This window comes from Thermobia domestica, chromosome 1 (genome assembly GCF_964235325.1).
Source record: "Thermobia domestica chromosome 1, izTheDome1.hap1.1, whole genome shotgun sequence".
Taxonomy (NCBI): domain Eukaryota; kingdom Metazoa; phylum Arthropoda; class Insecta; order Zygentoma; family Lepismatidae; genus Thermobia; species Thermobia domestica.
Window position 1 is genome coordinate 361,280,458 of NC_137454.1, and position 58,697 is coordinate 361,339,154.

Sequence of the window (58,697 nt, forward strand, 5' to 3'; positions counted from 1 at the left end):
CTACAAATAAGTATAGAATTTAAACAATTATTTCGACCTAAAAATAGCCAATTTTTTTTAAATATACGTGTATATACAATGCATAATTTCGAATATAAATTGATATTTTTCACATGCGCACTATTGTTAGAAGGTAGTCTATAGCAATGCTGATGTTCAGAAAACACCCTACAGTCGCACAAATAACTGTCGGAATCAATTAAATAATTAGGCATTTCTAGTTCAATAAGCATTAGAACACTGCTCATAGTTTTAATAGGAAACATTTACATTTGTAGATCGTTTTTAGTGCGGGGTATTCGGTTGAGATGTTGTCATTTAGTCTGCATTTTTGTCTCTTGCAAGGTGATCTTCAAACTCATTCCTCCGACTCAGGAGCTTCATTAGATACCGATCTCTGCCGTGCAATAGTTTGACGACGTGCATGTCGTTCTATCAGAGCGTCAGACGTTGGCGGAATATCAGCTACCTGATATATTCTTTGAGCGGTCATATATCTTTTTTGAAGGTGCTCCTGCATTTCTTGACAGTGATCATCGATTAGGTTGCGATTATGTTTGAAGTGCAGCTTATGATACGGATTATTTTTGAACGCTGCTCTGAGCATTTGCGCATCAGATTTATGTCTGTCCGACATACGAGGACTGGATATCTCCGTCGACGTGGGATCCTTGCCGTGTAGCATCGTTGCCTTTCCATCCTCCACTAGCGTCGCAGGGCCATACAAATGAGCATAATGGTCTTCTAATGATATTTTTTCGAATAATTTGACCAAGTTTCTATCTGATCCGTCTTTCAAAAAGAATGGCTTCAAATACTTGTCGTCTATATGTTCCAATTTTCTCAGTATATAGAAATCTCTCCGTATACAAGTAATCTCTTCAATTGCAGCCATTATGTAATGTATAATATTTTCATTCATTTCTTCATTGAGCGTTTTGTCATGTTTCTCCGACTTTTCTATATTGAGCAAACTTACTAGCGGTTTAATGGTAGCACCCTGAATAAACACAGTGAAAAGTATAACAATCAATGTTGTTGTAACGAACACTTGTCTCGGGAGAATAATTTTAGGATCAAGCATTTCCACTAACGAGAAGCCCACAGCTCCTCGAAGTCCGCCGTAAGCCATAATAAATTGTTCTTGAAAATTGATTTTTTTCACTCGCAAGCAATTTGCTATTCCAGTCAAAAAGAATACAATTACAAATCTGCACACAAAACAAAATGCTAAAGTATATAAGACAAATTCAGTGTGCCATTTATGTTCATCTGTCACTAGCACTATTCCAAGGAACAAAAATATAATGGTGTCATTTGTCGAACTCAACATTTTCGTAAAATATTTCACAGTCGTGTATGATTTATGCGATATGTTATTCATAGCATAATGAGCCTGTATTAGACCGCAGGCAATAATACTGATAATTCCTGAGAAGTGGAAGAGTTCTGCAGAAAGATAGGATAAGTATGCAACAGCAAGGATAGCCAATGGTTCCACAACTCTAACTTCCGTAGTCGTTTTGGTGATAACTGCGGTTAATAGGCCATATACAACACCAATAAAGAAGCCTCCTAGACTGACAGTGAAAAATGCTAATACAGCAAGGCCATACTGATCACCATGAATTTTTGGCATTTCTGAAAACGTTACCATCGTGGTATATAATACCACCGTCACAGCATCGTTTAATAGTGACTCCCCAAAAACAAGATAATAGAGGTCTTTGTTGACACCAATTTCTTGGAAGATAGCAAGAACAGCCACTGGGTCCACTGCAGAGATAAGCGAAGAAAACACGAGACACTCTATAATTGATAATTTGTATGAAATACCCATCAGGGTCATTGGGCCCACCGCAACATAAAGCAATGAACCAATCATGAAAGTGTTCAAAAGTGTTCCCACTATAGCATATAAAAGTACAGTGTAAAGGTTGTGAGCAAAGGCACGATCGTAAAGGGAATAAGCTGATTCGAGGATGATTGGAGGCAACAGTATAAAGAAGAAAAGTTCTGGAGTGAATGTTGGGAAGAAGATTTCATGTTCCACATCATGTGTAGGCGTATCATTCATAAAATTCATGTTTAGACCTGGGACATCGTCTGGTATTGGAATTCTTATAATTGCTCCAACAAGGGTACCAAGGAGAATAAGAAGACATGATTCAGGTATATGTGAAGACAGCCAATGAGCTTTATGGAAACCAACTTTTGCGAGACCAGCAATAATAAGGAAGGCTGTAACCGTGAAATAAATTCCAATTTCTTTCCATCTGAAGCTCGCGACGTGGATCGATGCTTCATGCCTCTCCTGTTTAAGGAACAAGGTGATTGTTCTTTGCAAGCTTGAATTATATTCATCTTTATATTCATGTTTATGTGTTCCTGGATCCACTAATAACGATTTACAAGATACTATGGATGAGAGAATTATCACCAGTAGAGCAGCATGAATCGACTTCTCAGAGGATTGCATTACCACAATTCAGTTGCATCGTTGCATCGCCTTCTTGTATAGTTGATCCGGGAGTCCGTTGACTTCAGTTACACACACTCTCTACGTAAATAGACAAACTTTTAATACGAGCTGTCTTCCGTGTAGAATGGCAGATAGTACTGTATTCTAATATTATGTAGCACTTTGTTGGAAGGAAGAAACACTGTCTACGAAAGAGGTAATTATATTGTGTCCATAATCTTCGTATTTTTGGATTGTCAGTTCAGTATTAAATTTGAAAACAATGTTCAGAAGTGCACCAATTTGATTGTAGTGTTATTTTAGTTTATAAGGTAACAAAACTAACAATGATTAAAAAAATACTATCACTTCTACTCGTATAATGCAAAATGCGTTCCGTTAAATAATGTGGGTGCTACCATCTAATGAATGCCAGGTTATTGTGTACAGAAATCTCAACGGAAGGATTATTTTAATGGAAACTTCCCTTCTTAACCTACACTATTTTGGCAGAGGTAAAGAATGTGGATGTCACCGCAATTCTCGTGTACAAATCAAACCCTGATGCCTTAATAAAATTGGGGGTGCAGAATGGGAATAGTCTGTCAAATTATACGATTAAGTATAGTCAGCCCTAAAACTTGTTGGTACTGAAATGAGTTGTTGGTAGAGAAACAAGAGAACATAGTACACACTTTTTTGAAAGCCATTGTTTTATATACAAACCATGAAAGTAAGTGGAACGTAATGTAACCTAACCTAACCAAAATTAGGGTTAAGTGCTGTAAGGCCAAATTTTAGGAAATTTACCGGATCAATTAGAGAATTAAGTTTGTGAGGAAGAATGAGTGAAAGTCAGGTAAAGGGAAAAGTAAAAGTTAAGAAAGTGGTTGTATATATTGGTTATTTTCTATGTAAGCGGCACTGTATGTGAGGCATATGGACTATTTCGCGGAGAGGCACACTTGTTATGATATAGTGACGCGAAAGGCAGTGTCGAAATGGCTCGTGTATGTCAAGGCTGTGATATAAACTGTAAAATGTACAGAAAAATTTGGCCAAGTCTTTAATTTGCCCATTTCATGTCAAAAACAGAACTCTGATAAAGTGAGATAGTGTCTGATGAAGCCAAAATGTTCGTTGGCGAAACTGTAACACGTATGTAGTGTATGTGAATATATTGTTTTGCTCAGCAAATAGTTTGTTTATGTTTAAGTATATACAAAGCAAAGCTTCTACTTATGGAAAATATTAAGTTACGTTAGATTACGTTACATTAGGCGAGCAGTATTACTTTAATACGGATCCATAGTATAAGAATTAGTAGTAGTAGGAGCAGGAGTAAGAGCAGTAATAGTAGTAGTAGGAACGGGTTAGAAGCCCGGCAGGGGTTGGTTGGGTTCTGTTCTCGACATGAAGTGGGCAAATTAAAGACTCGCCTAATTTTTTCTGTACATTTTACAATTTGTGGATCCGTATAGTAAAACAAGTGTACCTCTCCGCGAAATAGTCCATCCGCCTCCACATACAGTGTCGCTAACAACATCAAAAACAATCAACAAATACAACCTCTTTCTTGACTTTTACTATTCCCCTTACCTGCCTTGTACTCATTTTTCCTCACAAACTCAAATAAATTCTCCAATTGACTCGGTTAATTTTTTTAAAATTGGTCCGGCGATACGACACTTAACCCCATGTGTAAAACCATTATAGGGCTATACAAGGGTTAAAATAAATGAGTGAATATCAAAGACGACTGTGTGACGTATTAATCACCAGCCCAGTATTTCTTTGCACGTTGTAAGAAAAGTATATTTATAATTGCAGGTATAGTTACAAGTGTGAAACCATTACAAGTGCTCTAACCTATGTGATTTTATGTGGTATCAAGTTTTTTTTCCTACACTATACTCATTTTTGCGCATACCATCTGTCGCTGACCCGCCTTCTCCCTGTGGACGCACTACCCGCAGGCCTCTCGCCTGCGTTCCTGGCCTGAATCGTTTACATAGCAATCTCGCTTTTAGTTTGTATCTAGCGTAAGTTGGTTTGTGTTTTCTGCACAGTCAATTTTATGGCGTACGTCCGAACGTGTATTCATGCCTGTTCCTCGTAAGGAGAAGCTACAGTTGTGAATGCAACTTCTATCGTTAGAAGCAAGTTCCAAGACTTTGCGAGTGAATTTTGTGATGAAATAAAGAGGATAACAGGTACTAGAATAGCAGTTAGTGATTTTGAGTGGACATACTTTGCACTCATGTTAACAGTTTACGCATTTACTTGGGCATACACCAGAGCAATAACAGTCCAGAACGCGGTAATTGTTTAGTAACGGGGGCCAAAACTAACGAAGACAAAAAACAAATTGCCCTGCGGGACTCTAACCCGCCTTCACTCGCTCGGCAATACTGTCTTAATTAAATGTTATTAACCTAACCTGACCGAATGTGTATAAAATATCGCAAAAAAGTTGGCTAAAAACCTGCCTCCTCCCCCAAACCTAAACAATAGCCCAGAACATCTTATAGAATCATTTATAGCAAGAAAACTGAAGGAAAAATGCTTTTATTATTATTATTATTATTTTCTTTTAATTTCGTGCAGGTGAAGAATAGTCCGTCAAATTTAAAACGTGCTGCTTATCGTCGTCAGAGATTCAACGCCGCGTATCTCCAATTTTGGCGAATTTTGAGTTTTAGATATCATTAGAATCACAGTATGTGATGGCGCATAATCTGGTTAAGTAGTAGGAAGTATATCACGACAAATGGTGTGTTATTCCCTCAAAGTAACACCGCGTATATTAAGGCTGAAGCTAATGTTTAAACAGTTTTTTGTCTCTCTTGTAAAATTGGTGAAATATTACGTACGTGGTATTGAATCTCATATGACTTTATTCTATTTTAGGAGGCGATGTAAAATCTGTAAAAAATTACAGAAGAATTATGTTACTTAATTTCACAATAGCATTGTGTAAGTTATCGAAATGTTTCGAGAATTTACCTCTTACATACTTAATAAGGTAGAGATAAGGAATGCAAAGTGTGCTCGTTAATACATAGTAATTACTCTGTAAGGAAGACATTATGAAGTGCTATGAGAAAACAGGGTACAAAGGGACCTTAGAAGGGTCGCAGAGCTATACCACATGCAAGGCATGTGTTTGTATGCCATTTGAATCGTTTATTTTTTTTTCTGTCCTCATTTATCGTACGCCCACCATCGCTGCCGCGCTTCCTCCCTATGAACACGCTGCCGCACGGGCTTCCCCGCTGTTCTTCTATCCTGACATGGTTAGATAGCATTTATGTTTTTAGTGGCCACCTAGGACAAGTTGGTTTGTGTGTTATGCACTACAGTCATGCTGTATGTCCACACGCTGTATTTATACGGTCTTCCTAAGTCAATCTTAATACATTAATTACAAGTCCTCTCTTAAAAAACACTATCGAACGCAGTAAGAGTGCATTACTGCTAACAAGTCAATATGTTATAAATGTAAGTGTGGTAGTACTTCACTTTTCTTGCTTCAAATGATTTCCTGAGACATTCTCGACTGTTATTACTCCGAAGCATATCCAGATCGCGTACAGATTGATAATATAGGTGCAAACTAATGTGCTTTCCCGTATGGGTATAAATACTCGCCTAATGTATGCCATAAAGACGTCTCTGCAGAGGGCACAAAACAACTTGTACTAAGTGGGGACTGAAAGCGAGTATGCTGTCTAACCGAGTCAGGATAGGAGCAGAGCAGGCACGTCAGCGTTGGAGAGTATGTGCACAAACGAGAATAGAGAACAACATTTGATATCGCATAAAATCAGATAGGTTAGAGTACTTGTAAGGGTTTCTCACTTGTAATTCTACGTGTATGTAATTGTGAAATACAGATTTCCTACATCGTGTAGAAATATTCCGTTGGAGCAAATTAATATGTCGTACAGTCGTATTTGATGTTCACGCACTCATTTTTACCCTACTATAACCCTTGTAATGGTTTTACACTTGCAAGTATAAAATGCTGGTTTACAACATTGTGCAGAAGTGCTCCGACATGTGAATTAATATCCTAGATAATCCTCTTCCATATGCATTCATTCGTTTTAACCATAAAATTACCATTTTATGACGACTATTCTGCACAAGTACCAAAACGCGTACTCCTTTAGCAACTGCACACTTTTTTTTTATCAAATATCCTTGTACAGGGCTATGCGTTGTAATTCAGCAGAACTTATATGAGCCGTAGGGAATGGAAGCACGAGTACCAGAGAAAGTTAGGGTGCCGAAAGCACAGGAGATGGCGTTTGCTGCCATATAAATTATGAGAATACGTGTAAGATGTTGGGGGTATGCAATGCTCCTGTTACTAAAACAACATTATTAAGGCGTACATGCCCAAGAACTGTGAAATTAACCTAAAAATTCGTATACTCAACGATTTTAAACAACGAATTACCCAAGTAAACGTAAAGTGATTCATTCTAGGTCTAGGTAATAGGAGGAAGTAACACAAAATTCCATGTTTTGAGTAAAGATAATATAGTCTAACATAAGGCAATATAATGCACTGTACCTAAAGGTAACAAAAATTAACGCAAAATACTACTTCTTGTGATTGATATACAAAGGGTGGCTCATGAAAAACTGTCCCGCCTGCATGTTTGTAATAAAACAGCATATTGTCGCCACCACCTGGGCCGCGGTGGCTCAGTGGTAGAGCGTTCACCTCTGGTGCTTAAGGTCCCGGGTTCGATCCCAGCCCCCGCCAAGTGAACTTGGTGGTGCACAAATACTATGTGCGTGGGCTTTCTCGGGGTTCTCCCACTTTCTTCATTCCACCATTTCATTCATTACTCATCATCACCGTCTCCTTTAGCCTAACCAGCATAAACGTGGGACACAGGAATTTTTTTAAAATTTTTTGTTGCCACCAGTAATTGTTGTTATTGAGTGTGTGTTGCGACAGGTAGATAGAAAGGGGACTTCATTCTTGTTGCATACCCAGGACGATATAAAGTCGTTAAGATTAGGTTGTGTCGCTTAACTATAAAACACATATATAATTAGTTCTCTATAATATATATAGTAGATAATATATTACATATATACTTTCAAGAGAAAATTTCGCTCCTTCCCGGTCTCATCCGGGGAAAAAGAATTTTAAAAAATCCTAACGGTTTCCTTGAATAGAGCTACACAAGTAACAGGAAAAATATAGAGACTATTCAATAACTTGTGAATAACTTTTTGTATTTGCGAAAATTAAACAAAAAAATAATTATCTTGATTTTAATTCTTTAATTAGTTCCCTTAACTTTACAATTTGTGTACAATTTTTATACAATATTAATATTCTTGATCGTATCAAATTATATTCTTCGACCTACTATCTTTTAGACCGTCAGTTCATTCAGCCGAGCGGCCAATATCCATTCCGGAAGAAGACTCATTCGATCCCCGATCGAAGCAAATATAGTATTATGTTTGTCGCCAGCTTACTCGACTAGACGACTGTTTAAAAATGGGACCTAGAAGAAGACTCACTCGATCTTCTACAGGTTAAAAACGAAATTACTCTTCCAGGTTTAATTCAGCTGTTCCTACTTAAAATTTCTTAAATAATAGAAAAAATCCGCAGCTATTCATCACTCAGCTGGGTTTTAGAAAAAATCAATCAGAAAGCCCCTCATTTAAGAGACAATCAAAAATGCTTATCTAAAATGCCCCCTCATTCAAGAGACAATTAAAAAATTAAAACTCTAAATGCCTTCTCATTCCAAAGGCAATAACAACACAGTGAATGCCCCCTCATTCAAGAGACAACCACAATATTAAAAAAAAAAAAAAAAAAAATCTACGCATCATTCTGGCGACTGGGTACTAAAAGCAAAAAAGAACAGCGCCTCCTCATTCCGAAAGCGGTTCGAAAGAAAAAAAAAACCTTATCTGGTTCGTCGTATAACGACCGCCATTACCTATGAAAAAAATAGCTAAAGTTTATCTCTATCAAACCCCCTTCCAGGCTCACTTATCCCGAAAGAAGAGTTATCATTATTAAATTAAAATAAACAGTCTCTATCATTCAAGAGAGCTGCCCAAATAAAATTTAGCAAAATATTTTAATAATACTACTTCAAAAATAAAAGGTAGATTCCCTTATAATATGAATCTAACAAAAAATCCTTAATTCATCCTATCTAAAAATATCCTAATTTCCTAAGATTTAAAAAGAAATGATAGGGTATATCTCAGAGCCGACTACTCATTGTGTAAGTCCGGTTGAGTGGTAGAAAACTTCATCCCTGCGTCCCTTCACTATTGGAGGCGCAGAGGGGTAAGGATCTCTGGGAGATGTGAAGAAGTTAGTGGTTGAGAAGAAAGTCCCTCCCCCACACAACATGGACCGTATTTATACGATCAGCCTCCCAGCTCACCAAGCATCCATATGTTTTAAAAAAAATATTTTCCCACGGCTACTTCTTCTAATGAGAACAGTAACTAAAGCGCAAAATACTGTATGTGAAAAATCTTTTAAAACAATTAAAAAATTCATGACAATTAATAAAATCAATATACTATAATTATTTATGTAAATTATACGAAAATTAATGTGTAGATTTTTAAATCAACACATAATAACTAACTAACTAACTCTATGGCCTATGGAACCCGGAGGTTTAATGCCGCGTTCACAAAAAGCTCTCCACTGACTTCTATCCTTAGCTAACTGCATCCAGTTTCTACTTTATATTCCAATCTCTGCGAGATCCATCTTAATATTGTCCTCCCATCTGCGCCTAGGTCTTCCTAATGGTCGTTTTCCGAGTGGTCTTCCAGTCAAGACTTTGAAAGCGTTTCTACTTTCTTTCATTCTACCTACATGACCCGCCCAACACATAATAACCTTTCCTAAAAGAAAAAGAAAAAAAAAACTTTTTTAAAAAAAGAAAAAGACTGTTTTACCCTCTGAATTTCCAAAAAAGTCCTTTATGCAAAAGTTTTCATTTGTTCCTGTGCGATTAAAAAAGTCACAGTTTATATATATTCTTATACCACTATATACACTTTGTCACTCACAAAACACTACACTTTGAAAACTTCACTCACTCTCCACTGAGTTTGGATTCTATTAGTTCTTCCCAGTCAATATCTCTCCCTGGGGTTGGGGGTGTCCCGATGCTCTCCGTGTAGATGGATAAATAGTCATCCTCTTCTTCTATAGGAAGCTCTTGCTCCATCTTTTGCCTTTTTCCTTCAGGTTCCTCCTTTTTTTCTTCTTCCCTTTCCTCTTTTCTTCTTGTCCCCTTAATTTTTCAATTTGTTGCACTAGACTAAGGGAAAGGTCCCAGTCTTTTGTTTCTGCACTCGTCGATTCTCCACCTCTGGGCTGGTTTTCTTCCCTCCTCTTTCTTTTGTTTCTATTCTTTGCTCTGTCCACCTGGAACAAGAGCTCGACATCCAGACTCGGAAAGGCTTTCGGTCTGGCCGATGCATATACGTTTCGGTGATTCACAGGTAGTTTAAAAGACATGTTGACAAACTAAGCGAACCAACAACAAAAAGCAAAAAACTGCGGTCTTCTCAACTCCAGAATTAGTACTGAATGAGGAATTTTAGAATTCTCGTTCTTATAACCACATGGATCTGCCCAGTTCCCATAGAAAGATATTCAATAAATCCATCTTAATACGTTTGTGAACTGTTTTCACTAAAAATATACGTGAGAAGCCTGTGAGTAGTCTCCAATTTCATTTTCACAGTTCACTTGTCGAAGGGTAAGAAACCACCTCTTCGTCTCTTATTTCCATGACCTCTGGTTCTGTCTTCAGAGAAGGTTTCCCTCTAAAATTTATTAGGGTTAAAAATTATTTTTCTCTGGTCAGAAGTCTCACATTTGTTCCCTCAATTCTTCGGCTATTTCTCTGTTTCCATAATTATGATTAACTCTTTTCTACTCAGAAAATAGGGGTCACAGAGGATTTGGGAAGGAAAGAAAGAAAAGAAAAAGTAAGAAAGTCTGTATCAAAAAAAAAAAAAAAATATATATCTTAAAGTACACTAACTTGTACATTTATACCCTTACTTGTATCGAAAATTGTACATTCTAGGAAAACGTTTAGGAGTAGCAATTTCTTTTTCTGTTTCCTTATTTACAAAGTCTGGTTTGTCATAATAGTTTTTAAGCTGATCACAGTTAACCTTTAACACTGTTTTTCGAACTAAGACTTCAATTTCATAACTATTAGGAGCGATCTTGTTCTTAATAACATAAGGCACCGTCCACTTTGCTAATAAACCTGCTGTCTCCCTCTTTGTGGCGCACGACACTCTTACAGCTTTTAACCAAACTTTATCTCCGACATTATACGGATTCTCTTTCCTTTTAACATTATATTTTCTTTCTTGTTCTTTGTGAGTCCTTTCTTGTACTTTTAACGCTAATTCTCTGGCTTCAGCTATTCGTTTAGCCGTGTCTCTCACATAATTCAATACAATATTTTCGTTCTCCTTTACTCGCATCTCATTAGATACTAATTCAAAAGGATCCCTCATTTCTCTACCAAAATGTAAAAAACTCGGCGAGAATGAGGTGCTAGAACAAATCTGATTGTTTATAGCGAATTCAATTTCTTTAATATTATTAGGCCACTGCGGATGTGATTTACAGTACATAGCTAAAAGCTGTTTAACTTTCTTGCAATATACTTGACTTTTATTACCACAGGGTCTATATCTAACAGTGTGCACCTCTTTAGCTTTCAATAGCTTCAGGGTATCAGATCAAAGCTTATTTTTAAATATAGAATGATTATCAAAAACCAGAACTTCATAAAATTCGCTTTGACAAAATACTATCATTATGCAGTCGCGCACAGCTCTGGCGGAAATTTTTCTCAATGGAAATATTCTAGTAAACCTAGAGAACGCATCCGTTGCGATAAAAGCATACATAAAACCTCCTGTACCCTTGACTATTTGACCCAGTATATCTACATATAGCTGTGTCCGGGTTTGGTTACTAGAGTACTGCTCATAAACCCCGTATTCTTACTTGTAGACGATTTAAATTTCGTACATGTCTCACAAGCTAAACAATAGCGTGTTATGTCTTGGCTCATTCCTATCCAACTAAACTTCGTCTGAGTTTTCAAAATGGTCCCTTTTATTCCAGGGTGTCCGGAATAAACAGAACTATGAAAAGCTTTCAATACAACATCCCTTAATTTATTAGGAACCCATATAACAAATCTAGTATCATTGGTTACCTTATCCGTAACTATTCTCTTTAGTAGGCCATCGACATCAGTAATTGATATTTCAGCTAATCGTTTAATCCGGCTATACTGCTTTTCCTCTAAAACTACTTCTTTCCCACTAAAAAGCTTTATTATTTTTCCCAGTTCGTCATCTTCTCTCTGAGCTTTCTTAAATTCTTCAACGTTAACAATTTTATCCACGGTTTTTTCTTCTCCGTGTGAATCTTCATCTAATTCAAGGAAAGGTAATTCTTCAAATCCTCTTTTTATTTCCTCCGAACCAAAGTTATGTAAAATACATCTCGGTATACTACTAATACCTTTCTTCTTTTTTCTTTCTTCTTTCAAACTGCCGCTATTATAAAAAGCAGTTATATTGACATCTTCTCTAGGTAACTCCTGAAAATCAATCAATTTTCCATCACTCATTTCGAGTTTCAAGAACCCGTTGTCTCCGACGTCCTCTAAGGGATAATACTCATTCATTAAATCATTTCCCTCATATTCCTCCGGGATTGTGTAATCATCCTGTATGCGACTCAAATAGTCTACATACAGGGCCTTTCCCTTTAAATGTCTCAAAACAACAGGATATTTACTAATTCTATTTATCCATCTGCAAACAACAGCAGGTACTTTGGTAGCTTTCAAAAGAGGTAATAAAGAAATGTGATCAGTATATACGAATACTGTGGGTGCATTCAGCAAATATTTCTCAAATCTCTCTATAAAGATTAATATCCCAAGAAGTTCCTTCATTGTAGTATTGTATTTCCGCTGAGAATCTGTCAGTTTCTTAGATCCATACGCGATTACTCTTAACTTCTTTCCATCTATCTTTTGAGAAATCACAAACCCCGTCGCTATATCCGATGTATCCACGAATAGGTAAAATTCCTTATTTAAATCTGGCAAAAGCAACTTCGGATCACTTTCAAGGATTTGTTGTAGTTTCTTAATAGCATCTTCACATTCAGTTGTCCATTTGAACTTCTCATTTCTACGCAAAAGTTGGGAAAGAGGAGCAGTAATTTTCGCCATGTTCGGTATAGCTGATCTGAAATAATTATAAAACCCCAGGACTCTTTGTAGATCTTTGATACCCCTAGGTCTCTTTATCTGTCTGGCCATCCTAACCTTTTCTCGATCACACGATACACTCTCGTTTTCTATACGAAAACCAAGAAAATCGAAAGATTTCACAAATAACTGTACTTTGTTCAAATTGAGCGCAATATTTGCTTTTCTCAATTTCTCAAATACTATTCGCAAATCTTCTAAGTGCTGTTCTTCACTCTCACTTGCGACCACTACGTCATCATAGTACACAATTGCGGTCTTAAAAAAACATTCTGCAAGTACTATTTGCATCATTCTATTCAACGTATAGGGTAATGTACATAACCCATAGCACCCTCGGGCGTATTGATATATCCCTTGACATGTAAGCATGCCTGTGTATTTTTGTGAATCTTCTGCTATAGGTATATGTCCATAAGCATTACAAATGTCAAAAATTGAGTATATCTTCTTTCCCCCAAGGTGAGCTATAGCTTCCTGTATGTCAGGTAATTGACTCCTTTCAGTTTTCGTAACCCTATTAATATTTCTCGCATCCAATATAATTTTGAAAGATCCCGATTTCTTTTTGTGTAATAATGGGTTACTGAGATATTTAGTAGGCTTTTTAACTATGATTCCTTGAGACTCCATCTCATCTAGTAACTGGCACATAATTCTTCTTTTTTCTTCCGACAAGGGTCTTAATTTAGTTGTAATTGGCTTATCTTCCTTTAGCTCTATATGATGTTCTATAACATTAGTTATCTTAGGTTCTTCTGAGAAAACTTCTCTATTTTCTATGAGCATTTCAATAACTCGCTGTCTAAATTCTCCACCTATGTCTAATTTATCTATTATCGGTTGTAAATTTCCCTCTATTTTTCTATCAAAATCTAAAATTAAATTCTCTGGGAAATCACTATCAAATAAACAAATCGGCTGTTCTATGTCCTCGCAATACCATCCTCCTCTGGAAAGATTTATTACAATCCCCACCTTCGAAATGAAATCTCTTCCTGCCAGAATTTCTCGCAAAAGTTTTTCGAGAATGATAAATTTGTGTTTAACAGCGAAATCATAAAATTTTACTGTCGCTGTAATTTCTCCACACGCAACGGTGGTTCCATCGGCTACTCTTAGGGTCAATGAATCTTCTTTTACTTGCCCCCCATTTTGTACCCATTTATCTGCGAGTTCTTTAGAACAAACGGAAATAGAAGCCCTAGTATCCAGCAACATTTTTGACTTTACACCAAAGACAGTACAGTTGATAACAGGTGCTCCAGTCTTGCTAAAGACACTTTTTTTCTTCTTCCCCCGGCTATCCTCGCCGGCATCGAAAATCCGTTTTTTGGGATCACGGAATTAATGTTTCCTATTTCTCTATGTTGGGATAAGTGTCTTACTCTGTATCCCCTAAAATGTTTTCTCTCTCTCAAATTTTCTGTCATTTTTTCCACTTGGAAATTCCTATCCGCTACGCTATTTCTATCTTCTTTTCTCTGGACTCGCCCCCACACTTTTTCTATCAACCGGCCTTATCATTCCGGTGAACTTCAGTGGCTTTGTTGATTTCTCAAATGGAAATTTTCGCTTTTCATCTTCAAATGTCCACGAATTCTGCGAAATTAATAAAATCAATTTCATTTCACTTATTAAATCTCTACCGCCGATCAAGTCATGAGCAAGGTCTCTTAAAACATGCAATTTTACACGTGCTTTCCTTTCTTTCATGTAAATGTTAACACACATGACACCTACAGTTTTTGTTTCTCCCTCAGCCAACTGTAATTTTATTTTTTCTTTCTTCATCTTTGCACCTTTCGTTATAAGTTTCTCCGCTAGGGATAAATTTATTAATGAAATTTCACTTCCGCTGTCAGCATATAATTCAATACTTTCCCCCCAAATCTTACATAGAATAAGCGGTTCTTTTACTAGATTATTCACTTTCTGGGCTTTATTTTCAGAAGGATGTGTTTTCGTATGAACAACAGAGCTCTCCTTCTTATTTTCTTTTTTCTTTCTACAAAACTTGCCCCCGTTTGTGACAAAAATCACAAGAAAAAGTCTTGTTTTCACAGCGAGAATTCGTCACGGTTTCCTTGCGGTCATTCTGTCCACGCTTAAAATAAGCAGGATCAAGAGCCGAGGGTAATAAATTACTTCCCCGCCCCATTTCTGCTCTTTCTAGCGCTGCAATAGGATTGCATGCCTTGGGTGCCTCTCGTTCGGGTAGATATAATAATTCACTCAAAAGAAGATGCTGGATCTTCAAACTTTCGCTTTCTAGCTGTTTCAGAGTTACAATTTCCTTGTTATATAACAGCTGTCTGAATCTTGGGTGAGAACGCTCCATAATTAAATCGACCTGAGATTTCTCATCCGGGGGATCTTCTAATCTGCTGAACATAAGCGCAACATGTCTCGTGTACGAAGCTAAAGATTCGTCAGCCTTTTGAAAACTATTTTGCAATTGCTGCTTAATCTCTTGTTCGTAATTGAAACTAAAATATTCTTTCAAGAAAGAATTTTTGAATTCCTTGTAACTACAAAAGGTTGTTTCAAAGCAAACCAAACTTTCCCGCTTTTCTTCAATGTCCGAGGGCCAACTAATTCCAATAGCTGTTCATCGTTTAGCTTCTTAGCTTGCTTAAATTCTTCTAATTCATCTAGATACGCAAATGGATCCTCCCTAGGAATGTCTCCTGTAAATTCAGGTAGGTTTAGCCTAATTTCTTCCACCCATTTACTTTGACTAATATTTGACTCCATTTCTTCATTATCTCCAGCAGAATTACTTCCTTCTTCGCGCCTGTTCTCTTCCCTTCTTAATTCCTGTATCTTAGAAATTATTTCTTCTGAGCTAAGTCCCTCTCTATATTCTTGCCCAAGAGCTTCGTAAATAGTTCTTTTATCTAGTCCCGTTGCCATGTTTAAAAACTTTCCCGAACGTAATTTCATAAATTGATGCTTCCCTCAAAAATTAGAAACTTCCTCTCATTTATTCTCTATACAAAAATAATTTTCACTTTGTCGCTTGTTTCGGGCGCCAATAATATGTGTCGCATAACTATAAAACACATATATAATTAGTTCTCTATAATATATATAGTAGATAATATATTACATATATACTTTCAAGTGAAAATTTCGCTCCTTCCCGGTCTCATCCGGGGAAAAAGAATTTTAAAAAAATCCTAACGGTTTCCTTGAATAGAGCTACACAAGTAACAGGAAAAATATAGAGACTATTCAATAACTTGTGAATAACTTTTTGTATTTGCGAAAATTAAACAAAAAAATAATTATCTTGATTTTAATTCTTTAATTAGTTCCCTTAACTTTACAATTTGTGTACAATTTTTATACAATATTAATATTCTTGATCGTATCAAATTATATTCTTCGACCTACTATCTTTTGGACCGTCAGTTCATTCAGCCGAGCGGCCAATATCCATTCCGGAAGAGGACTCATTCGATCCCCGACCGAAGCAAATATAGTATTATATTTGTCGCCAACTTACTCGACTAGACGACTGTTTAAAAATGGGACCTAGAAGAAGACTCACTCGATCTTCTACAGGTTAAAAACGAAATTACTCTTCCAGGTTTAATTCAGCTGTTCCTACTTAAAATTTCTTAAATAATAGAAAAAATCCGCAGCTATTCATCACTCAGCTGGGTTTTAGAAAAAATCAATCAGAAAGCCCCTCATTTAAGAGACAATCAAAAATGCTTATCTAAAATGCCCCCTCATTCAAGAGACAATTAAAAAATTAAAACTCTAAATGCCTTCTCATTCCAAAGGCAATAACAACACAGTGAATGCCCCCTCATTCAAGAGACAACCACAATATTGAAAAAAAAAAAATCTACGCAGCCGACATCATTCTGGCGACTGGGTACTAAAAGCAAAAAAGAACAGCGCCTCCTCATTCCGAAAGCGGTTCGAAAGAAAAAAAAAAACCTTATCTGGTTCGTCGTATAACGACCGCCATCACCTATGAAAAAAATAGCTAAAGTTTATCTCTATCAAACCCCCTTCCAGGCTCACTTATCCCGAAAGAAGAGTTATCATTATTAAATTAAAATAAACAGTCTCTATCATTCAAGAGAGCTGCCCAAATAAAATTTAGCAAAATATTTTAATAATACTACTTCAAAAATAAAAGGTAGATTCCCTTATAATATGAATCTAACAAAAAATCCTTAATTCATCCTATCTAAAAATATCCTAATTTCCTAAGATTTAAAAAGAAATGATAGGGTATATCTCAGAGCCAACTACTCATTGTGTAAGTCCGGTTGAGTGGTAGAAAACTTCATCCCTGCGTCCCTTCACTATTGGAGGCGCAGAGGGGTAAGGATCTCTGGGAGATGTGAAGAAGTTAGTGGTTGAGAAGAGAGTCCCTCCCCCACACAACATGGACCGTATTTATACGATCAGCCTCCCAGCTCACCAAACATCCATATGTTTAAAAAAAAAAAATCTTTTCCCACGGCTACTTCTTCTAATGAGAACAGTGACTAAAGCGCAAAATACTGTATGTGAAAAATCTTTTAAAACAATTAAAAAATTCATGACAATTAATAAAATCAATATACTATAATTATTTATGTAAATTATACGAAAATTAATGTGTAGATTTTTAAATCAACACAAGGTGCAGACAAGTGTGTCACGGCTGTTCTTTTTAGATGTATCCCTTCTGCACAGAATAGTAATAGTTAAGGCTTTTGTGTTCACCGGTTCCTTTAAGGAGACGCAGGAAATTTTTTTGTAGACAACTTTCCTGGTGTAGATCATCCTGCAAAGAACAGTATTCAGGGTTCGGTGAAAAAGTGGCGAACGACAGGATCAGTTGCAAACGCCAAATAGAATCCAACCCCGTTCGTACGCCTGCTGTGGTAAATTATATCGAAGTACGGATGTCAACAAGTTCTATGAAATCATCATTTAAGTTATCATAAGAAGATTTTCCGCGCAGTACGTGTTGCTTGTTTTACACAGTGTACAAATGAAGCCGTCCAAAATGACATGCGTCCAAGAACTCGAAGTTGGAGACAAGGTCAAACGTGTCGATCGATTACTGTACGTTGTTTCTTCAAACAATTGCGAGTAGTTTGATGGCCCCAATGCTGTTTTTCATAAGTGATGAAGCATGGTTTTCTTTGTCAGGCGTGTAAACTCACAGAACACCAGATACTGGCCCGTGGAAAATCCTCGCATGATTCATCAACAGCCTCTCCATGACAAGATGATCAGAGTCTGGTGTGCTGTGTCTGCTGATAGGATGTGGGTCCCATATTTTTTGAGTCAGCAGTAAACACTAAGGTGTGTGTTGAAAGTTTTGAAGAATTAAATGAATAGTTGATACACCTGAAACGCAATTATGCCTTCTTTCAACAGGATTGGGCAACCTGTCACACTTCCCATGCACCGCTGTTACTAATTCACGAGAAATTCACAGAGGGAAATACAGTTGCCGTACTAAAGGATTACGGCTGACGCGATCACCAGATCTGTTTATTTGTGATTTTTAACTTTGGGGTAGTTTGAAAGGTAAATTGTACTGAGATAGACCTAGAACATTAGAAGACGAAGTGCAATATCCGTCGTGAAATTCGAAAAATTGACACAGTAGAGTTGCATAAAGTGTGCAACAACATATTATGGTGTGCACAAAAGTGCATTAATGCACAAGGAGCATTTTCATGATATATGTATGTGTATATATTTTTATCTGTACCATCAGATAATATTTATTTCTTTTTAGAAAACCATTCATTGAGCCTCTTGAGAGGCGGGCCGGGTTTTCGTGGATCACCCTGTACAAGAGTAATATTTTAAGTTTATTTACTAAGTTTGAGTGACTTGCTATATAAGTAAAAGAGACATGAGTCTCTCTGTGAGACGATAGATCTCTTAGCGTAAATTTTCCAAATCTTTGCCCATGTATTGTTTAATTTCACCGCAGAATGCATTCAGATTTCATACCAGGGGGCGCGGTGCCTCAGTGGTAGAGCGTCCACGTCCGGTGCTTGGGCTCCCTGGTTCGATCCCAGCTCGCGCAGTGTGGACTTCGTGGTGGACAAACACCGTGCTCGTGAGTTTTTTCGGGGTTCTCCCGTTTCCTTCCACTTTCTTCATTCCACCATTTCTCATTATCACCATCTCGTTTAGCCTAACCGGCATAATCGTGGGACGTAAAACTGAAAGATTTCATTTCAGATTTAATACCCGAACAACAAGTACGAAAAATAAATAAATAAAATAAAATAAATCAGCTCCGTTATATTGTTTTGTTTAGTACATGGCAAGTCTTCTGCAGTGAACAATGGCAAATTCTCTTCGTACACTTCTGATCTAAAAAAACATAGCTTCCGTCCAAAGACTAAGTCCAGAAATGTATTTAGAAGTCCGTGCTTGAGGAGTTATCAAGTAATGTGAGCTTTATGTAAAATCAGAGGCTCCATATAAATACTTCAAGATGTTTACTAGGTTTCAAGTATATTTTTTGGTAGTAGCTTACTCTTTTATACGAGATAAAACAACAACTATAAAATTGTAGGTATTTAATAGTTGTTCCACTACAATTAACTAGCACATCCGTCCGCGCTAGTCTAGTGGCTACTGGGTATGTCTTTGGTGCACATGGTCTGTGTTCCATTTCCGGTGGGAAAGCACAAAAAAATTTAATTTCGCAATAATTTTCTTTCATTGATCATTTGTTATCCGTTAACTTAAAGGGCATAACCATGGTACGTTAAAACAAAACAAAAATCCGTCTTATTTTCAGTTGGCTAATACGTATTATGTAAATTGTAATATATATATATATATATATATATATATATATATATATATATATATATATATATATATATATATATATATATATATATATATATATATACAGGGTGGTTCAGTAATGTTGGACAGCCCTGAATAAATCGGAAACCAGAAGAGATATTAGCAAGAGTGTGGTGGATCCATATACTTGTGGAAGGGGGACGTCTTGTGAGGTACCACACAATGTTACCAGGTCAACAGTGTTGCCAGCTCAGTACAAAGTTGTATTTTTTTAAATGGAACATATAGAAGTTTATGCCATCAAAAGAATTAGTACAGAATGTGAATACCAACAAGCGAAACCGCACCTGTCAGTGTTGCCAAATAACGAAGTTATAAAGCTTCAAAGATCAAGAAATTAAAGTGTCCGTAGAGCAAAACTAGCAAAAAGGCAAGAAAAATAATACTACGGAATGAAAAGGAGTAACCGAAAGAGTAAACCAAAGAACGCACAGCATCCAGTGAGTAACAGGGTTGCCACAGTAAAGGGGGAAAAAATTGAAAATTTTGCAGTTGCTATAGGAGGAAAAGTGCCCATATGACATAATGCTGGAAACACCACAGAAAGTCTATGTAAGATTCAGGAATCCTAATAGCGTTTGTTCGAAAGCGATATCTCTAACCGTTTTCGAGATACACCAAAGGTGTGCGGGGTTTGCAACACTGCATAATTGATTTGACGATTAGACCCGTGTAGTTCTTACATTTTGTTGGGCGTATCATTTTCATTACTCGTTCCTGTAGTTTGGAGGGCGAGGGAATTATTATGCAGTGTTGCAAACTCCGCACACCTTTGGTGTATCTCGGAAACGGTTAGAGATATTGATTTCGAACAAACGCTATTAGGATTCCTGAATCTTACATGAACTTTCTATGGTGTTTCCAGCATTATGTCATATGGGCACTTTTCCTCCTATAGCAACGGCAAAATTTTCAATTTTTTCCCCCTTTGCTGTGGCAACCCTGTTACTCACTGGATGCTGTGCGTTCTTTGGTTTACTCTTTCGGTTACTCCTTTTCATTCCGTAGTATTATTTTTCTTGCCTTTTTGCTAGTTTTGCTCTACGAACACTTTAATTTCTTGATCTTTGAAGCTTTATAACTTCGTTATTTGGCAACACTGACAGGTGCGGTTTCGCTTGTTGGTTTTCACATTCTGTACTAATTCTTTTGATTGCATAAACTTCTATATGTTCTATTTTAAAAAATACAACTTTGTACTGAGCTGGCAACACTGTTGACCTGGTAACTTTGTGTGGTACCTCAAAAGACGTCCCCCTTCCACAAGTATCTGGATCCACCAAACTATTGCTAATATCTCTTCTGGTTTTCGATTTATTCAGGGCTGTCCAACATTACTGAACCACCCTGTATATATATACAGAGGTTGGACAAAAAAATCTAAGCGTTTGCAAAAGTGTGAAAATCATAACTAGTATGGTGTGGGGGCCTCCTTTTGCGTCTAAAACAGCTTGGATCCGATGTGGAATGGACGTATACAGCTCCTGAATCGTGGTGTGTGGAATTTTGTACCATTGTTACTCCAAAACATGCTCCAGTTCCTTGAGGGATGCTGGTGGACGGTAAGGAGACCGAACACGCCTTTCTAATTCAGACTACAATGGATCAATGATGTTCAGATCTGGTGATTGTGGGTCCCAGGGTAGGTGTGATAGCTCCTGGTCATGCTCCTCAAACCATGATTTCACCGTTTTTGCAGCGTGACAGGGCGCCAAATCATCTTGGTAGATGCCATCAGCATCAGGGAACAATATTTGGTCCATGGGTAGAACCTGGTCCCCCAAAATGGCCTCATACGCCTTAGCATTCATCATTCCATGCAGGGCTATGATGAGACCTGCAGAAAACCATGGTATCACTACCCATACTGTAACAGAACCACTCCCATGCTTTACAGTTGGGGGCAGACAGTCTATATCATAGGCCTGCGATGGTGTTCTCCATACGTAAATACGACCGGTTGTTGGAAACAAAGTGAAGGTCGATTCATCGAACCACGTTACGAGTTTTCACTGTTCATGAGTCCACACCTTGTGGTCCTTGCACCACTGGATACGCCTCTTCGCATTTACTGCTGTGACCAGGGGTTTGGCGGTAGGGCCGTGCCATGAATTTTCATTTTATGAAGTTTCCGTCGCACTGTTTTCGATGAATGTCACTATTCTACAGGCCAAAATAAAGCAAAAATGTTATATGCTGATTTGCCCCCCGGAGCTCCTTCAACTGCTGTGGGGAATCAAAATTTCTCAATGTGGCAACGCCGCAGATTATCTTAGGGCAATTAGCATTACTTTGCGAATCTAATAAGCAGTTGAATCGATTGCTACACTAATAAGTGATGCTAGTGTCAATCAATAACAACTTTAGCTGCCATCTGGAAAGAATCGATATAATTTTTTGATAGATTGGTAAATCTAATCTATGGGTCTTTTTTTGCGACGTTGCCACATAGTGCAATTTGTGTCTCTAGACGAAGGTTCGAAAGGTATACAAATATCAGGGCTCATAGCGAGTCACTTTTTTTTTTTTAACTAAAAGTTACTTTTTTTTAAGTTGGTCACTAAAAGTTACTTTTTTCAAATTTGTCACTAAAAGTTATTTTTTTGGGGAGGTAAAGCGACTTTATCGTGTGATTTATGCTTTGTATTGGCAGTTTTCTAAGAAAAATATAAAAAATAATGAAAAAAGGCAGAAACTTGTTAGTCATTACTCTTCTGAAAGCTTCAGTACTTGCTGCCACATGTGAAACAGTTAGCTTTATTCTCACTTCAGCTTTACCGTGGGACGTAAAACTCAAAGATTTCATTTCATTTTTTCACTTCAGCTTTTATTCTTTCTAAAGCACAGTGGATGGTTGGTGGATGCTTAAGCTCTCAAGGTGGGGTTGAGAACCCTTCTGTGTCTATTCTTTCTTCTATCATAATAGTCTTTTAGTTTTCTCTCGTAATAGTTAACGCTCCGCTCAACGTTGTGTATGTTTGTGTGGTTCATCATGTTCGTCTTGTGTTATGCTTCTTGTATGTTCTTCTTCAGAGTAGGTGATGAATTTGAATATTTCACGGCTTTGAGAACTCTCAATGCAAAGTTAAATATAACGTCTAGGATGAAGAAATTCGGAAATTGGCCAGAACTGGTTCCACTTACTCAGAAGCTTCTTACATCTGCTAAGTCTGCTTACCGTAACTACAAAGCATACTTAGAAAACCTAAGAAGGGAGGAAGCTCAAAAAGAAGAAGTACAGAAGAAAAGATGAAACAAAACAACAAACAGAGAGAGGTGATGGAAAATAGACAAAGGAAAAAGGGGCATGATGAGATTTTGGTCAATTTTTTGGTCACTTTTCGTGTGCTTTGGGTTACTTTTCAACTATTTATGAGAGACCAGACCACTATGAGCCCTAAAATATATATATTTTTGCTTGATTTTGACATGAAGAATAATGCTCTGTGGTCCGTGGGCGCCATTTTTAGAACACCCGGTGTATATATAGTTTAACGTCGTAGGATTACGCATCGAGGCAAAAGAAGACTGTGATGATGAGATGTATGATAATGGCTGACTGGTGAAGATGGGGAACCGAGGAAACCACGGACACAATGTTTGTCCACGACATAGTGCTCTTGGCCTGAGCTGGGATCTTACGCTCCACAGATAAACGCTCTACTAGTAACTCACTCACCTAACGCCCCCTCACCTCTCACTCACCTATTATGTGCCCTGGGAATTCTAAGTGGATTAATTATATTCTGCAGCCAATCATGTTGCCTTTGACAGCCATTCATAATGGGAAGCTTCGGCATCACAAGTATTTTTACAATAAGTTTGTATCTGTGTGAAAGTGTAATTATACATTATGTTTTATATATATATATACTTCTTATGGAACTAAAAGTATTTAATTACAGATAACTGTACAATTTGTCTTTTCAGGGCAATGGATAAAATGAGCATAACTATTTCAGCAGTTCGTCCTCGGACAAGTATATTAGATAAGTCCTTGAGTAGAGGCAAGGGAGAAGTTAACCTGAGTTGTTTTGCTTTGCTGTTTTCAGAATTAGTGCAGTATTGCCAAAATAGAGTTTACACTGTTCCAGAGCTTCAAAATAAGTGAGTATCTGTTCTCAATCTACATACGTACTGGTAAAATTAGATGAATGTTTCTTGAAAGTTATAAGAAGTTGTAGAATGCATTCATCCATTTTGTTGCTTAAATATATCTGCCATTTGATAATCATTTATGTGGACCCGTGTAACGTATTCTTGCCTTTGGTGTGAGCGGTCCTAGGTTCGAGTCCCGGTGGGGTCACTCAGTCGAAAAACTGTAAGAGCTTTTTCATGCCAGGCGAATGCCGGGATGTATCTAACTTACAGGTCTCAGACCACTTCCTTCCTTCCCCACTTTCCCGGATAGTGTGCTCACTGAGGGACGTCCCTCATACGCAGGGATGCAAACAAGTCAGTATTTTTGGCAGAGTCAGTATTTTAGGCACTTCGGAATAAGAGAAAAAATTTCAGTTATTAAACTGTGGTTTAAATCTTTAGTGTGGTGTAAACTAAATGAGGAATCACAACAACAACTGAGGACTTGTTTAGGTGCTCGATATGTTGTCGATTTACATCTATCAAGCAGCAGCATTTTAACAGTAACATGGCCCAAAAGATTTTGCACCAATAGACTGCATCCGTGAACGGTATAAATTGGTACTGTGGAGGTGGGTAAAAATAATTTTGAATGATATAAAGTTCATGAGAAAAGAGAAGAGACTGCAGTGTGTGAGGATGTGTGGAAAGAACATTCTAAAGAATCCCGTGTAAATTAGTCACAAATATGCTACTATCATGCTTTCGATAGCCACAAATAATATCTCTAAACATTACAGATAGCGCGATAATCACAGCAACTTCACGTATACTTTACTTGGCTTCGATATCATTTGCAGGTACATGACAGCTTTTTACCTACGTTTCCTAATTCTTGCCATAATATTAAAAAAATAATTAAAAAAATCAATAGTTCAATGAGTACCTATAATAAGTTACCTATATGTAGAGGCAAGCGCAGATGCAGGTATCCACATTATAATGGATTTCTGCGGATAAATTTTAAGTTCCTGTGCAGGTGGCGGATAAAAGATGTGAATATTTGTGAAAAGACAATTTTAGTGATCGTTTTTCTAAACACTTAATTGTTCAGATCTTGTAATAAAGTGGCATTAACTTTTCGGGACGAATATTCGCCAATACAAAATTGAGTTTCATTAATTATTGTAGCTTTTTCTCTGCTTTTAAGCTCTATTATAAATATGGAAGTGGTAATCTGGTTTCATGGCAGTTCGTATGAGATGACTTCTCTCTGGAGAATGTTTTATCTCCAGTTTACCTTCGCGCTCTAAACAAGACACTTATTTCTTATAAATTAGGAAAAACAAAGACATTTATTTCTTACAAATTAGGAAAAACAAAGACACTTACTTCTTATAAATTAGGAAAAAACAAAGACACTTATTTCTTATAAATTAGGAAAAACAGACACTTATTTCTTATAAATTAGGAAAAACAGAAAAAGGATTTGATTGACAAATATGGTATTACAGCTTAACAATTTTCTTATCAGAAATTTGAATTTCAGGGGTTCTGAAGTAAGTAGGTATGTTTTCAATTAATTTCGTATTTATGTTTGCATGATTTTTTTTTTTATTACCGTAGTGAGGGGTGACTTTGACCGATAGGGTGATTTTTAATAAAAATGGAGGAATTCTTGGAGGTTCAGTATTTGAGACACATTAACCTGTTACCAGAAAATAAAAATTACTGGTGCATTTTGTGTTGAGTACAATTAAGAAAAATGCCAGTTCTTAGTATTTGAATGCATTACTGCTAAGCAAATAAATATGTAATTTGATAAAGAAACTACGTGAAATTTTTAGGTGAAAAAAATCTGATATACTACACAGATATAATAAGCTGAAAACCTGTGTTTCGTTGCTAATAATAAGTAATTGTGTCCACATTCAGAATACAACTTTCATTTCTCCTACATGTGGGAGAGACTTTAAACACTATTGTTTCTTTCCTCTTAACGAAATAGAAAATAACCAGACAGATAAAGGGTCGGGCTTAGGTAAAGAAGCTAAAGAAGCTCTGGAATGAAATATATCTAAAACTAAAAGCAAATCTGAAAGCTCGATTTGCAGCTACTAGTATCCATCCACTCAACCGTGATGTAGTGCTTAACAAAATTAAACACACAACTGATCATCCTCCCGATGGCTTTGCTGAAGACCTGCATACAAGTGTCATTGAGTATTTGAAGTGTTTACGACAGCCAAAATCAACGAATCAAGGAAAGAAAACACCCGAAGAAAGAAGCTCCAAGTTTAACAAGGTAAGAATATTGGGTCTGAAGATTTCAGCGTGCCATCCAGATCGCGACAAGTCCAGTCTGCTGAACGTAGCGACGAAAGTACGACAGAGAGTGTGGATGATCCTGTTTTAGACACCGATTCTTCTATAGATGCAGAACAACTGACGGATGAAGTGAGAGAAATTGGGAAAATGCAAACAGCAGAAGAAGAAAAAGAAATTACGCAAAGGCGATTTCCTTCTTGTATGGTTTGCATCAAAACAAACCGTTAAACAGTTTGTAGGACAAATAATTCAGAAGAGTGTGTTGGACATTAAAGTTAAACTTATGCGAAATGAGAAGGACGGTTCTCGATTTGTCTGGTCATTGAACCATGACATTTCATCTATTGACGTTGACGATATTGAGAAACTATTGCCACAGCTTGAGTATGACCGTCGGGATAGAGCACTATTTGGTGTTTCTTTCATGGGTTACAATATTTGTTAAGACATTCCTGATTCCTATTGTTCACACTTATGTGTTTACTGTATGGTGCTACGTATATGGAAGCCCATCGTTTTGTACTCACAAGTTCATAACTTTTATTTTGGGTGTTATAAAACACGCTATGTAGTGTAGGAACTTGGGATGTCATATTTTGTTTGTTATATGTCCTTGTAATTCCATTTTCTTTATTTCCTTAGCTATGTAAGTGATTTGAACGGTATTCATGGTAGGTCTCATTTTGTTTTTGAATATACCCTACAATGGTAAAATTGATTTTTTCAACTTTGGAAGGCAATAACACAACTTTGAAGTAAAGTAGAACTTTGTTTTTTTTTTTTAACACCAGATGAAAGAGTACGAGCTGAAGGTTTTTTACGTATGAGACAGGTGTAAATAATCAAACTTTCATTTTTACTCCTGACAAAATACAGTCAAATTTGTTTTTTTTTTTTTTTTTCCAACACAACTCCGTCAGTTTATGTCGTAGAACAACGAAATCAATATCTACATGCAAGGCTGTTGAATCTCTTCCACATGGTGGGGTCTCTTTGAAAAGAAGTCTTGCACAGACCCAGATATCATCATGTAAGGTTCAGTGTTCAAAGTCATCCCATATTGGGGGCGACCTTGAACACACCATTTTTCATTTTTGTTTCAACAAGTTGCGAATGTAAATGAACAAATGTAGATCGGTTTTGTAGCTAAAAAGAACATCATACAATATGAAAAAGTTTCATCTGAAAATTCAACTGTTTTAAGAAGTTATTCCAGTTTCTTTCTCCAAAGTGTTCAGTGTCACCCCACACTACGGTACATTTGAAAATGAAATGAAATCTTCCAGTTTAACGTACCATGATTTTGTCTTTTAGGCTAAAGGAGACTATGATTAAGGAAGATTATTATAATGGAAGAATTGGTGGATTGAGAAAGTGGGAGGAAACGGAAGTAGCCCGAGAGAACCCACGGACACGATGTTGTCCACCATAAACTTACTTGGCCGGAGATTGAACCAGGGATCCCACGCACAGAGATAAGCACTGTACCACTGAACCACTGTCCCCCCTTTTTTACATTTGATTTAGGATAGTTGACTTATTAAGAAAGAGCTAGTACTGAATATTTAGCTTGAATTTTATTAATAGTGTATCATAGGATTCACGACACTGGAAAGGAGGAATTTACAATTATTATAGTTGAAAATACTTTTGAAATCGTAATTATTATGCAACAAACAAGTTCTATATGTTTGTTACTTCGTTATCTGTTGATGCTGTTGCGATTTCTTATGTCCGCGCAGACTTCTACGTATATAAATACCTTTGAATAGTCACATGTCACTACTAAATCGGACGCATTAAATAAAAACGAAATATACAAAGTAACAACACCAGAGAAATATTAAATGTAGTACTGATTTCACGACCTTGCTCCACTCCTTCCTTCATCATCGTGTCCACGTCATTCATACGTAAACGTTTTTGCGTGCATGCATCATAACTGCAAACATCATGCAAGCAGTAGAACGGAGACCTATTATAAATAAGACTACTATAACGTAACTTTCAATATTTGTATATATAAAACGTACATATACTTCACCTATATAAGATCATCAACGGCAAAACTAATTCTGAATTCCTACTATCGCATATTAACTTTAATTTCCTCGGAGGCGAACTCGCTTTCTTAATTTGCTAACTTATGAGACACCTAGGTTATCAATTGTAAAACGCTCCTTGCTTTATAGACTAGCGCACGTTTATAACACATTTTTACCTCTGAGAGAAACTTCAGAACACAATTGATGAGAACTTTGTATATTGAGAGCTGAATCTTTTTTCTTTTTGTCTTTGTTATACAGTTTCAGCTAATTGGCCTAATGCTGTATAAAACTTTGTGAAAAATTAATTAATTAATTAATTAATAAACATGTAACTATTCACAGTGTACCGAAAGCTTATATTACGCATTAAATGTACTAATTAACTAGAGTGACTTAAAAAGTATTTGTTATCTCACAAGCTGCTGTGTGTCAAGAAGTAATTAACCATTGTGGTAACAAGTTCGAGTTTACCAGATAGACGATGCAAAGGCAATGACGCTAGAAAAAAATCTCACTGACTGTCCTACTTATCCCAGAATTCCATTCCTCCACTTCTCCCTAAACATAGCGGACGGTGATTGATACTGCTAGTGGATAGACCTCATAAAACTAATAACTATGCAAATGAAATCTTCATTATTACAACCTTTGTGCAAAAGAAACAAGAAAGAGTGTATACAAACACTTATATTGTATTATATTTATATAATCTTACTAATATATTGTTTTATATTTACACTAAGTTAGTTGCCTAAAATAGGTATTGTAGTATTTTGATTCATTCTATGTAAGTATTGCAAGTTTTGTTAACAGTCAAACGAGTTTCACACATGTATATAGTCATTTATTGGGGAATAGGATGACCAATTTATATATATATAGGGTGGTTGGTAACTCCACCGACAAACTTTGGGAGGCAATTCCTTATACGAAATGAAAGAAAAAAGTTCTAATAAACATGGGCCGAAAAATGCCTCCTTTCAGAGTTATGATCCATTAAAAATTCGAAAAATCATTTTTCAAAACTCTAACTTACCAACTATAGGACCTATCCCAAGCGGTTTAAGGAAATACACAGGAACTAGTATGTTCTCTATCTAAATATCCATGTTTTACCATCCTCCGTTATCGGTGAAAGGAACCGTAAAAAGGAAGTTGAAGTATAGGAATACTCCTTTAAATACTAGTGGTGCGTTCGTTTCGCTGGTACCGGTGAATTCTGAAACATCGATATTTAGATAGAGCGTATACCAGTTCGTGTGTAATTCCTTAAAGCGCTTGGGATAGGTCCTATAGCTTCTAAGTTAGGGAGTTTTGAAAAATGATTTTTCGAATTTTCAATGGATCATAACTGAAAGGAGGCATTTTTCGGCCCATGTTTATTAGAACTTTTTTTCTTTCATTTCGTATAAGGAATCGTCCCCCAAAGTTTGTCGGTGGAGTTACCTACCACCCTGTAAAATATATATATATATATATATATATTGTGTGTGAGAGAGTTGCGAGAACTTGGCTGGGAGGTTTTAATTCAACTATCATATAATCCGTTTCTGGCACCGTTAGCATGTAACTTTTTTTAGGTTTCCGCAGAACTCTCTGAACCGTGTTAAGTCGGTTTTAAAAGAGGCCTGTGAACACCACGTGTCAGTTTTTTTTCGTTCTTATGAAAAAACCACAGAGGTTTTGGAATAACAGGATTATGGTGTTCCTAGAAAAATGGCAGAAAATTATCGAACAAAGTGGTGCTTAAGCGGTTTCATAATATTATTTTTAACTAACAACAGATGTATTCTCAGTTTTGAACTGCAAAGGCGCAATGCCTTTTAAATAACCTGATATCTGTTTGGTTACGTAACTCCACAGAAAGTCTAAACCACTTGAGCATGTGATCTATTCCTTTTATAAGATGGAATATAGCTTAGTGCTACTGAGGAAGAATATTGGAGTAAATATTCGGTATTTTTAGCACATACTATTCATTTGGTTTGTTGCAGGAACATGTAGGTCAGTAACATGAGATCTAATATACATAAGCATTCCGTACATTCTATTAACAATTAGAATTGAGATATTTTTATTCTATTTCTTCGTTTTTTAAGGTTCATTGACTGTGAAAAAGCATTGGATTTCGCCAAAGATTTAGGCAGTTACTAACAGGGTTAGCAAAAACCATGATTTTTATTGAAAAAAAAAAAATTGTTTAAACCAGGTTTTTTTGGTTTAAATAATTTGCTCTATGTATTTATACCACATATGGACAGAAATAAGTTTGTTTCACCTTGGTATTATTATTAAACAATCGAGTTGTGCTGGAAGGGATCACATAAGCTTAAAGCGGAATCCAAACCGTTTCTCGACTTACATCCCAGAAAAATTGTCCTCTATTTGAACTCGAAACCGGGACTAATTGGCCACAAGTGCGATATGTCTGCCGACTCACTCAAGAAGGACTCGTAATAAAAATACGTTGTACTGATCTTTACATACTTGCTAATACGATTGTCAAGAGTCATTTCAGAAGGACAAAAAGATAAACAGTTGCACAAGTGAAACCATTATACAGAATTACATATGGACAATTTCAAAATACTGTAGAGTACAGAAGAACTTATTTAGTCCAAGTTTGTTCACTACGACTTTTATTAGTCCAAGTTAAAGAAAACAACGACTTACGAATTATTTGAGTCCACTTTGGCACTGACCCATTTATACATAAATAGATACCAAAGATACTTCTGATTTCAATAAATGCCTCTCGTGAGGTTTGTATGCTCCCCCCCCTTCCTCGGAAATAAAGTACAGCATTTCGAGTATTTTAAAAGTAAACATTATTAAAACGAAATAATATTTAGAATTTTTCTTTGATTGCAATTGCATAACAATAATAACACTATTAAAAAATCACAAAAGAAACATTCCTAAACATATATATATAACGAATACTTACACTTTTACGAACATTTTTCGTTGTTTGGTTTAAACCAGTTTATTTTTAAAAACCATCTGGTTTAAATCAACTTGATTTAAACCAGCCAACCCTGGTTAGTAACTTTTTTAAAGCAAATAATGTCGAAGAATTTATTTAATAATTTATGTATTTATTTATTTTAGGCTGTCTGATATGGGTCACCAAGTAGGAATTCGAATCATTGATCTTCTGTTCGTCCGTGAAAGAAGTTACAAACGAGAAGTAAAGTTGCTGAATATGCTCCTTTTCATTAAATCTACATTGTGGAAGGTAGGTCGATTTCTATGCATTAATTTGGTACACCGTATGTTGTACACTTCAAATTGAAGAATGTAAAATAGATTTTTATAAGTGAATTTCCTCTTGTTCGTGAATAACATCGGTTAATTCTGTGACCTTCCGCAACACTAATCCTAGTCGTAGTAAGTTAAAGCTCCTTTCTCACAATTCACAGGCGAAATAATGGTGATCAATTTTTGTACTCACGGTTGAGAATTTCATTATTCGCTGATCAAATCTCAGACTCATTCATTGTTACTGATATATCTATATCTATATCTATCTATCTCTCTCTCTCTCTCTCTCTCTCTCTCTCTCTCTCTCTATATATATATATATATATATATATATATATGTGTGTGTGTGTGTGTGTGTGTGTGTGTATATATTTGGTAAATAAACACAAAGCAGATAATTCCGATTTACTTACAATGTACTGCATTATTAACCCTTATACGATCCTCGCTTTTTAAGGTAAATTTTAGACTTTCAGTCAAGTAGGTACTGCTTCCATTGCTACTTGCTGTAGGATCATGTTTCATACATCGTTGTTTTTACAATAGTGCAGCCTTTCCAACGGTATCACTCGCTTGTCCGTATCATCCACTTGAAACGGGAAATTAGGGGAAATCGGGGAAATTTTCCGAAATAATTTCTTTTTCGAAAACTTTGAGCCCCTCGGGCCCGGGCCCAAGTTGACGTAGAGATCTTTAAAAAAAATTGATAAATAGTTAGAGGTGTATACAATGCATTTGCAAAATTTCAATATGATATCTTGAAAGCTAATGGCGGGCGGGAAAAATTTTTTGAAAATTGCCTCAAGAAAAAAATGTATGTCACGTCTCCTGTTAAAATCTTAAAAATGATCTTTTATAAATCTAAATATCAATTCGTTGGCTCTACTTGCCAACTACATGAAATACACCAGCAACTAATACTGATATCTTCTCTTATATATTTATTCTTAATCTGAGTCACTCATTTTCCATATCTTTACATAACTCACATTATCATTGTAATCGTCTTAAATCATCTTTCTTCGTATATTTGTAATCTTTCTCGTAATCTTTTAAATCCTCCACATCTATATTCTCAATCTCATTAATCTATATCTTGATTCTCTTATTTGCACATATTTCTCTTATTTGCCCATTTCTCCTTACCAACGGCTAGTGTCACATACTTGAACACTTTGTATCTATGTACTTCTTATCCTTTAACACCTCCCATCCCCATTTGGCACCACCAAGTTGACCATCTGGTTCAAAAACGCATCTGGGGTGTTTTTTGGTCCATGTCTGACTTGACCAATAATAATAATAATAATCATAAAAGAAGGATTTAAATGCCAGTTAAAGGACGTAAATAAGCGGTTAAAGACAACATTGCATTATGATACGAAAACGTACCATGAATCGTATAAGGTTAAAACGCAATTGGTCTTTGATTTAATTGCTACAATACTTTCAGGTATTACAACATACGTTCTTAGCTCTTCCTTTTTACGTTTTGCAAATCATGAATATTACAGGGCTCATAGCGAGTCACTTTTTTAACTAAAAAGTACTTTTTTTTTCAAGTTGGTCACTAAAAGTTACTTTTTTTCAAATTTGTTATTAAAAGTTACTTTTTTGGGAGGTAAAGTGATTTTTTCTCGTGATTTATGTTTTGCATTGGCAGTTTTCTAAGAAAAATATTATAGAAATAAATGTAAAAAGGCAGAAGCTTGTTACTCATTACACTTCTGAAAGCTTCAGTACTTGCTGCCACATGTGAAACAGTCAGCTTTATTCTCATTTCAGCTTTTATTCTTTCTAAAGCATAGTAGATGGTTGGTGGATGCTTAAGCTCTCAAGATGGGATTGAAAACCCTTCTGTGTCTATTCTTTCTTCTATCATAATAGTCTTAGTTTTCTCTCGTAATAGTTAACGCTTCGCTCAACGTTGTGTGTGTGTGTTTCTTCATGTTCGTGTTGTGTTATGCTTCTTGTATGTTGTTTTTAAGAGTAGGTGATGAATTTGAATATTTCATGGCTTTGAGAACTCTCAATGCTAAGTTAAATATAAATCTGGGATGAAGAAATTGGGAAATAGGCCAGGACTGGTTTCACTTACTCAGAAGCTTTTTACATCTGCTGTTTGCTTACCGTAACTACAAAGCAAACTTAGAAAACCTAAGAAAGGAGGAAACTCAAAAAGAAGTAAAGAAGAAAAGATGAAACAAAATAACAACAATAAACAAAGAGAGAGGTGATGGAGAAAGTGACAAAGGAAAAGAGGGGCAGTGAGTCTGGTCACCTTTTCGTATGCTTTTGGTCACTTATCAACTATTTACAAGAAACCAACCACTATGAGCCCTGATATTATAAAATCGGAAAAAAAAACGGGGGAGAGGAAGATAATTTTCGTCACGAAAGAAAAATGTTTTGCCGCTTAAGATTAAAATGAAAATTTGTGATTTTTTATACCTTGATGAGACGTATACATCCATATTACGTTATTTTAATATCAACGATTCAACTGTACGAAGAATCAAAAAATTTGACGGCATAATCGAGAATTCTATGTTGTTCTGGGAGGTGGAGTGGGTGGGGCAGTGGTTAACGCATCGGCACGATGTTTGAGGTCCTGGGTTCAAGTCTGTGTCCAGTGAGTCACCTTTTTCCCTCCTTGCGTTAGAATTCGCATCTATAGAGGATTTGGTGTGTAAAATAAATAAATAAATAAAAAAAAAAATTCTGTGGTTTCCTCCTCTGATCGGTATATATTAAGTCACAACCGTCATGGACACAGGATTGCCTAATTACAGCAGTGGTCTGTCGTACAATCCATGAGGTCCAAGGTGAGAGCACCAACCGAGAGAGAGAGAGAGAGAGAGAGAGAGAGAGAGAGAATATGTGGCTGTTCTGGGAGGTGGACTGGGTGGCGTAGTGGTTAATGCATCGACACGGTATGCCAGAGGTCCCGGGTTCAAACTGCGGTCCAGTCAGTCACTTTTTCACTCTTGGGAATTCTATAGCTTCGATTTTGCTATCAGCAAGAACCGTGCGTGACTCAGCAATTGAAAAGAAAGAAGACAAAAATAGAAGTCACATTAATACTGTAGATTGAAGGTCGCGGTCAGAAGAGAATGCTTTTGTCTATTTTGTTTTGAATTGAAATATAGTTATGCTTTTTGGACTAAGGGCAACGAATGATAAATGACAGTGAAAGATCGTGAAGTTAACGTCTTTGTACTCTCCTATCGGGAATCGAACCCAGAACCATGTGCACCAAAGACATGTGCCACTAGACCAGCGGGGAGGGCTTGAGTGCCTTAAAGTGGTGTAATAATTCATTCCACATCAAAAGTATGGGAGAGACTGCATTTGCAGACATTACAGCATATCCAGATGAATTTCTGAAAGCGGATATAAGTCTAAATAACTGTTTAATGCAAATGAAATAGGTTTATTCTTGGGAAAAATGATGCCAAATAAACTTTCATATCAGAAAGTGAAGATAGCACCTGAACTGAATTACGTTGCTGTTTTATTCTAATACATTACGCCACTTATGGTACAGTATACAGATCATTTTATTTCGTGCTTTAAAATATCGAAACAAGAACGACTTACTAAAGCTTTTCTATTTGAACTGTGCCCCCTCTGGCGCTACTCGGTGTGTGTGTTCCTGCACCTCCCTCGAAAGAGGAGGGACAAGTTGCTGCTCCCAAGATCTTTCATTTGTTGATGCGGTAGCGTTGCCACAATGAATTATTTCACGGACTTCACTATGCTCTGTCTTGTTAGCCACTCTAAGTAGCCTACGATCTTCACTTGTCAAGGCCAAACGACTGAATGACAAATTGGCAACACGGCTGACGTCATTCACTTCTTTTCCGATAAGCAAAGGGAGAGTTTCCTCCGTCATAGGGCGGCGGGGATGGGGCCGAAGTATAGTTCGCATAGTTTCCGAGGGCACACCTGAGATAGACAGGCTCTAGTATTTCGGTGCGCGTACAAGAGAGCCTCGATCACTGCTGTCATTTTTAAGACGGTTTCAAATTGTCTTGTTCCTGAAGTTAAATTTTATTTAAAGGAAAGTAATTTAGCTTTCAAGGCAGTTCTACTTTTGAATAATACACCAGGTCATTCCCATGAGCTCGAAGTAGCGTATCCTAATATAAGAGTGGATATTTTTATCATCAGACATTATGTTCTTATTCTAATTCATGAATCAAGAAATAATACTAACGGTCTTAAAACTTCGTTGCATAAAGAGAATCTTCAAAATCGTACTTTACATTGTGGAAAGCGATCCGAACATTGATATTATGAGATAACCAAACCAAACAACCCTTTTGTGGGCCTGAGTCGCTTCCAATGCCATCTGTTAGCGATCAGCTGAATTACATCCAGCCTACCGAGGAGCACGTGATCATTGCGCTGCGTTGCCGTGTCTTTAACAGATGTGTCAGGAGCTTTCTAGTCCTAGTGGCCTTTTATTTACGTGACTCCCCAGTTTGCCTCACGATCTTGTGTGGACGCCGAAAATGGGAGCCACCGGCTGGGAATCGAACCTGGGACCACGTAAGCGTGAATCCAACGATGTAGCCACTAGACCACGGTGCTCCCTTGATATTATGAGATGTTGGAAAAAATTTGGACATACCAACATGTATTGTTTGCATACAAGAATCATTGTAGGGGTTAAAGCCATCCATATTAACAGCACTCTGAAAAAAATGTGTGGCCAATTTTGGCTTTGATGAACAATAATCATTTCATACAAATTGTACAGTGACTGGAAACATTGTTCGATCTGTAAATAACAGAACAAGATGGTTTGGAACATTTGGAATCGAATGATTCAAGAATTGTTTGAATCGCAAGATGAAAATTAACTGAAATGGAATAGAAAGAGAAGAAATACGAAAAATTGCTGGACTCGATTTTCAGGCCCGTCTTTAGGTAAGTGCTATTCTGTGCTCCAGCACAGGGCGGCAGAATTTAGGGAGCGGCAAAATTTTGGATTTTTTTTTTATTCACAATACAGTAATATTTAAAACTAGTAACCCGCAGAGTCCCGCGCAAGCGCGAGAAAATATATTCATGTGTTTAATTCGCCCTAATTACAGTAGTTACTAATTAGCTAGCTCATCTGATTATATTTAAAAAGTCATCCTCTTCCACCCTTCACTCTAAAGGTGAGGATGAACTTGAACATCATGAAAGCTGATACCGTTTAACTCAGCGATCTCGAAAACTATGAATTCAACACTGAATATCTGTCGTTTTCGATTAGTTTTAAAATCTGACCCCTCCCTGGGGAGTGGAGTATGACCTTGAAGTTAAATTAGATTAAAACTCATTATTCATCTCAGCGACTCCAAAACCTGTAAATTCAACTCTTAATATAGGTCGTTTTCGTTGGAAGGGGTGGCAAATTTTGTGCGAGGGGCGGCAAATTATTTAGAGCACAGGGGCGCACAATGTATAAATACGGGCCTGTCGATTTTAGTGAAGGAGAACCTACAACCAGTGCGGAAAAAAAACTGACCTTAAAAAATTTGAATGAATGACTCCGAATCACTAATTATGTATCTACAAGTGACTTTTTCGTAAAAACTGATCAAGCCACTGCCAAGTACCAGTCCGAATACATCTTTTAAAACCTGCGAAATAAAAAAGATAACTAAATTTTTTAAGTCATTATCTAAGACTAATAATTAACTAATACGTTAAAATATTCAAATTTAGTGTAATACGCATTTAAATTTTATGTATAATTAAAATTAAAATAAATTCCATGTCTCTTTGCGTATTTTATATTTTTAGAGTTCTTATAATTTCAGTAACTCCTATAATCGTGGTATCTTCATCAGAGTGGAGGTCCCATTTGAGCAATAAATCGGTTGAAGAATTACATATTATTTTTAAATATCTTCACCGCTGACATTAGACGTATCAAGTTTTTAAGGGTATTGCAAAATTCCCAGGAATTCACTCACTAGAAAAGTATACTGGTAAACTAATCACGAAAAAGTATTTTCCTGCAAACATATAGATATATATAAAAATCACCTCACCATTATAATTCAGAGTAGCTAATCACTGTAATAATACGTTCTTGTACTTATGGAAAGTTGCTGAAATGATCTGGTACAGTATGAAAAAATAAAAAGTAATAAATTTTTGGTGTTACGTAGTTTGATAATGTAATTCGGTGAAGCTTGATCGAGATTAAGTTCCGGCTCTCTGGTACTAATAAAATTCATAAGTGAAGTTTTTGATTTATGGCAAGGTCTTGTGGAGCAACTGTACTTTAGTAATGAAGTGCTTAGAGGTAAACAAATGTTTAGGAAATCCTGATACTGTAAATATCTTGGTCCTTAGAGTCTGTGACGTTATTTCTTTTTGTTATAAGTTTGTTTACATTGGCAAGTTACTAAATACGTTTTTGAAGAACTAAGATTATGCTCATAGTAATTCATGTACTTTCATGTCCAAAATTATTGTCGCATATCTATAAATATGTTTTTGTAGGAATACAGTTTTATAACGAATTCGCCCGGTATGTTAGGCACGTACCTGTTACATAAAGGAAGAATTGAGGTCAATAGGAAATCCCTCTTTTGTTTATTAACGTGTATCATTTACATTGTATAATTTTTTATACAGAGTTCCTACTGGTTAGGGAAAATGATGCAGGTCAGAGAAGCTCAGGGAAAAAAACTGGGAATCAGGGAAATTTTATAAATATTTTTTTCTAACATTAATTGTACACCAATATCAGCTTAGCCAACCATTATAATACCTATTTGGTTTCTATTGCTATTTTTTTATTGTTGTACGTTATGATCAACTGATTACTATTTCTGTATAGAATAAATGTTCTCATATATAAATCTCACCGTTATTTATTCCTTATTTATATGTCAACGTCATCCGACACCTGTCATGAAAGTCAGGGAATTTCCTGCCAATAGTCAGGAAAAGTCAGGGAAATAGATTTCTCCAGATCAGTAGGAACTCTAGAACGAAAACATGACCACATTTTTCACGTGCCCTTAGCAAGAAAAGAAAAAAAAAATATCGAAGACAAGGTTTTCACACTATCTGTCGATCTGATTCGATAATTACATCACGTTACAGTATTAACAAGGAAATGTGTTTCAATAGAATTGTGTCGTGGTGTTACAGAGAATGTAAAATATATATGTGATCAATTTTCTTTTATCATTCCATTTTCTTTCCTAATGAAATGTTAACTATTCCAGTCTTTGTTTGGAAGAGAAGCAGACAAATTGGAACACGCAAATGACGATGAGAGGACGTATTATATCATTGAAAAAGATCCATTGGTCAACCGGTTCATTTCAATGCCAAAGGACAAGGGAAATCTTAACTGTGCAGCATTTACGGCAGGAATTATAGAAGCAGTTCTTGATGGCTGTGGATTCGTAAGTAATCTAGTCACACAAAACACAAGCTTACTACATTATGCTTTAATTATAAACTATTAGTGTGATATTTAACAGAGTGGCGTTTATTTGTCATTAAATGTACAAATTCTCAATTATATTAAAAAAAAAAAAATTGAAAAGTAATTCCTGACAGAGTACATAGAATAAAATATTTCTATTAAGTATGGATTGACTAACAATTCACTTTAAAGATATCATCATCATCATAGCTTTTGTACCATTATTGGCAGGTCACTTGCTGCAGCCGAAAAGCTTCCTTGTTCCATGGTCTTTAGCTAAACTGGTAGTCTCCTTCGCCCCTCCTCTTCTTTCCTGCCACCATATTCTCTGGCACGTCCCTTATGATACAGTTCCTTCTTAGCCAATGTTCCAATCAATTCCTCTTCTTAATAATATTTAAAATAGCTCTCCCCACCATTTCTAACACCCTCTCATTCGTTTTCTCTCGACCCAGCGCATTCTTTTCCACAGCCACGTTTCATAAGCTTCCAGTCTTTTTTCATAATTTTTGCGTAATGATCATGTTTTTGCCCTGTATAATGCAATACTCCACACGAAGCATTTTATGAGTCTTTTTCTCAGTCCCAAAAAACAGACTTTTCTTCCTCCTGAAGGCTTCTTTCGCCATTCCTATCCTTGCTTTTATTTAACGTTCGGACTTCATATCATCAACTAATAACACTACCCGGTATTGAAAAGTAGTCACCTGTTCTATTTGCTCCCCTCTTCTATATTTGACACCGACCACTTAGTTCTAATCACCATGACTTTTGGCTTTCTAACGTTTATTTTCATCCCATATTCTTCACAGACCTTCCTCAAGGTTACTGACATTTTATTGATTTTCTTTTGGGACTCCACAACAAGCGCCATATCATCTGCAAACCGTACGCTCCTAATCATTCAACCTCCTACCGAAGTGCCGTCTACATTATATAGGCTCTTTTTCACCATCTCTTCTAGATAGATATTAAATAATGTAGACAAGAGACAGCATCCCTGTCGGACTCCCCTTTCTCTGTCATTTCCTCCGCTATTCTAACACTTACTTTGGTTTATTTTATGTTTCTCATGAGTGTTCGATCTTTCCATTCCAATCCAATCTTCTTTAGAACTTCCGACAACAAGTCCCAATTCACGCGGTCAAAAGCTTTTCGAGATCAATAAATACCACATACACTTCTTTCCCTTCCTTTATAAACCTTTCACCCACCACTCTTAGAAGAGAGACCGCAAGAAAAATTGCGACAATTTCAAATAGCGGTAAGTGCGAAAAGAATGTGTGTAATAATGGGTGTTAGTCATCAAAGAAAATTGTATCGGTAAAACCAATCTATGGCCAAATAATTTATGAATGAACTAGCAGTTTATGAGGATGATTACTATTATTTTACTAAGAAAGAAAATCTAAATGTTTCATCATCTCGTGCAAATCGATTGCTAGCGTCTGTTAATCGAATATTTTGGCATAACGTGATTTCGCGGATACATTTTTGTTTTCTTTCTTACCATAGTATCAGCAAATGTATTAGTTTATATATATTAAAAGAGAATCACTTCTTTTTGCTAAGTGTCTAATCGGAATTTTGCAGGCATTATTTTTTTAATTACAACAACATCAGTCCCTGAGTCGAACTACGCCAGGATATTTTGCAAACATCTTTCCAAGTACAAGGAAATTAATTAATAGTATAGAAATCCATATAAAAAATATTAAAAAAAAATTAAATTAAAAAAAAGAGAGAGAGAGAGAGAGAAAGAAAGAAGGCAGCATAATTGTATGAAAGTGTTTTCTATTCGAACTGGATTAAAGATTTAAGTTGATTTTGAGTTCAACGTTCCTTTCAGCAGCGAGACTATATGAGACGGGACCTACTGATTAACGTGAAATCCGAACCACATGAGCTCCCGCCGGGAATCGAACCTGGGTCTCCCATGCAAAAGGCGCGTACGCTAACTGCTTAGCCACGAAAGAGCTCAGGATTGAAGAGACCACATTTCCGGATCGCTCTGGAATGAGGACGGGTTTTCAGGAGCGACAGTGACAGGTTGCTGTGTTCTACATTTGGGTGTCTCTGCTGTTTCAGTGTTTTTTTCTGTTTTTGTCCTGTGTATATAGATACGTCAAACAATACAAAGAACATAGACCTACAAGGGTTATAAAAACTAACTCGCTTCTGCCGATCCTGGCAAGTTTTCCTTGATTCTTCATTGTTGTGTGTAAAATATCTCTGCTTAGCTCGGGACACGGATCCTTATTAATATTGCGTAGATTTTACTTTATTTTATTTTATTTGCGAGAGTTTCTGTACTGTTTGACCAGTTTGGTGCACTTGGAAGTCTATAGATGTTAGACGAAATATCAGTGTATGTATGTGTAAAACAAATTCTTTAGACAGTACTAAGGCAAGAAATTTTGATTTCACATAACACTTTCGTTAAGTTTCAGACTAGAAGTTTTTTCTTCCTTCAGCGATAACTACCTTTACATCCGTCAGTTTTGAGGTTCTTTTTATTTATTTATTATTTATATTTCCTACTTCTGACTTCTAAGCGAAGAGTTTTTTCTTTTATTATTATTATTATTATTATTGTTATTATTATTATTATTATTATTATTATTATTATTATTATTATTATTATTATTATTATTATTATTAAGTACTCTGCCTGGGCTGGTCCTGGGAATAATAGAAAAGAACGTTTTTAAACCTTGTATTCGGTCTGGAAATGTTTCTTCCACGTTTCACGATTTTCATCTTCCTCCTTTAATTCCCAACATTTTCTTACAGCTTTCAAATTATATCGATCAATTGCGTTCTTCCTATCACCATTACTTCTTCCGTCTCTCCCTTTCTCGCGTTATGCGGAAGGCAATTTCTTCGCAAGATTTGTCCAATCTAATTGGGCTTCCTAAGAAGGATGCTGGATAAAAACATTTTTTTCTCTTACCCGCATTAAAATATCTTTGTTTGTTACTGTATCCGTCCATTTTATCTTCATCTTCCTCCAACACCAGACTCAGAATGCAGTGTGTTGTTCTCTTTTTAAACTTTCGGAGATATTTCTTATCAGCGACCACTGGCACCATATCGGTAACAAGGCACATAAAGTTGTTCACAGTACAGCAGAAGTTTTTTTTTTTTTTAATCACGGCTTTTTTTTTTTTTTTTTTTTTAAATCACGGTACAGGCTCTTTTTCGTTAGTACCCTTGGCACATTAAGGTACGAGTTAGTAACACTGCGGCAGACAGCGTTGCGTGCAGCTTCCAGTTTCTTATTAATTACTAGTATCCGTTCTTGAACATCTGTGGCAAATAAATATTTTTTAGGCCGTTGAAATATTTTTCTTGTTCCTTTTCTCATTTTTATATTGAAATATATTATTTTTCACTTTTATCAAATTGCCTCAAGAGTTTCGCACACATACGCCGAATTGAGAACAACCGCAGTACTGTCACCAAACGTAAAGACTACTGTACACTTCGCCATCTTAAGATTCATGGACAAGAAAGCTAGGTGGTGACAAACCTGGAAAACTGGGAAAAGTAAGGGAATTTGAGAAGACCGGAATAGTCAGGGATTTTAGATTTGCTAAGAATGAGATTTTAAACACTCTTGAAATGAACATTCAAAGACGATTTCAGATGTGATTTAGAAATGCTTGTTTTTAATTGGCAACTTTAAACGTAGAAACTTGTACTTTCCACTAATGATGTGTAACGAACTTTGTTCTGTAGTTGTGTGGTTATAGTTTGCTTTAGCTTGTGCAGTGGAATATTGAATCATCCACAAAATGCAGTTGAATCAACGATTCAACAGGAAATTCATTTTTGACGCACGCACAATTCCATGCTTTTCCTCTTTTTTTGTTCCTACCAGTTGCGATTTTATCGGAATTTTCTGTCCTGTATAAAGTGGGATAGCTTATCACTAGACATCGGATTTGTAAGCACTTAAAATTCATGAAATATGCATGCAACTATGCTGTTAAATGTGTTAAAATATGCAGTTAATATGCACTAACAATGCAATAAAAGAGAGCATTTCCAAATATGGAGCAAAGCTGAGACAAAATTTTGTAAGTGAAATATAACATCGAAAGTATATTTTACCTTCAGAATTTATTTTTATGACAGTTACAGTTCATATACCCCTAACTTTTTAAAAGACTCACAAATAATGAGAATAAAATATAGTGATACGAGAACAAGATCTTTTAATTTTTTGGTGTCATTTAATTTTTGTGACATTTGTAGCCTCAAAATGACCTGTTAATATCAATAGGTGTTACTGGACTATATTTATAGAGAGGAGCAAATTTAGTATTTCTATTTTCTGGCAAGTTGAAATTTAACCCTTGATTTTTTTTGCATGGCTTCAGTTATTTTGTAGTTGGAGTTTCTGGTAATAACATCCGTCAATTCTTTAGCACAGACCGCCCAAACTTACCAGAAACTGACTGGAGCTCGAGCTGAATAATAATTTATCAACTAGAGATAAACATTCACTGAGCACCATTCCGTGCGTCTCTTGTTTCTGAATTGATATCCACACAATATTACGATGTCTTTATCATTATCAGATTCCTCTTAACGTCTTGGCAATTGTAAGCTTCTTTGCTCTGTTGATCGGTTGCTAACGTTATTGGTCCTCCATAAATTAGACATTCTTCCATCCTCCCATGCAAAAAGATGTTCTGTTGCATAGACATGTAAATGCATTGAAAATATAAAGTAAAACTGGACTTATTTCATGCCATAAGCCACATCTGAAATAAAAACTTATGGAATATGCTGAATATACTTAAGCATTAATATGTGCTCGAACCTTTGAAATGTGCATTTATATGCACTATAAAAGTTCAAATTGAAGTTGTGTTATTGTTGTTAGAAATCCCTACCAAGTTTAATACAGATGCATATAAGCAAACAAAATATGCATTTGCATAAAAATCCGATGTCTACTTATCACAGAAATGAAAGAATTTTGGAATCCGGTTACTCCTATTTAAGCTTCTGTGTTTTCATTATAAGGTTTAAATAATGAAATACCACAAACAGAAAAATATGTTTTGATGAAGGTAAGAGAAACTTTATACAGGGTGTCTATCGGTCACGAAAGTCCCGAAAAAGTCACGAAATCAGAAAATGGTCATGAAAGTCAAGAAATTTAGTTTTAGGGTCACGATTTTTTTAAATATGTACAAATATAAGTGCAAACTGGAAAATTTTGTTCTATAAAACATCAAAATTCACCACCAAATGGTGTGAGTCTATGGTCTGCTTTAGAGTCTACCAAATCGCAAGCAAAGCACGTTTCTATCGTATGCATAAAAATTCGGCCTAATTCGCATCCAAATTCACCCTTGAGAATTTTACGAAACTTTGTGGTTTAGTAAAGAAAAGGTCACAAAATTTCATTTTGGAATTTTAGTAGACAACCTATTTAACAAACACATATATACAATATTATATCATGATTAACATAATATTGTGTGATACGATTAATATAATATCATTATATAAAATACAAGTAATAAACAGTAATTTGTATTTGCCAACCACAAGTTCTCACTTTCATGTAAGTACAAGACTGTCTACTAAATTTTTCAATTATTTAAACTAATAGTTACTGGCATCTTTTTTTCTGTATTGTAGGAAGATGATTAAAGGGCAGAAAGAGTACAAACTTTTTTGTTTGTTTGTTTGTTTGTTTCCTTCTTTGTAATACGGAAAAAGATTTGTTTTGAAAGAAAGGATTAAATTTTTTACATTAATCTTCACGTTCTCAGAAGACATACGTATAATATTCTGGGTGTTTTCATGGGTTTTCCTCATCCCCACTAGACAAATGCCTGAATGGTACCTAACATATAGGTCTCAGGCCGTTTCTTTCTTTTCCTAATCCTGACATCTTTCCGTTTCCTCTGATAGTGATCGCCGAGGAACGTAATCCTTTATACGTGACGGGATATAACATGGCCGTAAATGACGAAAGCCCAGATATCTAAATCCTAATCCTAATAATAGAATACAGGACTGTACTTCATTCTGTATTGTAGACTCAATCGTATTTTTTTTTTTTTTTTTTTTTCAATTAATACCACATACTCTTAACAATTCTACCACCACATACGTTACCATTTTCATTATGAATTTTTTTTCACCCTTATAAAGATGCTACACAATTTATGGGCTGTGAAGTGCTGATTTTCGTTTTTTAATCAACTTTTTCGTTATCTCATCAAGATCTAGTCCTATGGTAGTCGGTTAACAGGAAACCTTCTGTATTATGTGGAATTATTCTTGAAAATTAAATACTTGCTCAAGTATCCAAAATATCGGACTTTCTTTTTCGGCTATTAGAAAAAAAAAGTAAGTACAATTTTTATTTTCGAGTAACGGTAAGAGAGGAGAAAGTATGGTGATTGTGAGAAAAATCAGATTCGAAATTTCAGCGATTGTACACGTTCCACGATTGTACATGCCGAAAAACGGATCTTTGGATTCTGTTCATTCGTCCTAATGCAAAAATATTCACCCGCTTAGAGGCCATACCGTTCAACGTATCGAGATCAAATTTGAAACTTAAGGTTTTCATAGATTCCTTAGTTTTTTAAGTTTTCTTCTTACCCCAAGAAATAAAGAGTACTATACTAAAGGTTGAAAATCAAAATTTTGCTATTTTCTCGAAAACGACTCTAAAGATTTTGTTCATATTTCGTAAATCAATGTTCCACTAACAATCCTATAGTATGGTGTAAGTAGTTTTTCTTGGAAAAGTTCAGAAGAGGTAGTTTATTCTTGGGGAGAGTTTTCCGTAGACGATTTTCTCAATAATGACTCAGTCGATTTTGTTCATATGTCATACATAAACATTTCGTTAATATTCTGACAATATAACACGACTCATTTGTCCCAAAAAAGGCACAAGGGAGTAGTTTATTTTTGGGATTTTTTTTAAGGTACACTTGACTGTTTGAAGTTCTCGTATTGCTACGCCCACATATACGTTGCCCCGATTACTCTCATTGGGGGTATAAATAGGCAGAATCTGTAACTGCAAGGCGCAGAAGGCGTGACATGCAGAATTGAAAAAAAAAAAAAAAAAAAAAAAAAAAAAAAAGACAGAAAAAGAAAAAAAGCATGGGACTTACACGTGTTCGACCGATCCCATATTGTCTGGAATGAATTGGGCACTCCTTTCTGAATCAACTGGGATTCTCGCGTATCACAGTTGCAAGAATGTGTTATGAGTATGTGAATACAGGGAAACGTCTGGGAACCGGTCATAGTGCAAAGTGGACTGTGCCGGGTGAGCCATATCGCGTGAACCAATAGAGATCAGACTTGGCCGTACATCACATCCCAGCCTAATGAGAGTTCCATGCGAAGTGTTAGTGCACGGACAGTTCGACGTTCTGAACAAACCATGGCTCTGGGTAAGTAGAGTAACAAATAAAACAGTTCTGACCAGAGCAGAATGAAATATATTAAAAACTATACTTACAATGTGTTACAGTTTCAAGGACCTAACGTCCTCTTCATCAGACACAAACACTGAGAAAAGACAGGTGACATCAGATCTTATATACACGAGAAAGTGAAATGCCACGACCTTTTCTCTTCTCTCATTGGTCGGAGGGAACCAATGAGGATAAAGGCAATTCCGCGCCAACAGAAAAATATAATGAACCCTTTCACTTTTTCTAACAGTTCTTTAAACAGATGACATACAAAGAAAAGTAAATAACAAATAGAAAATATTAAATAAGAAAAATAAATAACTATATATATATTTTTTTTAAATAAATAAATAAATATTAATAGCCTGTATGCACTTTTCTTGTTCCTTTTCTATCACATCCAACAATTTCTCCCATTGCTCGTGTATATTCATACCGCTTGTCCAATTCATTAAGTTCTTCTCTTGTTCTCTCTTTATTCTTCTAGCCTCTTTCCACTTTCTAATAATCTTCCTGTTCACTCTCTCTAAACCCCTAGCCCCCTCCCAGTCTATTTTATGTCCCGTTTCCTTCACATGTTTGTATATAGCGTTATTATCTCTTTTCAGTCTAACATCATCCTTATGTTGTTTTAATCTGTCCATAAGCCTTTTCCCCGTCTCCCCTGTGTATTTCATGTCACACTCTCTACACTTCACTTCATATATCACTCCTTCTTCCTGCTCTTCTATATGATTTTCCTTCCTTTTCCTTTTCTTCCTTATGCACTTCAACAAAGTTTCTCCTCCTTTTCTATAAGTCTTCACACCACCTTTTCTTAATAACTTCTTCAGCACTTCGGTCTTTTCGCCTATGCTCTGAATTCCATACCACTTCTTGTCTTCCTCTTCTTTCCTATCCATATTATCTTCTTTTCTCTTTCTCCTAAACTGCTCTATCCTATATCCATTATTGTTCAATTGTTTGTAAAATTTTTCCAAATCTTTTTTCTTTCCCTCTTCCTCGCTGTTGATGCTGTCTATCTTCCTTTCCATGTTCCTAATGAAATTCTTCTTAGTTGCTTTGTCCACATCACTTCTCCAGTGGCAATAAATACCTGCCCAACACGGTTTCTGATACCAACTGGTAGTCACTTTCTCACCTTGCTTCTCTATCTTCAATAGAAATCAACTGAAGAAATATGTTGAAAGTATAGAAGACCAAGAGAAAGGCATAAGGTTAGAATTAGAAGTTGAAGAAAATAACTCTATCAATTTCATGGATATGAAGATCTGTCAGTATACGATTTTCGGTACAATGTAACATTGTACGATTTTGCTCGAATTTTGCACATAGATAGTGCCCCAACAGAAGAATAAATCTGAAACGGTTCATGGTACCACCTAATAGAACTCGACATATAAGGGTTTGTATCTGAAAAATAAGCGAATAAAGAAGTATGGTATCCATGTAGTCCGTTGGCACCCCTAAAAGTCTGAAACGGTGAAACAGGTGTCAAAACCGGAGAACACGTGTTTCATCATTTCAAAAGTATCCCGTATCGAGGTAAAAAAAATTTGTCCCAGGATCCTCCGGAGATTCCCAGGCGGGGCCCAAATCAAAATTTGCAAATGGCAAGGGGGATCAAGTAGTACATAATTTAAAAGTATAGCTAAAAGAAAGAAGATGGGAAGAGTCTCTAGTCTCTATGCGAAACTTGTGCAAAATAGCAAGCGTTCAAGATTGTAATAAATTCTTCATTGAAAACTCCGCAGCCACCCCTAGAAATCTGAAACTGTAAACCGATATCAGAAGAGGTAAACACTTGTCTTATCATATCATTGCAAAAGTACAATGCACCAAGGAATAAAAAAAAAAAAAAAAGCCTTTGGAGCAGATGTTTTTACTCGATACGGGATACTTTTGAAATGATGAAACGCATATTTTCCGGTTTTGATATCTGTTTCACCGTTTCCGACTTTTAGGGGTGCCAACGGACTTCATGGACACCATGCTTCATTATTCGCTTATTTTTCACATACAAACTCTTATATCTCGAGTTCTCTTAGGCGGTACCATGAACCGTTTCAAATTTATTGCTTTCTGTTGGGGCACTATCTATGTGCAAAATTTGAGCAAAATCGTAGACTGACACCTTCGAAGCCTCACCTCTGAGTGCCATTCGAAAATCTAAAGGGAAGCTACTGCGCCCTTTACCCCCCTCTGCGGGCGGTCATGTGGATACTAACTAAAGATGAAGACTGTCTTAAATTATGGATTTAGAAGTGAGAAAACTCGCTGAATATAATCGGAAATGGGTTTTTCTTTGAGGTAGAGACATGAGTGATATATATAATTCTCAGATTGCGCCAGTTGCAAATGATGTTACCTTTATTTATTTATTTCAGCCTGCGAAAGTAACAGCTCACTGGCACAAAGGAACTACGTATATGGTGAAATTTGATGATGCCGTGATTATGCGAGACAAGCAACTAGAGGATCGGTAGAAAACGAGAATAGTACGAGACAAATAATTTGTTTGTGTTTCTGTATTGTATTTGTATATATATATGCTTTTCTAACATTTTGTAAAACTTTCATCCTTGGAAAAATATAGACAGAAATTTTAAGGTGTAAGTATTCATTTAAAAAGAAAAATGTAAGAACATCTTTAAAAGAAATCTTTTTGTATGTTAGCTTTTTCTCGTGCACAGCACTGTATGTTAAGTTATTTAAAGTATATACAGAAATAAAAATATTAAACGATAAAGGAGTAGTTCCTTTTTATTAAGACCTCACGTGTCATTTACGTTTTCTTCTAATACAGTTTGCGGTAAAACAAACAATACTGAAATCACATCCATAGTCACTAACGCTCTCGCCTTCGGTGCGAGTGGTCCCGGGTTCGATTCCCAGTGGGGACACTCGGTCGAAAAATTGTAAAAAGCTTTTTCAGGCCAGCCACCCTGAATGAGGTTTTCCTGGGTTTTCCTCATTCACACTAGGCAAATGCCGGGGCGGTACCTAACTTATAGGTCCCAAGCCACTTCCTTCCCTTCTCCGGATAGTGTGCTCGCAGAGGGACGTCATCCCTCAAACTTGACGGGCTAAATTACCTTAGATGCCGAAAGCCCATAAGTCTAAAATCCTAAATCCTGGTATCACAGCGTTGACATTTATTTATTTGTACAGCATAATGAAACATAAGCAATATTATCAAATAAATGTTAAGTGAATGTCAGTCAACACATATTGTAAATTTAGGAGAAATCACGCCTGCATATCATGTGTTCAAAAGTACGTCGTACACATTCTTCTTAGCGGTCCTGTAGATCGAAAAACATTTTAGTGAACACTGGTTGATGGAACGGCAAAACAAATGACCGGAGTTTCTCTCTTAAGTGTAGTATAGTGGTAGGAGTTATCTATTCGAAAAATTGCTTCCTTCAGCATACCCATATGTAGGCATCTGAAGCCGTGAGGTCAGAGGAATGGGAAGGATATGAAAAATCGGTTCCACGGGAAATCAAGCAATCTTCAAACTCTCGTGGGCAGGAGGACAAGTGACTCACTTGCAGTGTGGGCAGTAGCTTCATCTTGCTGCATTCAGTGTTGTTGTAACGACAGATCTTTGCTGCGGCAAAAACCGTGCAAATCATGCAAGACAGGGTCAATAATCAACTGTCGATTGATGTAATAGTCAAAGTACACATGGCTTTCATCACTGAACCATATGTTGCTGATGAAATCATCTTCTTCATATGCCGTAGCTAGAACCCCAGAGCAATATAGTAGACGTATGTGCTTACCCCCTGCAGTGAGACGCTGCCCCACACCATATGAGCGGAAATAGTGCTGGACAATAAACCCCTTCACCTCTGTTGTGAGTAACATTATCTTCGCGCCAACTGCACACTACATTAGTCCATACACAACTGAGTACACATGTGGCGTTCACAGCTCATACTACATTGCACCTGCGCGCCATCCATACGCGAATTTCAGTACTATTTGTTCTGCCGCATACTGTATGATTTACATTACTAGTATTTTACGTTAATAACAAATTACTATTAATAAAAAATATGTTTCTTGCTCCTAGAACAATCCCGGCTGAAAGCACGTGCCTTAATGTACTCTGAAAAACACATTGGAGTATTGGTAATGTTTATACCAAATACTATTCCGACATCGTATATAGTAACCTTGTGAAAAATAATTTCCCAACCTTTTTTGAAGGACAAAATATCACTTTTTAGCACTACTTTATAAGAGTTAATTTTGGCGTTAAGTAGAGATAAAGGCTTAACTCATTGTGGATTACTACCTATGTTTCCAGACGTTGTGCATTCATCTGCTATGATAAGACATTCAATGTCAGTAGTAGCGGATGCTGTAAATTATGTCAATGAAATAAAAACACCCGGTATTACTTGTGATGTTCCCCTGTATGCTATTGCAAAACGTATTCAATGGACATGTTCTGAAAAGTTCGTTGAAGACAAGTATGTTGTGATGATCGGAGGCGTACATCTGGAGAAGGCGTAAGTATACACGGAGATGTTTTAGATGGAAGTGGATGGGTTGAATGGATAACTGAGGTTGGTTTAACATCTTCGGGTAGAGCTTAGTCTTATATCAAAGTGCATCATATTACAAGGGCAAGGAATGCATACCAGGTGACATTATGTGCCCTGTTTATCTTGAGAAAACAAGCTTATACTCAATATATTAATGGGTATGAAGAAAAACATGGTACTAGTGAGCCTCTTCCGTTTGAATAATGTTGTAAAGACATATTGTGAAAGAATCCAATTTTTTCATATTGGAGTACAGTGACAGAACTAGAGGATTCGCTTCTGGAATTTTTGCAATCAATCCAAAGCTCCAACTTTAAGCTCTAAGTAAACTCTTGGACAAGATTGGCTCCTTGGTTCTTTTCATTTAACCACCAAAACTATACCAGATGGCTTCCAGTGCATTTGAGTGAAATGAAAAATCTGCCAGAGATACACCCGAGAATTTATGATGAGTTTCTTAGCCGGAAAGTTTACTGCCAACATTAGTGGGAGATTATTTTCTACAATGGCATTGGACCAGGCGCATGAACAGTACAATACTTGCGTTAAGAGGGATGGAGGTGCAGTGGGACCAACAAAACCCAGATGTTTTGAGGCGATGGATGGTAGCTGGTCCTGAACTAGTAAGATTGATACAAAAATTTGAACAAGATTGATACAAATTTTAAAATTACAAAATTTTAAAAAGCCTAACAGCGTCAAAGGAACACAAAAAAATGCTAATCAAAAAACTAACCTTTATTTTTCAACCACATAAAGACTGAAAAACACTATTGAAGATTTAGGCAATCCATTTGAAGACAGCAGCCAAGACTTGCGAAATGCGCGTAATAAAGTTATTGTTTCTCAAAGTGGAAATTGTGAATTTAAGAGAATGCACCAATTTAAAGAATTTGTCAGCAACAGACTTGAACAACAAATAGTATCAATTGAGAAACCGATCAAACGCATTCAAGTGAAGTTGTTCAAAACAAAACAAAACAAAAAAAAAAAAAAAAAAACGAAGCAGGAGTAAATCCCAATTGCTGATGAGAAGCACAACACATGAGGCCTGCTCAGCAGCGTAACTACGTTTTATAGCCCCCCCCCCCCCTCGCAAGAGAATACCCTCCCGCCTTAAGAACACATTTTGTGGAATGCTAGATAACAATAAATAACCATGCTTCCCTGTATCTACGAATAATGGCTTAAATGCATGCAACTACTTGGCCTAAATATTCATAATTGGAAACCACTTTGTTATACTGCTTGTAGACGATCCAAGAAAGCTTGAACAAGTCTTGTTCAATACTATTTGATGAAAAAGACGTCAGCACTGACGTGATTTTTGTCTTGAATTCAATAGTTTTGTTCAAGAGATTTCGTTTCGGTCCTGTTCTAAAGAATCCAATTCTAGAGCATTCAATAGCCAATCAGCGCTCGAATTGAGTGCAGGAAAATACAATGATGACGTCGTGAGACAGCGCCAGTTCTTGAATAAATATATTTTTATTACTCGTTTCCATAATTATTTGATGTTTAAAGTGTGCTTATAATAATAATAAACAAAAGCTAATATCTGGGCTGGAAGATATTGTTAGTATTTTTGTTGATAATATACACGATTTATGTAGTTATAGTGCTTGCATGCCCATAACTATTGTTAAATTTTGAGGCAATGATAGGTTTAAGTATTAATTTGAGAATTTAATATACAAGAATATCGGGTGAAGAGTTCATCAAATTATATATATATGGTCAATTCCGCGATAAGTGACCCTACGAAGGAAAAATTTGAAGTTTCACCTTGGCCTACGTAAGTATTAAAATTATTTTTTAAGAATGCTGAATTTTTCATACATGAACAAGATGATACCAACATTGATTTGTAGATGGCTCTGCAGGAGGTAAAATATGGCCACTTTCATGTCGAAAAATATCGTACCTACGTTTGGATTTTAACACAAAGTTTTTTCCTGCTAATTCCTGTAGGTAAGTGAAGATCGCGTATGGTATTTATTAAGGTAATGTTTGTGTTTACATCAGTGACATTGTTTTGCACATAATTTAATAATAGCATGAAAATTATAATAATTGATTTATCCAAGTAGGCTGTCGTGTAAGTCACAAGAAAACATAAATAAGTTTATGTATTTATATATATAATTAAACAAAAAAGCTGTTATTCTAAATTTTCTTCATTTGGACAGACGGTAATCAAAGGCCGTGCAGAAAGTCCTGAAATAATACGTGTAACTCTTTTAAATACAAAATATAATATGTCGTGTAAGTCACATTTCTTTCCCTGTCGTGTAAGTCACATTATGCGTGTCGTGTAAGTCACATTTTGTTGCAGTGTTACCACATTGCAAATAGTAGCTAACTGCAGTAAAACGTATAAATAGTGAATTGATAACTCAATTAATGTATTAAGTGCCATGTTTAGTGCAAGAGAATGAAAGATAAGGAGGATAAAAGCAATATTATGAAGTATGGATGTAAAATGTACTTGACTGGACCATAAATGTAACAAATGAATGAAAAGTTAAACAATATGAATCAATGTGATCTAGAAATAAGTTTTAAAAACGTGACAGGAAGTATCTACTGTCTCTGGAACAATGCCGGCATATGTGGATCCGAAGTTTCTAGCCCACTCTTTTGTTGTTTTGGAAACATGCTTCTATATTGGTATTTATTGCCTTTAGGCATCTAAAGCTCAGGCCGGTATAGGACGGATGTGGGCATGTGGGAAAGGATTTGTTCAGATCTATTGAAAATATATCATCTCGGCATTTGCCTGGTGTGAATGAGGAACACCTCAGTCAGGATTGCCAGCTATATGTTTTAAACCCGCAATCTACCGAGCCAAATCTAGCACGCTACTACTCTGTCACGCTTCCTTGGTAGAAAACATGCTTACTCAAACAAAAATATGTAAGTCACAACAAAGTTTACTTTGAGATTATGAAATTAGGACATGTCAGATATGTAACACTTGTCTTTTCTATTGCATTTTCAGATATGCGTAGTTCAGAAGCTGAATGGAAGCGGAAATAGATAGAGAAGTTGAAAACAATGATATTACATCAAATGGATTTTTAGTGGAAATTACTGTTTTATGTACCAAGAAAAGATACAAACCGGTCACTGGATATCACACAGTTGTACTATATAAACTGCAATAATATATTTTCTTGAAGAAAAGGAAACCACAGAATATGATTCGTACGTAATTATATCCGATTGTACGCATCAAGATATTTTTCCATTTGATTATTTCAAGTCTACACTTATGGAAGATTTTGAAGGGTGTCATCCGGGTTTTCCGATCAACAATGTGAATTATCAGTCGGATGATGGTGCACAACATTATTCACTTTGTTCAATAACATTGCAGAAAGTTGAAATGTATTGGCATTTTTCGGCTACGAACTATGTAAAAGGCTCTCAAAGACAAATTGATCCTCAATCTGCTTTAGAATTTATTGAGAGAGCACGCAAGTTATGTCCGAACATAAATGTAATATACTGCAGTAAAGAGTATTACTTCAAAAATTTGAGTTCATGCGCCAATGGAAACTTCATAAAAAAGTAATATTCCAAAAACCCGAAACTAGCACTACTTTCATTGTGTTACAGCGTATACTATTGAATGTTGTCTCATCTAAGATATTTCTTCACCACGAAGGAAGTTCGATTTCATTCCAGGGAATAAACGCAGCGAAGAAGTGATGGAAATACTCTACTGGAGACAGGGTATTATTACACTTCGCCGAAAAAGAACTATTAAATATTTGTTAGATGTGGAGAAAAGAATCAGAACAACTGTATGTAACATTTCTTCGCCATTACCAAGATAAAGAATTTTATTGGCCGCAACAGAAAGATTAGGCCTATGTTGCATTAACAGACGTCGATCACAGACATAAATTAGAATTTGACAAATTTTGCTCCAATAAAAGAACTGTTAACTTCTTGTTTTGTCTGTTAACTTCCTTTTGTCTCTCTAAATCATTAGCGCCACTCTATCCGCCAATAGATTTTGAAAGTTTAATTAAACGAAGACATGTTAGACTTGTCGTGTAAGTCACAAATTTATGTCGTGTAAGTCACGTTACATTTGTAGCATATACTTTAAAATAAATACAGAAAATATAATACTTTTCTTTTGGTCTTATAGCTTGGTATCTACTTAATATATGTAAAAAGTTTTAGTTTTCTTGCAGCAATAGAAGAACAGAATTTTCATATAGTTAACCGTTATTCAAAACACGATGTCTCCTACTGTCGTGTAAGTCACGTATATATTTAGAGACTTGTTTCAGCCATTTTGTTTACATATTTAAATGCTGCAAATAAAAATGAATGAAGGACTTACTGCCCCTATTTATAACCTAAAACTTGCCCATGAATATATCTTATATTTTTTGTAATACATAATATTTACTGCCGTCTGACGTCTGTTGTCGTGTAAGTCACAAATGGAATTAGCTATATATATATATATATATATATATATATATATATATATATATATATATATCTGACTTTTCTTGCTTTAATAAGACGTTTTGTACTTTTATTAATCTGGGATAATAAAAAAATAATTGCGTACAGATTGATATACTCGCAAACTGAAGTACCCTGGAAATTATTACATGTTATCCTATTACAAAATATGCAATTATTTAATTACGAAATTCACACGTAGTATTTCAGGAGTTATTTCTTAAGGTAGGAGTTACTTTCATGCGTGCAGGTTAATTTTACGAGGTCTTTCCCGTAAGGTACAAATGCGTATCCAGACATGACACATATACGAAAGTGAAAAAACCCACTAAAATCAAGAATGGTATTTAACAGTGTCATGGTAGGAACATAGAAAGGGGCCCACGCGAGAGTACGTCCGTCGGGAGCAGGCGCGTCATCGACGGAGGTTATAGTGCAAGAAATATAAGAATAGTGCAACAAACCTTTGACATCATATTCATTCATTTGAACTCAACTATAGCCCTTCTAATGATTTGATACTGGTAACAATAAACTGCTAAACATATAATACTTGTTTCCTACATTTTGCGAGCATGGAAATTATTATCCCAAACAATCGTCTTTCATACGCACTCACACATTTTACCAGTAAAATGACTATTTGTTTGACGGGTTATTCTTAACCAGTGCCAAATATGGGATAGGTTTGTGAAGAAAGTCTGATGCAGATATGGGTGGTAAGTCCAGTGGCTGAAAAAATATATTATCATTGCTTCGTTTGGTTTCCTACGTTTCAGCCTTTTCTTCAACAGTCTTCGATACTATAGTATAAATAACATCAAAAGGTAATCATTTCCTCAAGATACAATTTTGGGAAACAGTTAAAATTTTTCTTTTTGAGTGTGATTCTGGCATCAATACGTCATTTGAAGAATCAGATTTTTAGAAAACTTAGTACAGGGATTTTATATCTAAGAAGCACTTTACTCTTTTAACTTAAGCTAACCTAACCCGCATTTAATGTGAAAGGGTCAACATACTTAGTAAAAATTCGAAGGGGGTTGCTACAAAATCAATTGACCTGTTTTCTAAATGATTTAATATACTGGTATTCCATTAAGTTCCAAATGCCTGCAGAAAGTTAGGAAATATATGCTAATATTATAGCTATTCATGCGGAGGTCTGAACTAAATCAGTACGCAGTTTCTCTTTCATTTGTTTTCATAGTTTGTCATTTGTTTTGGACTGCCACCTATTAACAAATATATAAAACATGATTCAATACCTCTATGATCGTGTAAAAGTTGTTTCAAGACCATTCGAGACACTTGTTCAAGTGTCTTGAACAATAGTCCTTTGAACGTGTAAATTTGAAGTATTGAATGGTCTTGTTCAAGCTTTCTTGGATCGTCTACAAACATCATTAAAAACTAACTAACTCTATGGCCTATGGAACCCGGAGGTTCAATGCCGCGTTCACAAAAGCTCTCCACTGACTTCTATCCTTAGCTAACTGCATCCAGTTTCTACTCTGTATTCCAATCTCTGCGAGATCCATCTTAATATTATCCTCCCATCTGCGCCTAGGTCTATATAATTTATTCAATAAGCTTCAATCAGTGACGTCAGTCTTCAGGAAAAGTAGCAAGAATTAATTGAATGGTTTCCTTCCTGCTTACCTATCAGCAAAATTCTTTAATAACTCCATACATTCATTTTTTCAGCTTCGTCCGCATTTATTGAGAGAAGTGCTAGATTATTTAACCTATTTTGGAATATTATGCATCTCACACAGTTTTCTTTTCTTTTCTTCTTTCATTTTTTTTTAATTTGAGAACGGTCTCCGCAGACCTGACTGAGACATGGAGCGTCAAAAGCAACAAATATGTGGTAATATGTTCTGCACCAATTAAAAGCCTTGTTAAGTCAAACACAGAATTCTGAACACTTCTTTCAGATTTCAACTGTTTCACAAAGCAAATTACTTCCATCGGAAACGAAGACCAATATCACAACTGTCAGTTGTTTTAAGTATCTGTGCCCTTCTTAGAATTTCATCATCAGTGAGATGAATTATATTGGCAGGAAATAAAAAGGAAAAGTTGGATACTGTATCAGTATAGATGTATAGTTTAATATAGATGTTAATTCTAAAGTTTGATTCACTGTCATCTAAGCGACTATCTTCACACAACTCATCAAAATAACGTTTGACCTTCGTGAATCGTTTGCATCTAAATGATGTCTGAACATTCCACTTTTCACACAGTTTAATTGCTTCTCCCTTCGGATATAGCCGAAAAAAGGGAAAGGTGGCAGAACACTGCCGACTAATACAAAACTGAAAAGCATGTTCCGACCTATTTGGAGGCTAGGGTGAAGGGCTCCCTTGGAAGTATTGGCCCCCCCTGCATCGCGGGATTTCGCCAATGTACTTACGCCCCTGAACCTGCCTCTTTTCAAAATTATACAGTGTGGTAGGTAACTCCACCGAAAACTTTGGGAGGAGATTCCTTATATGAAATGAAAGGAAAAAGTTCTAATAAACATGGGTCGAAAGACGTTTCCTTTCAGAGTTATGAACCGCCGAAAATTCACGTTTTGAAACGCCCTGTCTTAGAAACTACAGAATCGATCCGACGCGGATTAAGAAATTACAGAGGAACTAATGTGCGGTCTATCTAAATATCTATGTTCTACCATGGTCCGTATTGGCGAAATGAACTGTAGAAAGGAAGTTAAGGTACAGGGATACCCCTTTAAGTACTAATGGCGCGTTCGTTACGCCGATAACGGAGGATGGTAAAACATGGATAGATCGCATACTATTCCCTGTCCAGCGTAAGCTCTAAACTCCGATAAACAAAATATTTGTATCCTTCCGCTTGTCACAAATACGATTGGCTAGTGATGTATCACTCCCACGGGGAGGAGCAAATTATACACGTGGATTTTGACAATACTGTCTCGTTTGTCCAGATAGTTACAGTAGTAGCAGAAAAGAAAGAAAAAAACTCGAAAGATTAAAAAAAAAGTATTTGAATTTCGCTGGTAAACAATTGTTGGTAAGTGAGTAAAGGTTTGCTTTGTTGGTGTTTCACCAGAACGCTCGCGGAACCGGGATTCATGCCAGCCATCTTTCAGACCTTTCAAGCAGAACATCCGTCCACAGTTGAGTTGGCGTTAGAATTACTGCGCATGTTTAGTGTTTATTTCTATTGTTTCATTAGCCACTCGATTGCAGTATTATTAGATAATCCGTATTATATTGTTGTCATTTATAATAATGTAATATTTTTATATGGAGCTTCATAGTAAAAGTAATAATGAAATCATATGAACTATTTTGTGGAGGAG

General features: G+C 36.1%; 2 protein-coding genes across 2 annotated transcripts; one reads left to right on the forward strand and one right to left on the reverse strand.

The window, feature by feature from the left end:
• Window positions 1–214: 214 nt before the first annotated feature.
• Window positions 215–2,479, reverse strand: LOC145664151 (sodium/hydrogen exchanger 2-like). The gene has a single exon (XM_081730556.1). The coding sequence runs from the start codon at window positions 2,477–2,479 to the stop codon at window positions 359–361; it is 2,121 nt and encodes a 706-aa protein (XP_081586682.1). The 3' UTR covers window positions 215–358.
• Window positions 2,480–2,525: 46 nt separating this feature from the next.
• Trs31 (trafficking protein particle complex subunit 31) lies at window positions 2,526–49,059 on the forward strand. The gene is made up of 5 exons (XM_081730569.1): window positions 2,526–2,678; window positions 23,599–23,775; window positions 31,236–31,362; window positions 38,633–38,815; window positions 48,695–49,059. The coding sequence occupies exons 2-5, from the start codon at window positions 23,603–23,605 to the stop codon at window positions 48,791–48,793; spliced, it is 582 nt and encodes a 193-aa protein (XP_081586695.1). The 5' UTR covers window positions 2,526–2,678; window positions 23,599–23,602; the 3' UTR covers window positions 48,794–49,059.
• The last annotated feature ends 9,638 nt before the right edge of the window (window positions 49,060–58,697 follow it).

Coding starts and splice junctions, on each gene's coding strand:
- LOC145664151 (XM_081730556.1), bottom strand. CDS start 2,479: ATGCAATCCTCTGAGAAGTCGATTCATGCTGCTCTACTGGTGATAATT.
- Trs31 (XM_081730569.1), top strand. CDS start 23,603: ATGGATAAAATGAGCATAACTATTTCAGCAGTTCGTCCTCGGACAAGT. Junction 31,363..38,632: donor TTAAATCTACATTGTGGAAG/GTAGGTCGATTT, acceptor TAACTATTCCAG/TCTTTGTTTGGAAGAGAAGC. Junction 38,816..48,694: donor TTCTTGATGGCTGTGGATTC/GTAAGTAATCTA, acceptor TATTTATTTCAG/CCTGCGAAAGTAACAGCTCA.